Source organism: Athene cunicularia, assembly GCF_003259725.1.
Source record: "Athene cunicularia isolate RWA chromosome 2 unlocalized genomic scaffold, athCun1 chr2_part1, whole genome shotgun sequence".
In the NCBI taxonomy this organism is placed as follows: domain Eukaryota; kingdom Metazoa; phylum Chordata; class Aves; order Strigiformes; family Strigidae; genus Athene; species Athene cunicularia.
The window spans coordinates 105,582,427-105,652,557 of record NW_020799095.1 but is presented as its reverse complement, the minus strand read 5'-3'; the positions used below and the strand labels follow the sequence as shown (position 1 = coordinate 105,652,557).

The 70,131-nt window shown below is 39.6% G+C and overlaps 2 long non-coding RNA genes across 2 annotated transcripts; both read left to right on the top strand.

Moving 5' to 3' along the window:
- Window positions 1-3,060: 3,060 nt before the first annotated feature.
- On the top strand, window positions 3,061-16,251 carry LOC113476843. The gene is made up of 3 exons (XR_003397793.1): window positions 3,061-3,351; window positions 13,313-13,370; window positions 14,049-16,251. It is a non-coding gene; the product is annotated as an uncharacterized LOC113476843 (long non-coding RNA).
- Window positions 16,252-40,665: 24,414 nt separating this feature from the next.
- Window positions 40,666-57,230, top strand: LOC113476844. The gene is made up of 4 exons (XR_003397794.1): window positions 40,666-42,401; window positions 45,783-45,846; window positions 56,569-56,715; window positions 57,079-57,230. It is a non-coding gene; the product is annotated as an uncharacterized LOC113476844 (long non-coding RNA).
- The last annotated feature ends 12,901 nt before the right edge of the window (window positions 57,231-70,131 follow it).

The following is a 70,131-nucleotide window of genomic DNA, read 5'->3' as shown; positions in this document are numbered from 1 at the left end:
CAGAATGTCTGTTTGAATTATGTTTGACTTTTACATGGATGTCCCGGCAGTAACTGAAGAAACTCTCTCCTATTGCTCCCAATCATACATGTCCACGTTACACAGGGACAGTTTGGAGTCTGGTTTGCATTAAACCTGTTTTGTGAGTTTAATATCATTGCAGCCTTAAATGACAGAAAAGGTAAAAAGAAAAGAGAAGTCATTCAAGAACTAAAGGATAGAAAGCACATTAAATTTGGAAATGGGTGTCAGATCAGATGGGGGAGGAGAAAGAACAGCTCCAAGAACAGTACCTGCAGAGGGGAAGACTGGTCAAAAACCAGCAGAGAATATAAATGCTACCAGACAACACTGCTGCTAGTGCTGATGGATAAAATTAGTTTGTGCTCATTTCACATGCATCTTATGGTTAAAAATCTATTAGTCCCTCTACTCATATACCTCTTCCGGAACATGTGCTAATTTTTGCAACTGTTCTCTAATTTTTTTTTCCAAATAAATGTAAGTCTAAAATGTATCAGAATGCATGAAGTGCTATATAGACTTCAGCACATAACATGCTATCAAAACACAATTGTCTGGTTTTGACATTTTACTAGGTGGTTGGTTACCTATTCTTTTCTCAAGAAAATTTATTCCTGATTTTCAAATGGTGAACGACACTAATAATGCACTACTAAAGCAAAACAAAACAAAACAAAAACGAAAAAAAAAAAAAAAAAAAAAAAAAAAAAAAAAAAAAAAAAAAACACCTATTTTATCCAAACTCAAATGTTCCTTGTCACTTAGCTGGAAAAGAAATTGCACCACTCACGGAATCTTTTCCTTACTGGAGCAATGAAGAACCTTCTTTTCAAAGGCAGATGTCTAGGATAAGCATTCTGGTGAGCCTAGTGTAAAATGCCCTGATTCTTTACAGAGGCATTAAACCATTAAGTACACAGAGTTTCCTCTGAATTTTAAAATCAGAAAATAATTTCGGGTTTGTGGCATAGCAGCCACAAAGTAGGACTAAGTTGTGTGTAGAGGATAGAATGAAGCTGGAAACAGGAAATCTGTGTGTTTGAAGCCATGGTATTTACTAGTCACTTACACAGCATTCTGCTAGTAAACACCACATCGTTAGCACATGCCAAGTCGTGAATTTTACAACCCAGAGCTCTATCTGATTCTATAGGAAGTGCCTGGTTTTATCTTTAAATCATTCCAATTCTTTCAGCTGCTGGAGCAGTTAGATCTATTCTTTCTGCACCAGGTGATTTGTCTTCACATCTAAACTAACATCTAAAGGGAATAGGGATCAAACTGCAAAACTGAAAGCAGTACTAATCATTTATGCATACTGTTTGGAAACAATTCTCAGGTTTGAAAAGTGCCTTTCAAATAAATATAGACCAAGGAAATGTAATCATCAAAAACGACTTAGACATCACCCTCATCAAAAAGAACAAATTGTAATCACGACATATAATAGCTCTTGAGCAATGTTCACATCCCTGTCAGGGGTTTTGAAAGATTGATAAAACAGGATGTAGATATTAAATGGGTTTTTTTCTTAAAAAAAAAAAAAAAAAAAAAAATTACGCATACACGATAACAGTTTCCTGGCAAGCTGAACTTCACAGTTTTTGTCATTTTTTACAGCCTGTCTTGATTTATAGAAAGTGTTATCTCCAGCAGGCAAAGCTACAGTGCAAGGGGAACTGCCTGTCTCTGGCCATGCACAACTGACCCAATTCTTCACATGTGGAGATTAAAAGCAAAGACTCTGGAAAAGCTAATGTCCTCTATCACATCTGGGCTCTGGAAGCTCCACATCACTCCCAGGTTATGAACCTCTGAGCAAAAGCTTCTTCCTTAGGACTGTTATCTTCCCTTTGGTATCTGTTAAAACAAGAATGAGGCTGTTTCTGGAGGTGCTTTCCTTCATCCCTTGCCCTGCGACTGAAGCCCCGGGTCCACTCTTGGACTCCTCCAACAAGCAGCCTGGGGAGAGAGGGAACTGAAGGAAATCCTCTCCTCCCTCTCTGCAGACCACCTGCATAAGACTGCTCCGCTGATCAGGGGTGGAAAGGTTACAGTTCCCTCTTCTGCCATAAATCGCATAATTGTAGAATCTTAGAATAGTTTGAGTTGGAAGGGACCTTTAAAGGTCATCTAGTCCACACACACACACACACACCCCTGCAATGAGCAGGGACATCTTCAACTAGATCAGATTGATCAGAGTCTTGTGCAACCTTGAGTGTGTCCAGGGGTGCGGCATCTACCGACTCTCTGGGCAACCTGTTCCAGTATCTCACCACCCTCGTCATAAAAAATGTCTTCCTTATATCTAGTCTAATTCTACCTTCTTTTAGTTTAAAAACATTGCCCCTTGTCCTATTGCAACAGGCCCTCCTAAAAAATCTGTCCCATCTTTCTTATAAGCCTCTTTTAGGTATTGGAAGTCCACAACAAGTTCTCCCTGGAGAGTGTCCCAAAACTCGTAGGAGCGGACTCCGAATTGGCCAGTTCCCCTTCTGCATCTTCAGGCAGTGTGGGAACCAGGCCACTGATTGCCATGGCCTTCCTTCTCCCACAAGCAACTTTTTCCTCTTTTTTTTGTTGAGTTTTTCCCAGTACCAGGGACAGGCCTGAGAGGCCAGCACCTCATTGCAGGAGCTGTACTTGGGGTTCACCTCTCCCACTACCAACCCCTTTGGCTTCTGCTTTTCTGCACTGGATCCTGAAGAGAAGGGGAAGAAATGGAGAAAAATGGGAGTATCATGTATATCTTCAGTGCACTGATCTTTGCTACAAACTATCTTTTTGCTTGAATAATGTTGATAAAACATCACTGGAGTGTTTCTCTCCATTATTGTGCCCACTTCCCCAAATCCAGACATCCCCCTCCCATCTGAAACTGGGATCCACATTCACCGTACTAGAGGTCACAATAAGAATGGCTATATTTCTTAGAAGCTCTTTTCAACATACAGCGAATGAATGAAATCCCCATCTGTTACTTTTTATCCTGCTGATTTAATCCTCTGAATCACTAGCAGTGAGAAGGGAAGCACTGGACATGCAAGAGAGCTATGCCATCTTCTTCCTGCCATACTGCCACGACTGCAAGAAGGAAAGCCACTCAAGCTGAAAAAGAAGGTGGTGGTTGCGGAGAAGTGTCTGTGAGGAGCTCTCAGCTCTGGAAAGGACTCACTGGTCTGAAATAGCCCGGGACTGTTGATCTCCAGGTCATGCTACAAGAAGCATCCTTCTGCTCACACTGGTGATGACTGTGATGTCTGCAGAAAAAGAAGAATTTGTGCGAGCTCTGTAACAAGTGAGGGGAGAGTGTGGTCGCCTGCTGTAAGTGTTGACAGCAAATTACTTCTTTTTTTTTTTTTACTTTTTTAATATTTTATATTGAAGGAACACTTGTGTACATCCAACGAGATGATATATATGCACAGACGAGCGGTGATAATTGTACCTTAATTTCCCCCTGACATCCTTCTGTGATGTAAGTTACTTTTTAGTTGTTATTTGCCGGCCTTGTGCAATAGGCTCATATTTCCCTTACGCAGGTATATCTGCAGCCTAGCCAACTTCCATTGCCATAATATGTTCAGCTCAGCTTTAGCCTTTAGGCACTAGCAGCTTTTCTCTCTTTAGTAGGGCACAGGTGTCCTTTGTGTTCCCTTTGCTTTAGTGTGAAGTCTGTACTACAGGGAGGGAGATGAAGGCAGGGGATGGAAGGGTGATTTAGAAGTTAAGTTGTTAAAAGGGAGGCTAGTGTCTCCTCTTGGTCCCAGGTGGATTTCCTTTTGTTTAGTCTACCAGAAGAGCAGCATATTTCCGGCTTTACATGCACAAGCAAAAATATAAGAAAATGAAACCAAAGAAGTTGAGAGCTGTAGGTTCAGAGGAAAAAATAAAACAGGAAAAGAACAGGTCCCACCCCCCAGTTTCCTTGGATGGCACAAAGCATCATAAACAAAATTCTACAGTGAATATGTTGCTGATACACAGTGATATATAATATTGCCCATAAAATTAGTCATGTGTTATTGCACAAAGCGGTGTGTTCCATAAGAGCTGCCTATTTAGCAAGCTTGATCAAGAACATTAAATATGAAAATAAGGAAAAAACATTTAACATTGTTGAAAAGTAATTAAAAATATATTTCACCATATGTTTCTCTGCCATTACTTCATCTCAGCAAAACAAATGCCTGGAGCATTTATTATCCCCCATCATTTTTTAAAGAGGCCTAATGTTCCCACTTGGCACAGGAGACACGCAGATAAAATGAATCAGCCCTAAAATGAATTGTGTGAAATGCATTTGTCTGAATTCAAACAGCTTCCCTGTAGTCAATAAATGCACGAGTACTTCCGATCTTAGAATGCATATGTCTGAAAAACAACTATTTTTTGCTGGTTATACACTGTGTATAATCTTTGCAAAGGCTAAAATGCTGTTAGCTTTATTAGGGTTCTATGCAGTCTGTGTTATAAAGTTCGTGTTAGTAATACAGCCCCCAAACAGCATTGGTATTAAAAAAAGTAAACCGAAAGAAAAAATGATAAATAAAATAAAACACATCAAAAAGCTTTCAAAGCACAGCTAAACTCATGAGACTAAATTAATCCATTGTGCAATTATGCTTTCCTGTGCTGTGATACCAGGAATAAATTTGACCACAGGGCTTTAAAGGATGGATTATAAGCAATTTTATTTTAATTCATGGTGGACAGAAGAAGAAGGTGTCTTCTTTCATAACTGATGATCCAGAGAGTGGTAGCTTGCAGGGCTGTATTCTGAAATTTATTTTAAAAAGTGATATATCACTGGCCGGTTAATGGGGGACAATATTATTATCTGGAAGAACAATGGACTAAAAAAAGGCAACCTAACAGGAAAAAAAAAAAAAAAAAAAAAAAAAAAAAGGTGTCCGTATTTGTGTCCAGTGTTAGGAACACCCATAATTAATGAAAATAATATATAAACACAGCTGGATAAAGATATTCACGCTGTGTAGTTGATAAGGTAGTTTATGCATTACTGGCACTGAAACATATGCTGTTTCTCTTTGTCTTTACACCAACTCCTTTTGAACATGTGAAACTCGACCCACCAGCCTGTATAACAAAGCTCTGCCATGCAAGACAGCTCACTGGCACTGACCTGGCACATAGCTGTGAGACGAGTGACCTGAGACAGAGATCAAATACAGCAGATTATTCCTGGGTGAACGGAGGTGAGGAATGTGTTGGAAGTGATATGAGAAAGCCCTACGATGCCCTGAAATGGCCAGAAATAGTCCCTCCATTGCTGGGAGCAATGGGAAGAGACTGAAGAGGAAAGAGTATATTAGATTAGTCCAAAAGATCTGGCTTTTTCTGTCACTATATGGAAGGAAGTAGAGGAAAACATGGTGGGAATCAGGATGATGTGGGATTTGGGACTCTTGAGTAGACTCAGCAAGAACAAACTTTCCCACAGTACCACAAAGCCCATAGCATGCTTTTCCTAACAAATAACATGTCTTTCCTTCTCTCCTATTCTACCCCAGAATTTAATTTCAGTTCAAACACCACATTCTGTTCTCATCTGAAAAAAAAAACATTATGAAAGTGCAGCACTGGCTTCAAATGGCATCTACAAATGGAAAATTTTGATTGAAATGTTTCAGCTGTAAACCACAATGGGGCTTGGTAGCCTGGAAACCCTGGAAACTCCCAAGTGAATCATCATTCACTGCTGACCACCCTTAAAGAACATGGCTGACATTGGCAGACCAGAAAAAATGTCTAAATATTATCAGATCCATGGCAAAACCACGATAGCTAGCAGAACTGTATGATTTTCAGCAGATGCAGTTTTGTTACAGTTCCAAATGACAGAAGCTGGCTATTCAATTGAAACTCTACAGATGTGTTCTTTCAGCACCAGAAGTCCATTTCTGAGCAATGCTTTGTCAGGCAAGAGGACAACACTGATGCAGAGTAAAGGTGGTGAAGCTGGGGAATGTAACAGATTTGCATCTTTATCAGTGGGACTAAGGGCATATGCTGATCAATGAAACCCATCAATAAAGTAATGTATTTTGAGCACAGAGGTCATTTGCCCTTTGTGTAAGAAAATAATCCGAGGTTGAATGATCTTCTTTAGCACTTTCCATTCATGATTTGATTTATTATTAAAAGTTCTGCTATCATTACTTAGTTGGACAGAGGTATGAAAAGAGATCACACTTTAAACCAGAATAAGCTGACATAGTTCCTCAAGGAACAGATTTGACTCTGTACCAAATGAGGAAGTGCTTTTCTAGTGTAAGCCACATTTCCACTTCAGAAATGTGTTGGTATGAGTGGGTATAGCTATATTGGTAGACCACTGTAGTTGCAGCCCATCCCTGTAAAATAAATGTATTTAAGTACAGAGTCTAAAAAGCTTACCTAATGTTTGCAAACTGATGTGAGACCTCCAAGTGAAATATGCCCTAGAAGTGTAAACTGCTACAAGATTAATTACTGCTAAACCCAAATATTTTATTAATTCAGTCATCTGAAAAATCTGTGATTTTATTATGTCTTAAATCATCTATAAGATTCTAAAAATTCAGCATGGTAGATTTCTGGTATCCGTCTAAAAAGCAGAGGGAGGAGAAGCATCAACAACCCTTGGCACAGCCACTCCCCAGATTAGCTGTATATGCCCATCAAAGGCTTCTTGCACATGCCAGGCTGGGATATATTTTCCAGGGGCCTCTCAGCTTCCAGGCCCCTGTTATGAAGTAGTACAAATCAGCATCATAACGTTGTTATAACTATTCCACTGTTACTGTGCATATTATAGATATCAATGCAAGATGGTTTAATTACTAGTATTTTTAGCTACTCAGAGTGACTGAAGCTCACTTTTTTTCCAGCAAGGATGTATATTGTGTGAGTATAAATTAACTCTATTCTGAGCTCAGAAGCAGTGCATAAGACTGTTGCTGTTCTGATTCAAAAAAGTTAATTTCTGCCAGAAAGAGAAGGAATAAATAAGTGTCATCTCCTCATGAACATAAAAGCAGAGGAGGAAACACATATGTGATTTGGAAACAGAATTACTCATAAATTCAGAAGTAATAAATCCAATTACCTTGCTTGATTCATCAATAAATGGGAAAGTAGTATTTGTTTTATTATCAAATTAAGTTATTCTTTGGAAGTAATCCACTTAAAATAATTGTTTCCTACCATCAAGCAACAGTAATCAGTAAAGAGGAACATAAAACGTCTTTCTACTGCTTTCTGCAAAAGGCTTTTTCACATTTTTTGATCACCAGATTATTAAACAGTGGCAGAGAAATCCAAAGAATCCAGATAAGTAAATGCTGCTTTTGTAACATCTTTTACTCCAACTACCTGGCACAGTGGTTTAAAAGCAAAAGTTCTCACACCATAGATTCGGAATAAAATGGTCTTTCTGGAACTCTGCAAGTCAGCTACTGCTGAATTTTCTGTCCTCAGTGAAGCAATGTTGGTGAAACCTTTGACTGCCAGGGCTGAAGTATTCTCAAGTGCATCTTCTGCTTGCAGGACAGCACTCTCTGTGTGCAGAATACAAAAATATTGGCAACACTGGTTCACCAATATTGACACAACAAACACAGGTTCACCTATCTCAGCAGTAACAGTTTAAGTAGAGGCAGAGGGAGATGAAAAAGCCTACAGCAAGTAATCCATTGTGGCCAAAATGTCCTCCTACAATTTTATGATTTACCTGAGTGGAATTTGTGAATTTAATGTATGGAGAAAAATAGGGAGAAAAATACTTAAAATCTTAACCTTTCCTTTTCTAAATCTCCTTTCTGCAAGGCAGCCACATCCTCTACAGTCTTTGAACTCTGAAACAGTAAGGTACCTTAGAATGCTGTCTGATACTCAGAGCTTGGTATGCAAAAGAATTAAACATCCCTCTGGTTTTTGAAAAGATCATCTATCACACCAATGCAGACAAGGCTTTTATTTGCCATCAAAGACCTGATTCATCTCATGCAGGGTAAGATCCAATAGTTGGATTAGAGAGATTATCTGGCAGCAACCAGCAGTTTTTGTGTTCATTCTGTTCTAGCAAGACGGAGGTTTTCATCCATCTGCTCAGGGAGCCTCCACTGTGTTTCTTTGGGAAAAGGTGAAATGACTTCCATTGCAATGCGAGACACGCCAGTATAGAGTTTAAGACAAAGCTGTGACTCACTGATGATCGATTTAATTTTAAATGACAAGTTTTCTAACTTTGGAGGAGTCACAGTCTGGAGCAGCCTTCTGATAGTGTAAGCATCAAGAAAATGATCAATTTTATGCTGGAACTTAGACACTTTATAAAAGTATTGCATGATGTCATCATCCATGAAAAGCACCATGGTGTGAGGACCTGGTTCCATGACCCAGAGACTCCTTTTTCACCAGTATTCTATGCTCCTAAATCACTAGGAGCTGCAACGTTGTACCAGACCACAGTTCTCTAATGGAAGCAGACGTTAACCCTTTGGATATGTAGGCTGTTTAGCTTTATACTATTACGTATATGCAAGCTAGGATCTAGCTTAATAATGGACGTGCTACAGAACTCTTTGGAGTTCAATTATTTCAACATGGCAATCTATTTCTGGGTGTCACTAATACTAATGTGGAGGTTGTATGTACTTATCTAGGACCATATTTTTAGTTGGCAGAGACCCATCTGAAGGCATAGAGCCTGTCTACAGTTGGAATCAAAATGTCAAACCATACAATATCTAAAAATATGAATGTAGTTGCACGCAGAAAAGTGGAAATTTTATAAGTAAATACAAATGGATAAGTCAGCTTCAACTTGTGAAATATGCTATTCTAATTTTTCTTCCAATAGGCATTGATCATGTTAATTTTTCAATATTCAGTATTGAAATATTTTACATATTCTAGTGAAATAATGCAATTTAACTTTGACCATATTATAAAATAGTGCATTTCTAATGTTTACCAGAAAAACCCAGTTAAACACATTATTATAATTTTAGAAGATTTACATAATCTTTAAAATAATAATTACATCTGAAAATACTGAATTGAAAATTCTCAGAAAATATTCAAGTGTTAGCATGATGATTGGAATTGCCATTATAAATATTATATAAAAATTATAACTCCACATTCTGCTTCTGAGATAGTTTAATCCAGCAGTTTCATTTAATGATACTCATTCTGAAAAGAAATTGCTGTACTTGAAATTTTAGGGAACCTGAATTCAGTGGAGAACAGTTTAGATAATAATAACCGATGATGTATCAGAACAGAAATCTTAGGATAGTCAAAGGGAGAGAAAACCAACAGTGATTAAAATAAATGAACAAAGAACAAAACTCATAGATATAAATTAAATCAAATACCTTTAGGCTCCTGTGAAGTCTGAAGCATAGTGCTACAGGCTAATTTCAGGGAGAAAAATCAGAAGAGGAATTCTGCAGTGATTCTAAATAAAGTATACTGTGAGCACAAGGATTAACCGCAGTGCACTACATGAAAAATTAATCTATTTTTGTCATTTGGATTCTATGACTCCATATTTTTCAGTTCCACTAGAACAGCATTTGGGGTGGTTTTTTCTCCTCTTGACCACACTTACATATGATTTTTCACTAATAATTCATTTGAACAATAAATCAATATCACCTATAGAGTATGTACACAAGACGACTGTATGACCAGGGTAGGTATTTTCCCTTGTAAAATTCTGAATTCTAAAATCCAACATTATTTTCAGATGTAAAGTCCATGGCTCTTACTCTTAAATTATGCTGTGGACAGAATTCAATACTGAGGATATTAGCAATAAAAGACTGAAACTGGAGAGCGAGGACTGTGTCCCATAACATTTGAGGGCTCGGCTGGCTGCATCTCTGCTCAGGAAGCCAGAAGAGCTCTGTTGTTCCTAGATCTTGTTGTGTGCCTCATCTGCATGGGAACTCCAAACTGGGGAAGACCCAGAGTGCTCTGCACCTTTCCTATTCCCTGATTTTCTCAAAAAAAAAGGAAATATGCTTGTGTCTGAGGTGGAACCATTGCATGTTTCAGTTGCTGCACAGAAAGGAAAACCAAGGGACTGAAACCCAAAGACAGCGACTCTGTGACAGGGCAGACTTCGAACCAAATAATTATAAGTGCTTTGGGAAGAAAGATCTAGCCCTTTCCCACCTTATTTTTTAAAATCTAGAATCCCTTACAAAGGTTAATAGTGCCTTTATTAATGTTCCCATTATTTATCCTTCTGCTAAGTCACTCTTATTCAACATACACAGACAAATCCAAGGAGGTGTCATCTTTGGAGATACTTGGGCTTCTTCAGTTCTAGCTTGGCATTTCACAGGCCTGGGCAGAACAGAGCAGCAATTAAATAAAATATCAGATTTATGTTTAAAAAGAAAGAAACTATCAAAGCAGACTTAAAATACACAAACATTTTTTGTTAAACAGCAGCTTACAAAACCCTGGATAATAGAGAGTTTTATTCCCAAAGGTTAAGTTCTGGGTGCATTCATCAGTTCAGACTTCATTCAGTATTCCTGAAGCACTTTGTGGGACAGACAAAAAACCTGCCATCACTCTGTCTGAACATGACCCTCCACAAGGATAGAAAGAAACACTTAGAACCACAATGACTTCAGAAACCAACGTGGAAGCTGTCTTTTACACTCAGTCTTTCCTCAGAAACTCACACAGAGCAATTTTTTTTTTTTTTTCCCACCAGCATGGAGAAAGCAGATAATCACAGAGATCCCTTTCTGTCTATGACTAACAGCTGTACGTCTACAGATGTTGGGCTTCATTTGGTAGAGTGCAGACATTGTATCCTCTATGTTAAAAGGTGCTGAGCTCAGTTTTGATGTGCTGTTGTTAAATGGCATAGCTCCATTTACACTTCTTGAAGGCCTGGACCGGGGTCTCTGTCTTGGTTTGTCCAATGGCGAGATGAGCTCAGTGAACTTACATTCAGAGAGCAGACTTTGAAGTTATCAGAGGCAGGTGTCAATGTTATCATCAATAGCACTTCTGACTCATTACTTCAACTGGGATTCTAACTGCGGTTTTGCCAATATACAATCCTTTAACTTCCTCTAACTTAGCATAATTGCATTACAGGACTTTCAAAGAGTTCTTTGAACCAAGGTGCTATTAACATCCTTTCAAAGGACATTCCCACCCAGTGGTTTACTCCAGGTAAACTTCCTTTCTGAAGAGAGTCTGTTTAAATGTAAATCAGCTTCTTCACTTCTGGAAATTGTTTCCAGTCTCTTCTCAACTACACTTTCACACCAAAACCTGTCTTCGAGGCTTTGCACGTTATATGGTACATTTTCAGCTAGGAAGCAGATAAACAATGAAGTTAATTTTATAATGTAGCTGATTATCAGAAAATGAGACTCTACCTCTAGATTACTAGACCATGGATTTAAGTAAGAAAACCTACTGATAGTGGATGCCCTAAGTAAAAGATATCGGTGGTCTTCCACTTTTAATCTAATTTTTAAAGTGTCCCGAGAAATCCTTACTGCAAACTTTGTCTGATTGGAAATTGAATGGCAGCTGTAAGAGACAAATGAGGAATAGCCTGAATGAAGCAAAGACTGAACAATCCTGTCTTCTGTCCACTGCTGGGTAAAGAGGAGTCTTCAGACTCCAGAGCTGTCATTTTTGCACCTTTATATAGCACTGTAATACACATTTAGAAAAATCCAAGTGTCTTAATCTCTACACAGTGTCATTTAGGATATCATCTGACATTAGCTAATCGTGCACATCCTCTTCATTTTCCTAAGCCAGGCACTGCTGCTGAATGGGAGAAGATAAGGAGCCTGTTTTTAAAAGCTTTTAAATGACAATGTTTAATTTCATCATTATTTTTAGGAAAGTAAAGCCTTTATAAGCCTTTTAAATAACAATCCATGGCCCTGTGGTAACATCTTGGCTGGCAATTATAGGTGAATGTACTGTGCTATAAGAAGCTTCAAAATGTCATAAGAAATTCTTCCTTTTCCTTTACATCTAATCATGTTACAATTGACAGTTTATGCTGTGCTCAAGCCATGCAGTTTCCAGGGGCAGCCCACTCACGTGCTGTGAATATTTACGAGTTATACATCATACAGTATTTATTAGAATTTGGACAGAAAATTAAGACTTTTAATGGTGTTGTATCTCATTTTTCTAAACACACGCAAAAAGGCTTGAACTATTGCCTCTCTTTTTTTCTTGGATTATCAAGGATTAATTTATTGATTTCTGTGTAAAACAAAACCCTTTAAAAAAAAAAAAAAAAAAGTAAAGAGATGGAGAGGAGAGCTTTGGTCATATTTAAACAAAAGAAATCACTGCTAATAGTTAAGCAGATGCGATGAAAAGATAATTTCCGTATCTTACAGGTTCAATTCAGGTTGAGTTTGTTCTGAGCCAAATGTTCAGCCTTTAGATGTCTTTGCATTGGAGATCGTATGAGCTTCATCTCTTTTCTGAAATATCCAATGCTATCACTAAAATACAATCTCTATCACAGGACTTTGGTCACTTAACTGTCAAGCCAGAGTCACACATGTATTTCTAGGCTGCAAGGGAAGCTGGGGACCATTAGATGATCCATTTTAAAGTTCAGCACCTGGAATAAGAAATCTCAGTGAGATTTTTAGTGTTGGTTGTAGTGTTCTACTCTACATATTTTGATATTTCCTCTTCAAATCCAAAGCAGGAACAAAATGCTTACAAAGTTCATCCTACATCTGGCAAATACATGGTAGAGGAGATCTAAATCTGTGCTCCTGAACTAATTCTTTCATAATGGTGTCAAAGGAGGATTTAATCAAGTAGGGTTAGTAAATTCACCAAGCCCTTATGATCACTATGGTCATGCTTTTAGAAAAGATCACAAATCTCTAAGACAGCTGCTCTTAAAACCATAAAAATGAATAAAGCAGAACAAGCTTAAAGTCCCAGAAACTTGTTCCTTGCTGTGCTTGTCCAGATTGTGTCTGGGTTGAGGAGATAATAAGCACTGGATTCACACTGCTTCAAAATTGAAGCAGAGCAGGGGTGAATCAGACCATTAAATTTGTAATCAGATCTGTTGATTGTCCATAGTGCTTTTAGTCCTGCTCTGTTTTAAAATAACCAGGGTTTTACTTGAGAAGAGAGGATATATCACAAACAGGTTAGCAGCCCTGAAGAGCTGTTTTAAAAAGCTGCATTCTCAGATTGTCAGATTTAGTAATTCCTTACCAATTCCTATTTAAATTAGTAGATTACAAAATCCATAGGATCTGTGGAAGGGGAACAGTCCTGGGAGAAGACTTCAAGTGGTAAGCATTTCTTTTCCAGTGAGATCAAGGTGTTCCAACTTGTTGCATTAGGGTTTGTTGCTGTATTTTTAAATCTGTGCTGCCAGATCAAACCTGCTGGTGTTTCTTTCCTCCCCAGAAAAAAAAAAAAAAAGAGATAGAAAAAATACCCTAAACCTTTCTCAGAATTTATTTAGCCACTAGGTTCAAATTTTCCAATGAGAGAATGTGTTGTTCATGCAAAAAATATGTGTTCATTTACATTTTCTTATGCTAATTTCCATACTAATTTATTTGTCAGACAGATATTTAAAATATTGCTTATACATAGATCTATTTATATATGCATGCATGCATGAATTCAGATACTATGTTAAAAACTGTTTCTCTTTGCATACTTACTGTACTTTGGTGTAATTGCCCAAATAAACATCAATAACAAAGAAGTTAGCAGGTCCTTGTTGGGAATAACCTTAAAAAACTATGCTTTAATCATTTGGTGATCGACCTTCCATAGGAGATAGAGACCATTATGTATTTCCCCCACAGCTAGATAGTAATTTGTCATGTACATTATGAGTATATGGAAAGGACATTCTTTAAACAAAGGCAGCAAGAAATAAAGTAATTTTCAGTCACTGTCATGAATATCCTGTTTAATTGCTGATGCCTTTTATTTCACCGCATTGCAATGCCCAGTCTGTTGTTTTGCAGTTGGGCTTTGCAGTAGATCAAAAGCTACAGTGGGCCCTTCCACTTCTCAAGAGGGCCAGAAACAAGACCAGAACCTGCTAGTTCAGACCAATATCTGCTGCGGGGCAACGATGGTACTGCAGGAGGAAACCGCTTTCTCCTTGACAAGCAGAAGACAAAAAGCCTTCCGACTCACTCACCCTTGATTGAAATGACACATCGCTACATCTTTCTCTCCTACATGACTCTTACAATCACAGCTCATTATCCTTGACCTGTCCTTAATACTGTACAGTCTGCCTAAAATAAAGGCTGAATAGTCTTTTTGACTGTTCCTATGTCAAACTCCTGTTTGTTTTGTCAGAAGCCATATATTTTAAAATATTATCTACCTTGACAACTCTGAGACCTTGACTGTATCAGGGAAGAGTTCTGCTCTTTTAATAGAAATATCCCCTCTTGACAAGAAGTAAATATATCGTCCATAACTGTCTCTGCTCTTCTCCTCTGTTTGACATCCAAAAGAGGAGATACAAACAGAGTGTGTAGCTGGTTGGTCATGGAGAAAACAGTAATTCTGTCCTAATGAGGAAAACAGGCGATTCTGGAGGGAATCAAGTCTCCAGGGAGCAGGAACCAGAATCAAAGATCATGCTGATGTTGGTTGCCACATGCTATGGTCTTCCCAGTTTAGAAAATACCACATTCTTCTGAAGGGCCCACAGAAACATCTGTGGGTTTGTGGGTTGGGTCCTGTTAAACGTTAACTGCTTAGTGCCAGGGAGCAGGATCTCTCACCAGAGCTCATAATCTACATGAGCAAAATACTGCAAAAGAAGCAAGGTAAGATTTGAAAAGCTGCCTATCCAAAACTTAGTAAACATAAATAATGTATTTCTTCCTGGCCTCGGTCTGCTTTAACGTAGCAGCACAAAAGCAGCCTTGCTATTGCTGCTGAGTGCAGCTAATGGTCTTTTTGTCTAAATTACAGTTGGTCCCTCTAAAAGTGTGTTTCCTGCCAAGTGCGGTTTCACGAAATGCTGAGTCAGAGAAGCAGGGAGGAGGGGCCAACAGCAGCAAGGGCAGCTGGCAATGGACCCATAAAAGTAATGGCACTTTTAAAAGAAGGTTAAGAGACAAGAATGTTTTGGTGCAAAATGAGAAAAACTGGAAGGCAAATAAACTGTAAAGCAGGATAAGTTACAGCATATCATTTCCCAGAAGGGAATATCATAATATAGTAGTTTGATGACATATAGAATAATGCCTTAATATTTAGGAGTAGATCCTTTAAAATATTCATGTGCTTCCTATTGGACTAAGGGCTCAAATATAGTCAGGTCACCATACATCAGCACAGTGATCTGCCCCAGGAAATTTGAGGCAATCTGCCCTAGTTCAGCTTTCTATAAAAGAGACTTAAGTAAACCAGCTCACTTTATATCTGCCTGCGGGCACATACCTTGGCAGCTATTGTACTTCAAGTGATAAACTGTGGGTTGTTAAGTGACAGTAATTCACACTAGTATCCAACGCACATGAAGTCTGAATACTTGTGAGGGCGTTAGCCAACTTTCTGACTTCCAGCTGGGGCAAGCGTTTTGCCACATCATCTACCTGAACTTGCCCTCAGCACTACCAGACAGCCATCATCCCTGACAGATAGAAGATGACGGCCTGTTGCAGCCAGCAGTGACAAGAAGAGATGAAAGATCATTTGGTTCTTACACTTGATGCCTGGAAATGGAAACAGGAAAAAGAGTAGGAAGAATGTAATAAAAAGTGAGATGGTGTTAAAAGTAGTTTAAGCAACTCCCAACCTCTCTGACCACTTGTCCCTGCTCTCTGTCACACCACCCCACCACCACCACCCCACCCCCCGTTGTGTCTGCAAAGTGTATGTGGGAGCACAAAAGGGACTACATGAGGGATCTCATGGATTTGAAAATTAACCCCCACCAAAACTTCTTGTTTTCCACCCAGAAAAAAAGTCATTTAGCTGTATGTACAAGCTCTGGGGTCAGTGTGACAAAGAGGGCAAGAACAAGTGCCTGCAGGGCTGTTTCAGACAGCACGACAATGGAAAAAGTTCGTGTAACCCACAACCACCTTCTTAATTTTCAATGTCTTTTCCTGCTCCAAGCTCTAATTCCAGCCACTCGGGACCTAATCTTGTTTCCACTTAAATAAATTGCAACTTTGCCATTAACCTTGATAGGAGTAAGATTGATTCTTGATATGTAAGGGATGTGATTTTTTCCACATTTCTTCAAGGGTATTGTGGAGAAGTACACTGGCATCTTTGAGTCCAGTTCTCCCCACTGGCTGCTCTGTAGTAAATACTTGGTCCTCAAGGAATCAGAGACCAAACTCCACAAGTCCCCCATACCCCACAGAAGGGCTCCCAACACCCCAGCACAGGAGAGCAAGGGCTTAGCAAACTGCAGCTGATGCCACAGCATGAAACATCACTGTTCTGTGAGTACGGCCCCTTCATTAGCACAGAAGATGGGTCCCATGCACAGGGTGGGTTCCTGCAGCACCTAATGCCACACTAGGGCTGGTCTGCCAAAATGCCGCCACAAAAGAAGGGCCACAGAAGGAGGGAGGGAAGGACCATGTCAGCAGTAACTGAAGATAGACTTCAGTTACAGTGAGACTACATGTGTAGGCTACAAAGTTCAAAGCGGATAAACACAAGCCTGCTTACAGCTTTGCCACGGGTGGGAAGTCAAGGCCATGAGGACTGAAGCCTGGCTTAACCCTGCAACCTAGCACAATAACAGAGCAAGTTCCTTGCCCAGAGCAGTGAAGTCTTAAGTGCCCCAGACTGGTCCTTTTTATCTCCGTGAAGAAAGTAATCACAGCAAGGCTTTCTTTTTATCCTGGACACTGCTGCCTCCTGACCTGTTTCTCACCTTTGACAGGGTTTAGAGGTTTTAGTTATAGTCTGCTATTTCTGCTTCTTTTTCCTCTCCCTACTCATACTTTAAAAGGATTGTTGATGCAGATAAGCAACACAAAGGGGAAATGTACCTTCTTACGCTCCTTTATAACCTCGAACTTCATTTGTGGAACAGCATCAGCAACACCAACCTGGAGGAATGTTTAGAGAAGCAGCTGAATGATTGGTACAGTGAAGGTGCTCAGCTGTAATGTTGATGGGTCTCTCCTGGAGCCAGATATGCAAAGAAATAATAAATTATACCACTGCTTTCTCTATCTTACCCTTTGTTTTAGAGTTGTTAGGTTTTGGTTGGGTTTTTTTTTTTGTTTTTTGTTTTTTGTTTTTTGTTTTTTTTTTTTTTTTCCAGGAGATATATTTATTGCATTTAGCTGACTCTTGTCCTAGATTTTCACTTGTAAGGAATGTCACAGTTTAAGACCCTAAACTTATTCATGCTTGTGATTCACAGAAAAAAAAGACTCTACAACTCGAATAGTTATACAGCAGGTATGTTTACTCCGGCGCCGGGGTGCAAGGGGATGTCTTCACAAAGCTTGCACACCCACCGTACATTTTACCAAAAACTTATAGAGTGTGGATATCCATATTCATTGGATTACATAACACAAACATACATATGCATGAGTAAGGCTGGGTTAGTTCGATAGGCTGATGGCAACAGTTTATGTCATCTCTGAACCTGTGCATTGCCTCCTGGTGGTCATCTTCAGGGGTCTTTGGGAGGAAGACTCATAGTCTTTCTCACCTTGGTTTCTTTCCTGGAGCATGCGCAGATTCTCTTGGCCAGTTTCTTGAATAACAAGAGTGTTTTCAGACGGTTTACTTTCTATCTTATCTAAGAGAACCAATAGAACTTCCACCATTCGTATATGGCTATCTTTACTCATTAGCAAAATTCCAACTAGTTAGAGCCACCTGTTACTCAAGGACAAAAGTATAATATTTTGCTGAAAATTGTGATCCTTGGTAGATTTTCACAGTGAACTGCTTTGTTTTGATGAACACTGTAGTCCTTGGTAAAATTCCACAGAACAGTCTGGGCAAGCAGGATTCTTAGCAATATTTTAAAAAATACTATGACTTGCTATAAGTAAATAAGTTGCTAAGCAGTTTTCTATAAGTAAATAAGTAAATAAATCTCAAAACAAGTAATCATTTCTCTGTATCACTTGTTTTATTTTTTTTCCTCTAAGGAAACATTTTGCATATCGATCGAAAATAAGAGGAAATTTTCCTCAATCCATTTATTAGGACAACTGTTAAAGAATGCTGCTCACAGTACACTGAGGAAGCAACTGATAGAGATGTCTTTGGGCATTCAAATATCAGGCTGGACATTTGTGTGTTGCAGGAGCAACCTGTGGGCTTTCTGCTGATGGCTTAGCTTTATTTTACATGTATTTTCTCATCACTATATTCTATTGTTCATAGGTGCTCACTTATGCATTCCCTTTCATTCCTTAACATTTTTCCAGCTTAAAATCTGCCCAAAGCATTTAACATAGTGATGGAAATTTTCTTCTTTCTTTTGATTTAGGTTTTTATTTCACTTTTCCTAAGAAAATTAGACAAAGCAGATAAAATGGGGTGTGTAAGGACAACAGAGACACAAACCTCTAGAGAGAGAAAAGGGACTATGGCTCAAGAAGCCAATGCAAGTTGTGCAAACACCAAGCAAAGCTTCCTGGAGTGGCCAGAGAGTCCCTCCAACAAGTAACCACTTAGTAAGCTACTTTCTCTGCTGCTAGCTTGTTTACTTCTCTTGCCCGTGTTTTTTTTAAATATTCTTCCAAATATCTTCCTCATTTTCCTCATGGCCTGTCACCACAGAAAGGAGCAGTGTCTCCAAAGGGGGAACAGGCAGATTTGTGCTGTTTCACAGTTGCTAACCATCGTGTTTTCCTTTTCTGCTTGACTCCAATTTTTAGCCTGTAGCTGTTGAAACAGTCCATAGGAGCTGACAATTGTACACTGCTCTGTTAACAGGGGGCAAGTGGTAAGAGGAAAACATCCACTTTTGTACTTCCAAGACTGAAAGGCACATTGATAAAGCCGCAGGACACTACTACTCACAGAACCCAGTTACAAATGAACTTTAAATCTCTTTGCTGTCTTACTTTTTCTAGAAGTGTTAAGGAGGTAGCACTGTGAGGGCTGGTCTATGCAGAGACACTTGGAAAAGTTATGGCCTGCTAATAGCCCATTTAACAGGTTAAATGAACATAAGTAAATGTAGGATTGTGTGTTTCACAAGATTTAATTTTATGCTAGTTTCTGTACTCATCGATTTTCCCCTTTTCTTTCCTTGAACAGCACCCTTAAAGGGAAACTATAGGCTCACCTTCTCCGCACCCTCTTAATGAATGCATACGGACTATTAACTGCTGTAGGCCCCTACATTATTAGCTTTAAGGGAAAGCAGGACATGCAGAAGTACAATGAATGAAGAGCAGAAGAACTAGAATACCAGTTTAAACGGGCATTATTTAAAGCAGCTGCCTCCAGGCATAGCATCTCTCCCTCTCTGCAGCGGGGTCCCTTGTTAGCTGCCGCAGGAAGGGGAGAGGTTGGGAGGAGCCAGGCTGACACACAGTGCAGATGTCTCCCTTGGGAGATGTCTCTACTGATGGGTGCGGATGTCTCCCATGGGCTCTTTGGAAGGCAGGTGAGGGCTGCTGCTGCCTCTGATGTGCTTGGACAGAGTTTTGCCTCATCCCTTCTGCGGACTGTTTGTCATTTCTGGTATTTTCAGTAAGCAAGAGCAGATAAGGGGGAAGGAACACAAAATAAATATTTTGAAAAGTAAATGTGAAGTCATAAGGGAGGATTTGAGTAATCACATATTTGTATGGTTTTGAAATGGCTGGGCCTGGTGCAGGGTCCTATGGTATCCCATGACTGCCCAATACTGGCAAAAGTGGTTTTGTTTTGGTTGGGTGTTTTTTTAAGTAACTCCAGATTTGTCCTGAGGTGCAAAATGTATGAGTTTCGCTTGTATCTCAGTAATGCAGATTAATGATTAGTGGTACCACCTGACTTCAGTTTACCCTAAGTCTAATATATTTGAAATCTGATTTTTTTTTTTTTTTTTGAAGTAGGATAGGTTCTTAAATCCCATGGTGCCTTCTTAATATTAGAGCATATATTGCCTCTGCTGAAATCATATAATTGTGTATTCATGGCCAACTCCTAGAGTTCCCTAATCTGGTTTGGATAGTGCACCGCATTTGTTAATAGCAAACAGCATTTTTTATAGCTGTCCCTGCCCTGGATCATTCAAAAGACTGTTATTTATGAGTAGAGGAGAATTTGATGGTGTTCCAGCAACAATCAGGACACCTCCAGACATAAACCTATTTCACAGATCGAGCCACCTGCATGTTATGTTTTTGTGTTAACTTTGAAACAAGTAGGCAATATATTTTAGGTAATGTGTTGTTAAATCGAGTAGCTTTTTGGATTAATAGCATTCTTTGTTCCTCATTTTTATGTTAGGGTTGCCCCATTGATCTTAAGTATGAAGTTGAAAATACACCAGGTTGACTCTTGACATTGCAAGATACTTTAAAAAGCCTTGTAACAGCAGCTGAGGATCTCCATGCAAGTTCTTCCATGCACTGCTCTTGTATAATAAAGGTGCAGCCAATATAGCAGCTAACTTCAGTGATTCATAGGTCTGGTAACTGCTCCCAGGGGACTACTGGAAGTTGGCAGAGCAGAGCACACTTGTTCCTCCACCATTGCCCACAGGGTCTGATTTTCCCTGTGTCTCCAGTGAAACAAACTGGCCATAAAACGCAGCAAAGAAATAGAAGAGTCATAGGATGTATTTTTTGCTTGTTGGGTAGCTGCATCCATTGCAGTGTTTTAGTGTGGTTATGAAAAGTGTTAGTCACAAGACTGACACTCTAGACGCGGCGCTGCCAACTGCATTAATCATGCCTCTGAAGAGGCAGACAAAGCTGTAGTCCAGAGGTATTAAACAACCTTCAGGCCCAGTGTCTAGTTAAAATTAATGATCCAAAGTCACCAGCATGTTCTAGCTGTTCTGCACTGCCCTAGCTATAGAAAAGAGATGTAAAACTACTCTGATGGGTCAGATAAACACTATTTGAGATTGCTTTATATTTCTAAGGAAGCACAAGAGAAGGTAGGACACCTGACCCAGGCTGTTCTCATTTCCTTAAGTCATGATGGTATTTAATTGCTCATGTTTCCAAACATATTGAAAAATGTATTAATATGAAAAGCAGGCAAATTAAGAGATCTAGCCTGTTCTCTACCTTAGTGTGCTAATATTGATTATACTTTATAAAACATGTAATTATGTTTCTGAGCACAGCAGTAAAATACACTGACAAGTTTTCAAGTACTGATCAAAAAGCATACATTAGAGTGACAACACTATTCTTGGATTTTGAAATAATTTAGCCATATAATTGACTTAATAAAGGAAAGAAAATATCATAGAATCATTGAATGGTTTAGGTTGGAAGGGACCTTAAAGATCATCTAGTTCCAACCCCCTGCCATGGGCAGGGACACCTTCCACTAGAACAGGTTGCTCAAAGCCCCGTCCAACCTGGCCTTGAACACTGCCAGGAGGAGACATTCCGGACAACCTGTTCCAGTGTCTCACCACCCTCACAGCAAAGAACTTCTTCTTATATCTAATCTAAATCTACCATCTTTCAGTTTAAAACTGTTACCCCTTGTCATATCACTACAGGCCCTTGTAAAAAGTCCCTCTCCAGTTTTTTGTAGGACCCCTTTAGGTACTGCAATGCTGCTAGGTCTCCCCAGAGCCTTCTCTCTTCCAGGCTCAACAACCCCAACTCTCTCAACCTGTCTTCATAAATTGATGCTCCAGCCTTCTGATCATCTTCATGTCTTTCCTCTGGACTCCCTCCAACAGGTCCATGTCCTTCTTATGTTGGGGGCCCCAGAGCTGAACACAGTACTCCAGGTGTGGTCTCACGAAAGCTGAGGGGGAGAATCACCTCCCTCAACCTCCTGGCCATGCTTCTTTTGATGCAGCCCAGGATATGGTTGGCTTTCTGGGCTGCAAGCATACATTGCCGGGTCATGTTGAGCTTGTCAACTAACGTTTCCAAGTCCTTCTCCTCAGGCCTGTTCTCAATCCATTCTCTGCCAAGGATGTATTTGTGCTTGGGATTGCCCTGACCCATGTGCAGGACCCTGAACTTGGCCTAGTTGAATTTCATGAGGTTTGCACGGGGCCACCTCTCAAGACTGTCCAGGTCCCTCTGGATGCCATCCCTTCCCTCCAGACTGTCGATAGCACCACACAGCTTGGTGTCATCCGCAAACTTGCTGGGGGTGCACTCAGTCCCACTGTCCATGTTACCAACAAAGATATTAAAACAGTGCTGACCCCTGAGGAATGTGTCTTGTCACTGCTTGAACACTGAGCCATTGACTGCAACCCTTTTGTTGTGACTGTCCAGCTAATTCCTTACCCACCAAGTGGTCCATCAGTCAGACCCATGTCTCTCCAATTTAGAGACAAGGATGTTGTGCAGGACAGTGTCAAATGCTTTTCACAAGTCCAGGTAAATAACATAATTTGCTCTTCCCTTATCCACCAATGCTAGAACCCTGTTGTAGAAGGCCACCAAGTTCATCAGTCATGATTTGCCCTTAATGAAGCTATGCTGGCTGTCACCAGTCACCTCCTTATTTTCCATCTGCCCTGGCATAGTTTCCAGGAGGATACGCTCCATGATCTTGCTGGGTACAGAGGTGCAACCAACTGGCTTGTAGTTTCCCAGGTCTTCCTTTTTTACCCTTTATAAAAATTGGGGTTATGTTTCCCCTTTTCCAGTCAGTGGGAATTTCACCGGACTGACACAACTTTTCAAATATGATGGATAGTGATTTTCCCACTTCATCCACCAGTTCTCTCAGGACCCGTGGACTTAACTCACCAGGTCCAATGGATTTGTGCACCTCCAGGTTCTTTAGATCATCTCAAACCTGATCTTCTCCTGCAGGGGGTGGTTCTTCATTCTCCCAATCCCTGCCTTTGCCTTCTGTGAATTGGGCAGTGTGGTTAGAGCCCTTGCCAGTGAAGACTGAGGCAAAAAATTTTTTTAGTACCTCAGTCTTCTCCATATCCTGGGCAGCCATGTCTCCCATTTCCTTATGGAGAAAGCCCACATTTTTCCTAGTCTTCTTTTTATCACCGAAGTACCTATAGAAGCTTTTCTTGTTGCCCTTGACATTCCTGGCTGGATTTAATCCTATCAGGGCTTTAGCTTTCCTAACCTGATCCCTGGCTGCTCAAACAATTTCTCTGTATTCCTCCCAGGCTCTCTGTCCTTGCTTCCATCCTCTGTAGGCTTTCTTTTTGTGTTTGAGCTTGTCCAGGATCTCCTTGTTCATCCATGCAGGACTCATGGCATTCTTACTTGACTTCCTCTTTGTTGGGATACATCACTCCTGAGCTTGGAGGAGGTGATGTTTGAATATTAACCAGCTTTCTTGGGCCCCTCTTCCCTCCATGGCTTTATCACATGCTACTCTACCAGGCAGATCCCTGAACAGGCCAAAGTCTGCTCTCCTAAAGTCCAGGGTAGTGAGCTTGCTGTGCACCCTCCTCATTGCCCTAAGGATCTTGAGCTCCACCATTTCATGGTCACTGCAGCCAAGGCTGCCTTTGAGCTTCACACTCCCCACCAGTCCCTCCTTGTTGGTGAGAACAAGGTCCAGCATAGAACCTCTCCTTGTTGGCTCCTCTATCACTTGGAGAAGGAAGTCATCATCAACACAGTCCAGGAAACTCCTGGATTGCTTATGCCCTGCTGTGTTGTCCCTTCAACAGATATCAGGGTGGTTGAAGTCCCCTACGAGGACCAGGGCTCATGAACATGAGGCTGCTCCTATCTGTCTATAGAGGGCCTCATCCACTCAGTCTTCCTGGTCCTCTGGTCTGTAGCAGACACACACACACACACACACACACACACACACGTAACATGTCCTGTGCCTGTCCTCCCTTTAATTTTGACCCACAAGATCTTGGTCAGCTCTTCATCCATCACCACGCAGAGCTCCATGCACTCCAGCTGGTCACTGACATAGAGGGCGACACCCCCTCCTTGTCTTCCCTGATTGTCCTTCCTAAAGAGGCTGTATCCTTCCATTCCAACACTCCGGTCATAGGAGCCATCCCACCACATATCCATGATGCCAATAAGATCGTAGCCCTGCAGGCATATGCACATCTCTAATTCCTCTTGATTATTCCCCATGCTACATGCATTTGCATAGGGGCATTTAAGTTGGGCCCTCGATGAAGATGACCTACTGGCTGGAGTGTCTGGAATTCCTTTGTGCTGCTCCTCAGGTGCTCTCCTGCTGACCTGTGACCCATGTCCAGGCTCTGGGCATCTATTGCTGGCATTTGCATCAAGCTGGTAGGAGTGGGATGGATTGAAGTTCTCCTCCCCTGGCAACCTTAGTTTAAAGCCCTCTTCACCAGTTTGGCAAGCCTATGGCCAAAGATGCTCTTCCCCTTCTCTGACAGATGGACCCCATCAGCCTCCAGTAGGCCAGGTTTCTCAAAGCACGTCCCATGGTCTAAGTAGTCAAGACCCTTGGCTGTGCCACCAGTCCTGTAACCAATTGTTGATTCACTAGATTTGACCGGTCCTTTAAAACCCCTTTGCTTTGACCAGGAGGAATGATGAAAAAACTACCTGCACTCCAGAGTCCCTCACCACCACTCTGAGGACTCTGAAATCCTTGCTTATCCTCCTCAAACGGCTCCTGGCCCACGTGAAACAACAGCATTGGATAATAGTCGAATATGACTTGCAAGATCCACAAAAGCATTTAGGAGCCAGTGCTCCATAAAAATCAATGAGAGATTAGTGTTTTTAGGCTTTGTGGATTCAGCTGGTATGTAAATAACAGAAGTCCCTGCCTCTCTGGACTCCTTATTTACAAGTGAAGGACAACATCGACTGCATCATCTGTAAAATATCAAGGGGGCAAGAGAAAAACATTCCCACACAGAGATTTATGGTATCCACAGCAGTAGGGATATAATATCTCCTAAGTAATGTAGAGATTTTTTTGAAACAGTTTATCATGATATTCAAAAAGGAGTGTGTGTTTTCTGTGGCAAAGTCTGCATCATCTGATTCCTCAGTCCATTTAAAGGAGCGTATAGAAAATACACACATCAATATGTCAAGCAATGGTTTGAGGCAAAAGTAGATGTTCTGGACAACTGAAATTTTTCTGAGGTTTTCATACTTAAGAAAGGATTGATCTTCTGTCCCTGAAGTACCTCCAGCTCCCATGGATTTCAGAATGGCTTTTAGATATATGACTATAAAGGGGATGACTCAGTTGCCTTTATCCTCTACAGATTTATAAAACTTTTCAACAATTTTATTAAAACATTATTCACATGAAAAGGAAGGAGAAAAAAATCTCTTACTTTCTGTATTTATCTTTTATTTCATACATAGGAATCAGAAAACTGTGCTTACTAGGTTAGGAAAGACCTCATTAAGTCAAGCCACTGAAATATCTACAGTTTAACCTGTTATGGAAAAGGAGGACAAAATGCATTCACAAATAATATAATCATTGCATCCAAAAAGAGTTGTCAGATAAACTGTCACAAATAGCAGATAGTGAGCTTTAAGTTTAAGGAAAACTCCTGAGTTAAGAACCTGTTTATTCCCTCCTTAGCAATACTGAGAATAAAAGTAATGGGATTGCACCAACCTAGATGAATTAGGAATAAAAGCAGTTTTGAGCAGACCTCACCCAGATTGCAGGCACGTTCTTGCCACTGTATCCGTAACATGCCCTGATCTCTTCAGAAGCCCTTGCAGCACACTGCTACTGTTCCCAGATATGAGAGCAGCATCCAGCATTTGGCTAGACCATCAGAGCTGGAGCCAGAACAGCTTCCTGCTGAGCAGGCCTGAATAAAATTATCCAGAGGGCTTTGGTAAAAATTAGTGGGCTTCAGTAAAATTACTCAACAGACCTTAGTAAAAATTAATTGCATAGCCTAGCCTAAAGCACAAAGGAAAGCAGTACCAAATGAACAGCAGCTGAATTTGGCTCACATTGGAAAGAGCTAATTTGATGCTGGTGAGAAAAAAAAGAAAAAAAAAAAAATTATTTTGTTACTGATTCCAACAGGAAATGAAAGTAGATCTTTTTTTTAAGGCTGTTTGTTGAGTCATACCCCTCTGAAATTTTCTTCTTTGTCCTTCTGGGAATTATATTCAGTGCCAAAGTACCTTCTTGTTTAAACAATGTTTTGGATTGACAGAGCGGGGAGAAATGTATGCCATGTCACATGGTTTCTGTAATTCAGCATAAAGAAGCAGATGAGGTTGGTTTGATCCCTGTGGAAACCTCAGTTATATTGAAGGTTCCTTGTGTTTGGTAGCACTTTAATCAAAAGGTTCTCTATAATTCAACATCACTAGGATAATGGTTAATTTGAGAAAGTACAGGGATACAAATAGGAAACTGAAGAAGTTAAATTCAGCAAGGCTGCGTAAGACTTTAGTGGGATTATGGAAAACACAAAACTATTCAGGCAGCAGACTGGGTTGCCTAGAAATGGGGTAATTGTTTAATGTGATTTAAAAAAAAAAAAATCATTTATGCTCCCGGGGTCTTTATTGTTAACAGCTTGGTTATCTGTTTATTTTCTACCTTTTTCAAAGTGTAGGGGAGCTCTACATAGTATAACCAACTCACATCACTCTGAAAAATAGTATTGTTTTGGGCAGTAGATACCTACTTTTCCATGTAAAGGGATTCATTTTTCAGAGTATTATAGCCTTTGGAGAGAGAAAAGACCTATTAGGTCATAAAATCTGTTCCTCTGCCAGTACAGGATTTGTTACATCTATGTATATTCATTAGTGTTTTGTTCGAGCTGTTTTTCAATAGAAGCAAGGGGACTTCCAGTGCAGAGCTAGGGAAACAGAAGTACAGCTGAGTAGATCTCACCAGCATTTTGCCCCTTAAACCCTGTCTACTTTTACAAGTGCTATATTAAATACACATTTCTCAATTTCAGAAATGCCTCTATACTAGCCAGATGTTTATTACAGTTGCATCTTAATTTAAAATTATTTTTTCTTCTCTTTCAGACAGCTTTTATGTCTCATATTTAGGCAGAATTGAGGTTATTGAAATTTAGGAAATGAAAATTATTCTGCCCTGAACTTTCCCATGTCTCTGAATATGGTAACCAGAACATAGGGGTTGACAGGTAACAATTCTGAAGAAAAAGCCATGTACTATATATGAACATGATATAACATTTCACCTGTCTGTGTCTTATCTGAATTTCAGACAAATCTACATTATGGAAATTTATCTCCACTTTTGGAGGCTTCAACCTATGCTCTAAATAAAATGAGAACTTGCATATAATTAAAGTCAAACCCAAATAAGGGCTCGATGTCAAGCACGTATTAAACTGTTTGTAAATGTCTTTAATGAGCTTGCTAGTTCAAGAGAAATAGCAAGATAAGCACAGTTTCTTGTTCTCGTTCATAAATGCTTTTCAGTATAGACACCTGTTAATTTTACCTAAAGACAAATTTCTTGCGTGAAATTCAGCTCAGCTGTGCAAATATAGAAGGACTTATTAGCAAGCATATGATCATAAACCTTATCACATCAAATTTCACATAGACACAAGTCTTACTTTCTGGAAGCTGAATTCAACATTATTTTTACCTTTTCATTATTTTAAATAAGGCTTTGTATAAATTTCCAAAGGTGCTTCAGGGATTATTATATTATTGTTCCTATGCTTTTTGTGGATGAGAACATGAATATGGTCTGACTGATCTAGTGATAACCAAAATCCCCATGTCCACACTGACCACTCAAATAATCTTAGCACTTTTATGGGGGAATAAAAGAGATGATAGAAAAGTGCTAAAATAATTTCCTTGGCTCCTTGTTCACAGGACTAATTGCTTAGTTTTGTAAGCCAGTTTGTCATGTGGTTTGGCCACTTTTGTGTTGACCAGTCCTGGTATTTTAGCACCTTTCTAAAAAAAGCATGCTTAAGGACAATCCTTTAGCAGGGTGTTAAGATTTTTATTTTTTTTTTTCTGGTGAAGGAAGACCAGAACTTACTGCCATCATTTGCCACTTGACTTCTTTGTTAGTTGGCTTTACAACAAAAGACATTAGCAATATCAGCCTGACTTCACTGAGTATAATATGAACATATTCAGCTATTGAAGAATCCTTTCAGTGATGCTTGTCTGTAGCCATCTAGAATGGCAAGCAGGAAAGAGAGACCTCCTGCGTGTGTGCCCATGTGTAGGAGCACACTGTACCTCAGGAGTCTGCACAGACTTTCAGGAAGCTATTAGAAAAGTTTCAAGGTTTATAAAGCAGCAATGCTTCTACATGGTATCATACTGGTCAGTCTTGCTGGTGCTGTCATCAGCAAAATTGCTCAGCCTGGAGCTCCTTCAGTATAATAGGAAGGTGGGACTGACAAGGTATTTTCAAAGACCTCTGATATGAAACACATATTCCTGGTTATTGAAAAATCAGATCTGTCAAACTTTTGGCTTCCTGCATGTCTGTATTCCCTCTGGCTTCCAGGGGCGGGTTTCCAGCCAAGGTGATGAAGATTGAACGTGGTTGATTGTCTTCACAATAGCTGGTGGATAGACACTCTGCTAAGGTCTGCCTGTCACTTTATTTTTATAGGTTCTGACAACAGCATAGTCAAGTTTATGAAACAGATGATTCATACTATGTATAGATTTTTATGCATCTGAAATGTATATACATATGTATTAAAAACATGGTGGGAATTGTTGTCGCAGAATATGCCTGCATAGGGAGAGACAGTAATTCTTCTTGAAGGGGAGGACCCACAAAACCGAAGTGACACTCAGGCACACAGCAATGCTGAAATGCTGTTCTAATGAGATAAGCAGCCATTTAAAATTTGTGCTCCACTGTATTTTCAACCACATTATTTCCTATGCATCTAAAAATTTATTAGCAGTATAAGGGTTTGTCTGGAAGTAATGTGCATTTATTTGTACATATTTTACAGTAAGAAACATGTTAAAAAGCCCCGATAGTCTGTTCTTTGGTTGAATGATGATCATGCGGGATTTACAATTGAATTGTAAGGACAGGAGGACAGGCAGAAGACAAGTGACAAAGACAAGACTCTCTCTGCCAGCAGGGAAGAAGAGCTGTAATGAGCAAAACTCCCAACTTGATCTAATTTAGAGCCAAGCAGAGCTTCAGGAATGTGTGGGAATTAATCTTTTTATTTATCCAGAATGAAGGAAGAGAATTAAGGGCAAGCAGAATAGCACTGAAATGGACAGATTTGTATTCCCTCCTGAAAAACATTGCATCTAAGTGCCTGACAGCTAAAGTTCATAAGTGCAACCGCAGATTTTTAAGAAACTGTACAGCCTTTCTGTCTGTTCTTTTTTTGACGGGGGATGGGAAAGAGAGTCTGGGTTTGACCAATAATGTGTTCATTGTTGAAAATCTACAGCAGTACAAGAAATGAATGGGGAATATAATCATAAAGAATAGGAAAATAAGAAAAAAGAGGAAAAGAGTAATGAATTTTCCTGACTTAGGCCCCAGCTAAGCAAAAGTGTCTAATCAGAGAGCCAAGGATTTGCAGTGTTAGGCCTTTCACCTTGAAGAGATGTGATCAGCATGCCAGCATGGATGTGGTTTCTGCTCATCTGGGTTCCTACAGTTTCCAAACAACCATATCAAATCTCCACCTGTATGCTCAAGCAATTCAGTTTAAGCCTGAATAAAGTTAAATATATGAATAACCCTTAGAAATCATTCTGTGTTGGGAATCTCATAATATCACTACTGTTCTTTGATATAAGCCAACTCACATAGTTGGACTTAGCTTCCACATATTTGCTGGCTTTTTGCACTCACATGTATTTTTATGTCCCCTTCTCCACAAGTTTCTTCTTTCTTTCATTCTGGCAGGTTGCCACTGTAGTAGCCAGATCCTCTATTACATGCCAATTAATCTCTTCTTGATGAATTTGAATCATTTGTATTTTATTGTACACAGTACGGAAATGTATCGGCAAAATGTAGTATAAATAGGCATGGGTTAGTCAAGTATAAAGCCCTTATTGTCCTCCACTAGATGCGTATTTATCATTTCAAAATAAAATAATCAATGTCCTGCTAGAGTAACCTTTTCCATTGTATTTGAGAAGCCTTTCAAATAATTTTTCCAACATAATGCTAATGAAGTAACATGCCACATTTTGTTTTAGAAACACAGATGAAAAATAGAAATGAGACGCACAGTTACAGTACTGTGCAGTTCTAACAAACAGAAATAATTGTGTAGTAAATAATAGAATAGGCAGCAATCAATTTAAAAAGGCAGTTGTATCTAAGGAGGATTCTGCATACCTGTGGCCTCTGCCCAGAGAAGAGCTTGTTTGCTCTTATTAGCCAAAACCCAGGACATGTGCATGCTCCTACCAAAGCAGGGACATGTGTGTGGAAAGGCAATGATGGGGCAGAGTCAAAAGACATTATAATCAGATGCCCATAGTGGATTGTCAAATCTACCTCGGCTTAAAGCACATGCTTCAATACTTCATACTTCAGTGAGGCTGCTCCTGTGAGCTAGACAGAGTGCTCAAGCCAATCACTGAGCTGCAGACTTGACTTTGGCCTCCTTATGACTGAGCTGACAAATGGTCCACAGCATCTGGAAGATGGAGATTTTGCTCCCTCTTTCCTTTTCTTCCTTCCAGTCCCCTTCGTGGCCCCTTGCTGCCCATTTACCCTCTCCCCTCCATCCCATCAACTTCAATGCTTGACTGACCCTAGGTAAACTCATTCAGTTTACTCAACTAACAAAAATAAGTCCATATTCACTTTTTTGCCAGGTTATTTTCTGCCATTTTAGTTATCTGAGGTGCCGTGTTGTGCTCCAACAAGCACCAAAGCCCATACAAAATAAACAGGCATTGAGGAGCAAGAAGGGAGAAGAGCTTGGAGGAAAGGGGAGCCCTTCAGTCTCATTGCAGCTGCTCTTAATTCATAACAGGTTGCATTGGCCACTGTTTTAAAGCAAAGTAACTTCTGAAATTGCAACTTAGCACCACCTCTTTAAACACACTTGTGTTCATAAAGGCATTGGCTGCACTGATCTTGTTAAGTCAAGTTTCAATTATAAAATCCTACAAAGGCATTTTATTGCATAGTATTATTATGATGTCTAGATGCTTCTCTCAAAAGTCAAAAGGAATTAAAGCTCTGTAACACAGCAAAACTATGTGGCCGATTAGAAGACATAAACTGTTCAGACAGAAATGTCTGTATGTTTAAGAAGAAGAAGAATTTCACTTTTAACCAACCTTATAACACATCCTTGTATATATCCTTTACTTGTTAATCTGATTTTATTTAGTTCTAAAAAGGGGCTTTGCATACTAATTCAGATTAATCAGGTCTGACTGCATGTAATTAAAAATTAGTAAGACAAAGGCAGACCCTAAATCAATTCTTAAAGAACATCTTCCTTCAACTACAAAAGATTAGACTTTATGCATCAGTTGCTCTGAAAGGAAAAACAGTTATTATTGAAGAGCATGCTAACATTTTATGATTAAAAAATGAAGCACGTTTGCCTAACAAAATTAAATGATCCAGACAGTAAAGCACATCTGCAGAGATCAAGAATGATAAAACCAGCAGTAGAGTAAAATCCAATGCAAAAAATATTAAAGCCCATTTCTGCAGTGAGCTTCTGGCAAAGGACCTCTGTGCAACAGAGGTCATATTTCAGTGTTTGCACTGGATATAACCCAGAGAACTAAGTCCATGCCTACAGTGGAAAAAAATATTAGTATTTTTTATGAAATTCATAAACAATGCAACCTGCACCTTAAGTTGGGTGAAAATTAGGTAAACTACCTTATTTACCTCACTTTTTTATTAAATCCATTTTTAATTTCTTTGAGAAGCCTTATTCACCCAGTTTACTGCAGTTGGATGCTGCTTATCACAACAAAGCACCAGAATTTCCAAAGCTTCTTTGTAATTTTTTAAAAATTTATTTTTATGAAAGAGAACATTTGGAATTCTTCCCACACCCCCACCCCCCAAAAAAAAACAAAACAAAAAAATAATCTCTGTAAAACAAAGAGCTTTGTCACAGGTACAATAAAATGACCCAGAGCAGACACACAACTGTTCTCTTCACAACTAAGGTCACGTCCTCAGTTATTTTATGTGAAAGGAGCAAAGAAAGGCTAAAATTCAATGCTGCACCCAGCAAATGGGCCACATTCTGCCCCTTGCAAGTCCCATTTGTGTTATTTAATGTTTTGCAAAGGAGCCTTCAGCCTGCCCTAACACGCAAATAAGCATTCCCCTGCTCCCACGATCTCCATCACATGTATCAGGGCAGGAAACATGGCAGCCCTGACAGCAGCTGTTAAAGCTGCAGTGAGGTTATGATCAAGGTGGCAGGGGAAGTCCTCCTTTGGGGCCCAAATATAAACCTCTGTGGCCATTATTGCCCACACAGGAGAACCTCAAGGAGTGATGAGCCTCTATGTGTTCGCTAGCAGCAGCACATCCTCAGCAAATGAAGGACCTCACTTGTGAAGGGTAGGGAGCATGACACTCGCCTCCAGCAGCTAGCAGTGACTTTCCACACCTGGAACAGATGTTGCACTTGAACTCAGGGTGTCAATAGCCCCAGAAATATAAGTAGGGAAGGTTGGCATTTACTCAATCATCCTTCAAGATGAACCACAGAGTGTAGGCTTTTTCCCATAATAGGTATTTATTAAGACTAAAACTCAAAAGTCATCACTAAAATTAGAATTCAATGTATTTAATTCTGTTCTTCAAAGGGCATCCAGTCCCCAAAATTCTTATTTACTTCTTTGGGATGAGCATTTTATGATGAACACCGTCCTGTCCATGTCACTGCTTACGAACAGCCTCTGCAAGCATTCAAATAACAAGGGATTTCAGAATACGACACAGTTACAGTTGCAAATATATTAAATATAGAGCTTAAATTTATCTCAGGATATGTAAGATGTCCTCTGGGAAAGCTGCGCAATGCAAGCGTGCTTTCTATTTTTGGCAATAATTAAACTATACTGTGAAGATTTATTAGAATAAATGACACTGTGAACCCCGAAAGCTAAATAGCTAACATCCCAGTATGATGTTCTTAGACCTATCTCATACCTCATTCTCTTCAGCTCTACTGCAAATGAAAATTAGAGTCAATGGAAACTAAAAGGTTATGCTTTTTTTATGCATGGGCTAACATATTTAGCTACGTGAGAACAGAAATACTGTTTACCTTTTTTGGTTTAAAAGGGTAAATCCTTCCTGCTGCACAAATCTGTAAAGTAAAATTGTTCAGTACTTTTACATCTCTCATGCTTATCTTCTAAATCAACAGCGATAAAAACAGAATTTTGAAAGTAATAGAGTATAAAATAGGAAATTCCCTTTGTCACTTGCATTAACACAGTGCAATGAAGTACAAAATATATATAAAAAAAAAAAACCTATGATTCTGACAATAGCCACTTGGAAGATAAATTTATCATGGATTATATATCTTCTTTTAAATAATGCATCACACGCTTTTCTGAACCACTGCAGTTCCTTCTCAAGGTGTTGTAAAAACTGAGCAACCTGAAGCATATTTATACAGATTAAGTGGTTTCTAATACTCCAAAGAGCACTTAATCTGCATGAATGTGCTTCATGTTGCTGTGTGCCTCTAAAGCCTGAACAAGGAGCCTAAGTGATTCTGAAAGTCTGCAGCACATTTGTATTTTGATAAGTCAAACAAAGGCGAAAATGGAAGAAATATGTTAATTGGCCCTGGCAAGCAAGACAAGCAACTGGCAATCAGATGCTTTCCAGACTGAGCTTCTTATTCTCCAGCCATGTCCTTAAAACATCTCAAATTATACTAATAATGCAAGTTATTATGCTAATATGGACTCAAAAATGGAATAATGCTGGAAATGATGTATCCTTGATAAAATGTTCCATAATCACCATGAGTAATGTTTATTAAAATGCTGCCCTAGAAACTGAAGCAAAGGCCAGCTGTTTTACCTTAAGGGTTCTGCTACGGCATCTTTCAAATATTCTTTATCTATTGCTTTTTCTACACTGATCATCTAAATGAGAGAACAGTGGTAAAACACTCAGCAAAAGAGCCTTCAGATTCTGCCACCTTCCTCTGGCAGAGCCACAAGTTGATTATTCAGTAGGTAGCAAATATATCTATATTTGCTATATAGGTATAGGTAGCAAATCTATCTATCTATATATATTTCAGGTATGATGAAAGCAAAATACACACATAGGAAAAGAGAGAATTTCAAAATAAAAATAACTGATCTTTATACCAGTTCCACACTTCATCCTATATCAATTAAAATAAGAGGAAGAAATTACGCTAGCAGAATTAGCACAACTGCTCTTACTGACTGCTGCAGGGGAACAGACTCAGCAGTGTGTTTTGTTGCAGATGTCCTTCCCCTTCCAGCGTCTGAGATGAGGACACAGAGATGTCTTGTGATGTGCAGGAGGAAGACATTCTCCCACTCTCTATGCTTCTAGGAAATAAAGAAACTTGGTGGTAGATAGGTTTTGAAGGCACTGTGGCACATATGAAAATTGCTTCTCATATAATTCATACTGTTACAGAGAAAACCTTTGAAAGACTGTCAGAATATAGCAAGGTGTACTGTTAAGTTTCATACAAAATACATACAAAACATCAGCACCCTTTTTTTTTTTTTTTCCCTCTATGCAAAGTAAGAGTGTGTGGGATCTTGTAGAACGTGTAACAAATATTCAGTACAAACGACTTTTCCAGCGACTGGGTCCCAGAGCTGTATAAATATCTCCAGAAAGCAGTGCCCAAGGCTTTAAGAGTATGTGAAATGAAAAGGATACATCTGTCAGCTGGTATGTAGCATAGGAGGCAAACTGCTGAGTGAATTGGCAAGGGAGAACAGAAGATGATAATGAAGACAACACTAAAGTCACTAGAAGAGATGGAAGGTAACATTTGCTGGTCTTCAGTTCAGCATGGTTCATAGCACTGGATCATTTGGAATAGTTCATCGGTTCCTAAGGCATAAAGGTACTTTTCTTCACAGACTACTCATCCCAGATATCTTATACTGATGCCTGTCCTAAGAGACAGAAACAGTTTTCCAAGCTAATAAACAATTCCAAAGTGCTTGCCACAGAAGAGCAAGGAACATTTGGGGTTCATAAAGGGCTACTGCAATAGCTGTAGGGAGAAAAAAAACAATGAAGGAAAAATGATGAATGGTTCAGAGTTGCCATTTGTTTTTCTTGTTTGGGTTTTTTGTTTGGGTTTTTTTTGGGGTTTTTTTTTGGTTGGCGGGGGTTTTTTTGTAAATTTATTTATTGTAATCCTAAAGTAACATTTTAAGCTGGCCCCAACCTTGGGGGGAAAAAGAGGTCTGCCATAATATCTTTGAAAGGGAAAGCTACAAGTCGAGAAAAATACAGGCATATAAATAGATGGTTCAACCCAAACACTTGGGCTACAATACTAAATTATTGCCACTAATACATTTGGGATGTACACTAGTTTCGACAGTTCAGACACCCCCATGTTGAACTGGTCCTTTGTATGCATAGGGACAGGATGTTTTCTACCTTGTCAGATTAAAATGTTGGAGGTAATAAAAACAGTGCAATGTGCGAAGCATAGCACATACCAAACTGTTCCTTACTCACATTTGTCACTTTACTGAAGCCCTAGAACTTGGGCATGCAGCGTGGAGAATCAGTGGTGTTTGGTTTTTTTAAATACCTCAGTGGAATTGTGGTTATTTTGGTGATGAAGCTGGGTAGGTTTATAGGTGGAGGAGAACAGACAGGTCCTCTTACCGTTTTTGGGGTGCTCAGGAGTTGAATTCTAGCATCCATTTCAGAGGTGCAAAAGAGTTTTCCCTGCCATCATTAATACTCTCTTACTCTTGTTGCTTGGAAGTTATAATATACCTCTGAGGTGTCCCAGAAATAGAAGTCTGCAGGACAGCCAATCCCCAGTAAAACCTTTGGCTTTTGAAAAAGCAAGTCTAACAGGTCCAGTGCCATAACACTGCATTTGATTTGCATGCTGTAGGATGGTTTCTTCTGCATTTTGCCACACACTGTTTCCAAAGGAAATTAGACCATATGGTGAGCAATTTGCCGCTGTGTGCAATTTGCCATCTTTGCCTCTAACAAGTGTGGGTATCCCAGCAAGAATGGACTAACAGGATTTTTGTCACTCAGTTGTTTACCAGCTGTGAAAGGGTACCCTCCCTCACCACCAGCCTCCATCTCTCCATCCTCCAACCACCTGAAATCCTAAGTGCATCATGTTGCCTGATGCCTGTCCATCTCTGTTATGCCACTGCTAAATTACTGTTTACAGGCAGCTGTTTTCAGTTTCCCCTTTATCACTGTTATTTCTGTGTTTAAAATGTACCACACTACTGCAACAAAGCTCCTGAAGGACCATCGCTTCAGCTTCTCTAACACCTCCCACCTCTGCAAGCTCTGGGCCTGCCACCTTGCCCTTCAGGGGTGCAAACATTGTGATTCTTCTTCCAGCTGGCTGTCAGGGCCAAGGGGTCCTGCTAGGTCCCAGAACACTTTGGGCCTTTCTTTTTAGGAGCTTGAGATCAGCAGTGGATACAGGGACCAGAAGATCCTTTTACAGCAACAAGGGATTTCATTGTCACTGGTCTTTGTGTGTGTCTCTCTCTATTACCACTGGGAAGAAATCACAGCACAAAACAATGAGTGATAACCTTTTTCAAGTTCACCAGTATTTTTCTATCACTCTTCTGTAGACTCAGATTTCCCCAAATTCCCCCTTTCTTATCCCTCTACCTTGTCTTTCTGGCTGAAGCTCTTGCCAAGCTAATGAATCCAGCATAAGCAGGCAAAACAACACAATAATCCAACCAAGACAAAGTAGTCATAAATTATTACAGGCAGCTCCAAATCCAATCTGCCGTTGTCTTGGTGACTGACTGGAAAGTACCAATAATTTTTTTTTTCTTCTCAGGCTGCAAGATGTCATCCACATTTCTCTTTCTTCCCTCTCCCCGCTTCCCCACCCTTCCTTTTCCAGCCCTTGATGTTACCCCATCTTTCATCTTGTTTTCTGATGAGATAGCTTTGGAGTTAAGCAGTCCTTGAACTTTCAGTACTATCTGTTACTATATTTTTTTTTTTCTTCATAATTTTATTATTTTTTAACAAAAGCTCAGAGGCACTAGACCCTTAGTCCTGTGAAGAGTCCCCTTCTCCCTGTAGTTCTTGCATTTTCTTTTTATACACTGTCACACAGCTCTGTGACATGTTAACTCAGTCCAGGAGCTAGTATGCCATTTTGTCACCCTGCTGCTTTGTGTTCCTTTGACTCCTTTCTGTCAAGCGCACCAATATTTCTACACCCAACCTCTGACTTGGAGAAAGCAAATAATGGAGCTGACCTCATCCCAGAAAATAAAGTGGTCTTTTACCTAGACACATGGTAGCGAAGGGGGTCAGGACACCATTTCCCCTTGGCACTGCTTCTTTGCTCTCCTTTTTTATTGCCATGCATGCTCTACATAGAATAAAATGTCTAATAATTTTTTTTTTAATCAAAATTTTATATTTATGTGGTTTTCATTCTCTGTTCTCTTAAGTATTTTTTTCTGTTTTCAGGGGGCCTGGAGAACTCACAGGGGTGAGGCGGTTTATACCTTCTTTAGTTATACAAGAAATGATGGACCTTATATATCATCTGTTTATTTAAACTAAGTAAATATTCTGTCTTTCATCAAGAGGAAGTATAGAAATTTGCCTAGACAAAGCATATATCAGATATTGAAAACTGCAAATACAGAATGTGTGTATATTTGATGCCACAATGTGTTGAAGTATGGAGTTTACAAAGCAAAAAGAGACATGTAATTCCTATCAGCCTACCTAGCTGCCTTTGTTTCCTTTGAAAATTTCCCTTTAAAAACTGAAACCACTGTACAGGAGTATAAACACACACTACATTCAGGAATTAGCTGGAGTTGTGGTGTTATATGCCTGTAAGGCAATGTTTTGAAAATGTGACACTAAGAAGGCACGATGTAGAGATGTTCTTTATAAAAGCAGGTAGGGGGGAGATATTTTGTTCAAAATGGGTCATTGCAATAGGATCTCAGTACCGTGTGTTAGAACTAAAAAATTTTAGAAATACTCTACTGTTCCTATTGCTCACTACAGATTATAACACAAGTGGATTACTTTCACTCACAATTATATAGGTGACCCTTATCAGGTTTCTCTTTCATTTCCCACACAGGAATGTGGGAATAAATTTCTTGAATGTTCACAGTTGGGATTTTTAATTTCCAGTTCCCATAAATAGTTGCACTAATAAAGATGACACCATGATTACTCACCTTAAACATGGAGAAATTGTGAAGATGGCTGGAGTTCAATTCAGCAGAGTAAATACTTGTAATACAGCTAAATGTGGAATAAATTCTTCTTTAAAATTCTTCTGAAATATGTGCTTGCCTGAACACATATCAAATTTACATCTGAGATCAGAGAAAGACCCAAGAAAATGATGCCAGTCATATTCTTGGCAGCCATCAACAGGGTAATGCTGTCAAATATGGTATAAATTTCCTCTTAACACATTGTAAGTTCTGCTTATCTTGTCTCACCCACAGCCACGCAAACAGGAGGAGGTGGAGGCTGGTGACAGCTTGGTGACCAGACAGGATTAACAGGTGGCCCTTAAATACCCAGCAGCACTGAGTGTGTCGGAGGCCACATCCAAACAGCCCAAAACAAAGGAATAATCTCCACCAGGAAGAAACAAATGCAGGAGAGGACTCCTTCAGCTGATATAATAAACCAAAGAGTCACAAAATGGCAGGTATAATCCCATGTCCTTGGTGACTGTAGCATAAAGCACATCTGTGAGCAGGGGATCCAAAAAGGCATTGGCAAAACAACAGAGAAGGGAAGAAAAGCCAAGGAGTAGCATTCAAAAAAATGAAAGTTTGAAAGAGCTAGGTGGAGAATCAAGAAGACATTTGCTGTCATGATGGACACAGTTGGTGGCACCCTCTGGTAATAGCTCTTCATTCAGCAACAGTGTGGTTTAAGACCGTTTTGGGAGTCTCCACCTACCTTCTTCTCCTATTGCAATTTTTTCCCCACCACACCCTCACTTCTCCTGGCACTGTCACTTCTTGCAACCCAGATAGAGGAACTGCACCCACTTGAAAAATAAACAAGCATAAATAAAAGTGAAAAGAATGGCTGCTGTGGAAGAAAATAGGTGAAGGACTGAAGATTGCTCAAGATGGCACCATTGTTAGAAAGTGAACTTTGCCATTCTGTCCTGTGGACCTTCACAGTAACACCCCCTTCCAATACAGCTGCGCTCTGCTCTAATCTGAATAGGTGGAAGCAATCAAATAACTCACCCCTCCTACCTGCCCAGGGTCCCCTTCTCCCTCAGATGAGGGCAGGCTGGGCTCCTCAGGGAGCCTGGGGAGAGGGGCACCCACTACTCAGGCACCTGAGAGCGGCTCTGCTGGTTTCTTCCCCTCAGCCAGAAATCTGACTCAAAAAGCTAGAAAGGTTGATGCAGTAATCTGAGATTCCCCTCTGCACAGTGGCACTGCTTCACATGGGGAGATGAAAAGCAGCCACACCTTCCCACCCCCCCTTCCCAAGGCCACCTAACCAAGGATTGTTGTTAATATACTCTCTGGGGAAGTGGGATGCTTAAAAACACGTTTTGACGCCGAAATTACCTCAGTCACATTTTGGGAAGTGCCCTGTATGGCTGTTAAGGATTTGTGTGCAGCAAGAGCACCTCCACATGCAGTAACTCTTCCTGGTTTGGGGATTGTGCGTTGGCCAGATGCCATAACTGGTCGATGTTGTGAAAGGCCACAGAAGCCACAAAGCCCACCACTACCATTCATCCCACATCACAGCTAGAGGTGGGCTGTGTTACCCACTAGCAGGTCAGCATTACATGAAGTTCACCAAAGTCCTATTTTAAGCATCTTCACTCATATTTGGCCTCCAGTTCTTCAGAATATCTATATATGGCTTTAAGTTTCTTAGAAAATCCAAGCTTAATGCAGTCCTTCTGAGACGTACTCAGACAAACTCTGTGGATGTCCACTCTGTACCATGAGAGCTGCCCTGGGTCCCGACCTGGGCTATGTCTAGGTAGTATGGGACAGGCTGTCTGTAGACTGCGCTTCCAGATGGCCCTTCAGGGCAGGTGCAGGTGGTAAACATAGAAGGGCAATGCTGTTGAACACATGAATTTAACAGTGAAAGATTTTCTCCGTGTATTAAGTACTCTTGCTATGAACTGATTAGTTCAGACGTGCACACATACATATTTATGTGCACATGTGTATGCAAATATATATATATTTATACATATTTCATATTATATTAATTTCTTATGTACAATCTCTTTTCTAAACAGATAGTTGCACAGAAAAATACAGCAAAATTTGCTGGGTAAGTACTAGACCTGTCAGTGGACACAAACCAATATTTTTTATTACACAGAGGATTCATCTCATGTTACCATAGGTTCGAATCACACTTGAGAGCTCACATCTACCTGTTTGAACACATCCTAACTGGAAATGATTTACTACTAAAGAAAAGGATCACTCATTTTTTGTTGTGCCCCCACCTTGTTTGCAAGTTAATGCACAAGGCAGACCTTAGGCAGCCTTAATTTAGTTTGCTGTCTTAGCTCTTGAATCCCTCATCTGTACACTGCCATTCAGCACAGCAGGGGTGTCAGGTTTCCAGACCAGAACAACTCCAGTCCTTCTAATTATTGAATGAACTTTGTCTATTGCTTTCACTGTGGTAATGGAGCCCACAGGGAGCAATGATCAGGTCTGAGGTATAATGAAGGTCACTCTCATCAAGATACTTATTTCTTTAGATTAATAAGAAGGCAGAAAAACACCTATTCTGAGCTGTAAAAACACTTTGTTGTTGTATAAGTTACAACCAGCAGATTAAACTGTATCACATGAAGAAACAGTAAGAACTTCTCAAATGGAAAATGAAGAAAAATGCATCTTCTGCACTGCACGTTACTCATTAGACTCCCCAAAGTCTCATTTTACCACTAGTATATCCCTGCTGAGATGATTGGCATGCAACTAGTGGCGTGGGATAGCTGCTTAGAGTTTCCTAGGTTTCCCAGGTACAAGCATAGATAAGCAGCCACACAAGTTAGAAAGACAAACACAGGATAAAGAGAAAATCTTTGGGAATCACATTTGCTCTAGCTTAGTCAGGCGGGGTAGCTAAATCACCTACATAAAACATGGCTGCATTTGCTGTCTAGACAAAGTTAAGATAGCTGAAAAGGTAGTTTCTTTCTTAAGGAAGAGATGTGTTTGTGGAAGATACTGTTGAGATAACCCTGGTGGATGAAGTCTCCCCTTTACCCACAGAGTGGAGAGCACACATGGAGCAAGGGGCAATCCAGAGACTCCTGTGCTACGGGGGACCTCTACAGTCATAAACTCCAAGCTATGGGCTGTTAATCACAAAACCTAACAGGAATATTGGGGTAGGGAAAGAGATTGGGTTTTAAATACGGGGGGAAAATTCACAGAGAATGTTACATTTCGAATAGCTAAGACTAAGAAGCAGCTTCGTGTTAAGGATACATTCAACTTTAACCTTCAAATGCCTTCAAAAAACAGCAGGTCACACTGCCAGTTAGTGCTGCAAATCTAAGCACCATTTGTGGGACTATTGCAGCTGATACCAAGGTGACTTTTGTTTTAAGTCAATATGCTTTAACAAACTCCTCTAATGCAAACAAACAAACAAGAAAGCCAACCAACCACTAATAATCTCTGCAAGTAAAATGTCATTCCAAGAAAGTCAAAATGGTCTTTGTGAATGAAGTTTTCTTTAATAATATTAAAGACATAACATGCCTCTAAGGTTGGATATGAATGTGGCACATGGCCATAAAATTGATTCTGTTTTCTTTTGTTTTGGTTCTTCGGGGCTCTATATAATTATTCTTTCCTCTTACCCAGAATGAACGAGGACAAGGAAGTCCTTTGTACTTTCTAATTAATTGTAAAATACACAAGTAAAACCTGGCACAACCTTTCAATTCTTGGAGGCTCATAAATAAACTACAACTTCCCCACTGAAGGATTCACAGTAGCACTGAAGAATCTTTGAAGGACCAGGCTTTCTTCCAGAGAGGGTATCTCATGGTATATTTCCATCCCTGCATCTTTTTTTTTAAACAGTATTTGAACATGCTGAACTTTTTCTCTAGTATTCTAATATCAAGATACCAAACCTTACAGTGGCTTTTAAATTCCTTTTTTTTTTTTTTTTTTTCCTGTTACAAGGGGGTTTGAAGCTGGGTTTTTTGGTAGGTTTTTGTTTGTTTGGTTGGTTTTTTTTTAAACTGCTTGCCTCCTTGATTCCTAACCACAATCCTGTTGACACAACTTTTGGACAAGCATGTCTGAATGATTTCATAACTGTGACCAATTCTGATCTTCTGGACAACCTATTCTGGCTGTGCCATGCAAGCTGGGAATGTTTTCCTTGAATGTGTCTCCTAACACAAGCGTATCTGAGATTTTCTTTACAAAAAGCACACTTTCAAATTAACTTTTCTGCCTGGGATTTTGAGATAATTCTTGTCCTTTATTACTCACAAAGTTCTGAAGATTTGTTGTTTTACAGCTATAAATATAGGTGGCTTTTTTGCTTTTTTTTTAATGAAGCTCAGCTATTTTGTTTCCTTCTGGTGTCTCCCTTAACTATTTAAGATTTTCCTTTGAAGCCTTTTTTAAATGTGACAAGCATTGTTCTATCTTAGCAGTTCAGATCTTAAAGTAACATTTCAGTACTTTATCTTGCCACATATCTGTCATTCTTAATATGTAATGTATCCAAAATGAAAATAAATGCAACTCTCTTGAAAAACTCTGAACACCCTCCAGTCCTACTAATTTCAAGGGAACTCTAGCCTATTAACAGCTCTGAAGGCTGACTTCCCCATATTGACTAGTCTTGTTCATGTAGTCTTTTGCTCCTTTGAAAAGCACATAGCAAATGCCACCACTTGTGCCCAGCAAAATTTTTCCACAGTATTCTGTCTGACATCTGCTTCTGTTAAATAGGTTTAAAACTTTGCATTTATCTAGCAAAGTCCTGTTTATATCCTTTTTGTTTAAACTTCAGTTACTACTTCATGAAGTGCCTCCTATATGTAAAGGAGGGAATATTGTGCTCAGATTTGTGAAATGGACAACTGAATTATTATTTCTGCATATCCAAAATATTGTTCAGTAACTATATCAAAGTAGTGAAACAACATCTTTAAATTAATTTAAAAACCAATCTATTCTATTGATTGAAACACTGATATTTTTATCTATATAATTTTATGTTGCTATTGTTTCTACTGCATTTTGAGGTGCATAACTAACTCTTCAGTTTAAATGCACATTTCTGTTAGTATTAAAGAGACTTTGCCACATTGTAGTAACTGAAGTTCTGGTAATTTAAATATATAGCATTAAAAAAGGAAATACATGTCTTTCATGTTCTCCCTTTCTGTGCTACTGATATTAAATAGCCTCATAGTCTTCTTCCTACTACAAAAGACACATCAAAAACAACCAACTCAGTGAAGAGTTTTATTGGCCACAGTATCTTTACAGATTTGGACAAAAAAGAACTTGATATGATATGATTCTACACCGGAAAAATTCAGACTTGCAGCTATCTAGTGTTTCAGGACCGATGATGGGAGCTTTAGGGTCAAGATAACATAAGCAACTGTTGTCCTTTGACCAAGCTTTCAACTTATGCCTGCTCTATGTTCTTCCACCTTGACTACTACCAATGGAACAAGATAAAAGAACATCTTTTCAAATAAAAATGAATGTTTGTAAAGTGTATCGCTGGAGTTGAATACTTAGTAAAACTTCTGACCTTCAGTCCAGCTGAATTCAAAACACAAAGGCAGCTTTGAAATGCTGCAAATTGGGCCCAGCTGACATTTAAACATCAATAAACGTGTCCACACCCAAATATCGATGCATCAGAAGTGGGACTATTGATTTTTTCCAACAACATGTTTCAGCCATCTGCTTTCCTTTGCCTAGTTTTACTTCTGTCAGTTCTTACGAGGAATAGACTTTAGTTGGGGGTTCATGTACAATGAAACCTCTCATTTGAAATAAAAATGTACAAAATAACAGTGTTTGCCTGAAACCAGTGCCCAGGCCTTGTACCAGTGTACTGTTAGCTCTGCTCACCCAGCCCCTGCTAACAGCGGTGTTCTATTAAAGAGATGTTGCCTGTAAAACCACTGCATGGAGGACCCTTGCCCTGAGGGACAGCTAGGGTTCAACCGATAAACTGCTGAGATCCTGGAATTCCTGTTTTCATGCTTTCGGGATCCTTGGAGTAATACCAACACATGGCTTAGCCTGGGCTTTTGTCCACAGAACTCCCCAAGACGTCATTTTGGAGAGACCGCTCTTCCTCACCCCTCCGCCAAGAACAAGCAGGATACCTTAAAGCAACTTGGCTCACACTCACTCATTGTCATATTAGAAAGGAAAACTCTCCTGGACAGATACAACTATGAGTTTCATCAAAATGTCCTTCTTGCCCTCACTCAGGTATTCAATCCCTCTCCTCTCTCTTCAGGTCTGGTCACTCTGCTCCCCATGGCAGAGGGTTTCAAAGCTGAGGACAGAGGCTGCCAAAAAAAACATGAGGATTCCACTTGAATGATCTCTGAATTAGGCAAAAGCTCAGGCCCAAGTCAAATACAAACTCACAGACATAGCTATATTTTTCTCTTGTTCCCTCCAAGTATGTAATTCTTTCTACAATTTTTAAACTTTCTAGGTGTATCTATGGAAAGGAAAACTGAAAAGCAGGAGGGCAATAAGACAAGGACCTTGTGTTGTAGGTCTGAAGAAAAAAGCCAGGATGTATGGGAGGGGGAGCATACTGCAGGTACTAATATTATTCTGCCAGTACAAGCAGGTGGGGAGCTGTGAGGGAACATTTATTTGGCCGAGATTTCTAAAATGTGTTTTGTTTATTAACACTAAATTAACTCTTTATTTGTTATTTGGGCTTGGGTTTTGGTTTTGGGTTTGTTGGGGGATTTTTTTTTGATAGTGGAGTTATAACTTACTCTGGCTTCTTTAGCTCTGAACGCTGGCAACCTGGCTGGCCATATGGCACTTGAGAACACTTCTGCTTAGCTCCCCTTGTGTCCTTCCACTTTGCATTCAGCTATATCCAGGTGTTCTGCAAAGACAGAGGCAGATCATTGTCCCCATTTTATGAATGAGGAACCTGAGACAGAGATCGCAGGGTTTGTTTGGTCTTTCTTGGGACACAGATCCAAGAATAGAGCAGCCGACCCCTTGGCACACTCCTGGCTGGAAGAGCACATTGCCTGGGATGGCATGGTGAATAGCACAGGTGTGGGGGACCCGAAGGTAGGCACAAGCTGTTCCGTTTAGATGATTATCAGGTTTTAAGTGCATCCTCCACTTTGCATTTGAAAAACTAACTGATTGTGCTATTATGTTTCTCCTCACTTCCAGATGCAACTAGATGGAGTCTGCTCACACCAGAGACCAAGGGGCACAGTCTTCCCAAATCCTTAATGTAGGTACTTTTCATGTAAAGGAAAAAAAAAAAAACCTGACTGATTTTTTAAAAAAGAACAAAGATGTCCTCTAATTAAAACAGGTATCAAAAAATGGACAGAAACTTTCAGTGGATGAAATCAGGTAGAAAAACAACAGAAAGAAAAAATGAAGCCTACTTTTAAATCTTTGAGACCTGTGATGTAAAGAGCCATTTGAAGTTAATGGTGACCCTGGTGAGAAGGCTTCACTCCCTGATCTCCAGCTCCATTTGTAATGTATTGTCCTAAGCCATTTCATCTGAAGAATGATTTAAAGAATAAACACATCCATAGCTTTTGCTGTTATGGCCCAGTATATTTAGTCAAAGAAATTGGGTCAGTGTACTTTTTATTTTCTTTCCATTCTACTAACCCAACAGGATACTGGCCAAATTCCAAGCATGCTGTGTCCCATTCCTGATTTCATAGACACTGAAAAAAATAACAGCAATGAAAAAATGGACTGTGGATGGCTCAGCTGACACAGCCATGGGCAGGAAATGGTTGTTGCAGCATATTATCCACAAAGCTAGCCAGACTGTAGGTTTTGTTATTTTACATTTCACCCTGCCAACCATGTCTATTGGTTGTTGCAATCAGAGCTGCTGCTACTGCTGCAGGGTAGAAAGCAAAAAATAAAATAACAAAGATGGAACAGCAGAAGCAATGGTTTGTGCTGTGAATATACACAGTGAAGCACTGTAGACATAACCTGTTACTAGCTTGATTAATTAATTGGTCTGATACTTACTTCATTGTACCTTGTGAATGGACTAGGTTATGTTCATTAAATTTGGTCGTTTGGAGATATGAATGCTTTGTGAAATAAAATAGCTTGTGAAAGGGACACTCTAAGGTGTCTTTTTGGTGTATGGAGGGAGGGGAGAAGGGACTATGGTTATATGCATGTGTACAGATATATATATGTATGCATCCATATTATGCATGTATATTCATATATATAGGATTAACAGCTCCTGAAATCTAAAAGCATTTTCCAAACACTTGAGAGCTGTCTTCTTTCCTTAGTCATCTTAATATGATTATATACCTAAGCACTCTCACTATAGAGGAGGAAGATTTGTACACCTACTCTTGGCATAATGATAATATGCATAGAGGGTGTTGAATAAAAAAAATTAAGAACTAGTTAGCTTCACCATATGATTCCTGAATGAAACCAAATGTGCCTTGTAATGTCTAATCCCTTAGAACAATTTATCTACAAAGGGAATATCTTTTAAAAAACCTTCCTTGTTCCTCAGTTGTTGGGTTTTTCTTGGTTTTGGGTTTTGTTGCTGGGGTTTTTTTTGCCAGTCTGGACAAAGAGGACAGAGAAGTTAACAGTGTATTGTGTTGAGTGTCTGTGTGTGTATGTTTGTATACTTATGCATGTAAGGAGAGAAAGGGATAAAAACAATGAGAAGATTTCAAACGGCTTGGAAATTTGAGAAAGATTCAAAGAACATCAGATGCTGCATACGGCCCCATAGCCTCAGGTGTTCAGATTGCCACAGCAGCCTCCAATACACCCATTTAACCCAGGAAGGCAGCACCCAGTAGGACTGGGACGATAGCAATACTCAGTTTATGCACAATGCTAAACATCAAGACTCAAGTTTAACTTTCTGTAGGAGCATGATGTCTCCAGCTATTGCTTGCTGTATTAGTTAAATGATAATCTGCCCTCATTAAGTGTGGAGCAACCTCATCTTTCACTGAAGCAGCAAACAATCCAGGGATTTTCTTAGCACTCCTATCAAAAGGTAAGTAACATCATTACTTTAGTAAAACTGAGGTGCTGAGAAATCCCTAAGTAAATCACTGACACAGCTGGGAATAAAAGCTGGACTCCCTAATTCCCAGGCTTGTACATTAACCAGTAGAAAAATCATCCTCTTTTAGCCCGTAGGGAAAGACAGCTGAATTCCCATGGTGAGGCAGGGAATGCCACAATTATTCCATATAATCCTACAACTATAAACCACTGGTTTTAGTAAGGGTATACAATAAATCCTATTGTAATACACACAATATGTGAAAACCAAGCCATGATTAAATAAGGAAATCAAAACAACATGGTCCATTGTTAATGGACTAAAACTGTTAATAGTCTATTCGCACTTATCAGAAGAGTGTCAGAGAGCAATCACATTCTAGAAAAGCTTGCTATGGACCATTGCACAATCATTAACAGAGATATACCTTCAGTCCCCCACAAGAGAAGCACTATCTTATCAGAGGTAAACTCAAATAAAAAATGTTTGTGGACTGTAACCGTTGAAATCTGCCAGGTAATACAGAAAATAATTTTGGGATTAATTTTCTTGATTCCTGCTTACTCTTTCCTCCTGGAATAGATGAATATTCTGCATGACTAAAAGTATCAGGATGTGTCTTCAGAATGCACTGTCTGAGGTCAGGATGGTTTTGGCAGAATTTGGAATACAACCCTAATCCCTCAAATCCCGGAACTCTCTCATCAAGTGAAGAATTGCAATCGGGGCCTTGCAGCAGTAATCAAACAGAAGTGATTGTCATGAGGACAGGGCACATGGAAAAGTAAGAGAAAATTAGATAGGACTTAGGACAAGTAAGAGATAAAGAGGTGTTGTTGAATAAAACCGGTAGCAAGAATTCCTGACCTATTTATGACAATTTGATTAAGAAGGTGAGAAGTAACTACCAAAGTAGGGAGATGATAGCTAACAACTGATTATGGGAGGGTAAGCGTTGACACCGCATGACTCTGCAGTGGAGTACACTCGGTGGAACTTTGCTCTATTTTAAAAAGCAGCAGTTTTTTCCTAGGTTGTTTGGGGTTGTTTTACTCTTTTTCCCGTTGGACATGTCAAAAGAGTGATTCTACTACCCACCTTTATAAAAGTACTGACATTTGGAAGCATACCCAGGCACTGAAAGAGGCAGGCTTGGTGCTTTTAGCTCAGCACCCTCAGCATAAAGGTCACAGCCCGCAGCATCACCCAAGTAGAGAAGGTGATACGCAAGGTCAGGGCAACTCAGTCACCTAGCTCAGAGCTTGCGTGCAGCTGAACTGTCATTCACCCCTTATCAGTGTCTGCTCCAGAAGTCCAATGTTGAGGTCAATTAAAGGGCAGCATGGGAAGTTAACACTCACCAAATCAAGGGCTACACAATGGCTAAGTTTGGAATTAATGGAGGTCTGAGGTTTTTCTGAGTTACCAGTCATTTTAGCCTGATGCAGACAGTAACTCATAGGAAAGAAAAGAGGTAGCTGGTAAGCCTGCCTACACTAGATGGTTTACAAGGAATTTCACTTGGGTTTTACATCAGCATCATAACAGAGCTTTCCCCACTCACTTGTAAAGAAACCAAGCGTTGTGCGACTGTATCCAGGAAAAACAAAGCTGCTTGAGTCAAGAAGCCACGAGTAAAAATTCAAGTTGCAAATTAACTGAGTGTCTGATATTACATGCTGAAATCAGTTATCTGTAAAGAAATCCGGACAGTCCTTCAAAAGTGTGACCTGAATTTTATTTCTTACCTTCAATATGCTATAAACCACTTCCTTCCAAACGGAGTACATACTTAAATAATCACACTTAATTTTGTATTTTCACAAAATCAAAAAAAGGAATTACTAAGGTTCAACATGTTCAAAAGAAGTGACTCTTCACAGTCTGTCAATTACAGCTATAACAAGGAACTTCCAAAAATAGTTATTCAGAGGTGAATGGAGGATGTATTTCTGTGGTGAGCAAAGTGATTTTCATTACAGCTCTTGCCTTTTTCAGAAGAGTAAAATATTCACTGAAAACACAGATTTCCCCTCCTTTTGGGGTTTTGTGGGTTTTTGTACAAACACATTTCTTGGAAAATGTTCCTGGGTCACAAAAATTTCAGCAACACAGTCACGATTTATTTTCAATTGTCAGTAGATAAGTAGAAACTACAGGACAGCTTTTTGGTGCGTTTTTGAGTTACAGAATAGGTTGCAGGGAATCAGACACATGATTTAACATATGTTAGATCCTGCAGACAGATTTGAGTTTAGCAGTAAGCATGTGGCTAGTCTAATTTAGAGCAATTATAAAATTAGGCAAGACTATTTGCAGGATTGGGTAAGAGATTCATTTTTAGACTCACAGCATTTGAAGAATCTGATCGGTTCTTTGTTTTTGAAGGATAATTCCCTTCTTTTTGTGGCTCTAACAAGCTTACACCAACCAGTTCCTCAGTGTCAAAGATAAGTGTCCATTCAGAACAACAGCTTGGGCTCCTTCACTCCTCTGAGTAGTGTCATAGCAGTAGATACATTGCCAGTAGTGAGCCATGGACATCCGTTTTCAACCAGATCCGTGTTTTATACTCTGTGTCCTCTGATACACCTGACCAGACACCTCACCTTGGTAGCACTGCCTCTGATGGAAAAAAACCTCTCTTTATGCTTCTGCATTAAGACATTGACCCTTAATAGATATCTGAACAATTAAGTGGTTTTTGTTTATCCCTTGTAATATCTTAACTGCCTTGGTACTTTGTCTGAGAAACCTTCCACTGATTTCAAAGGGATTGGTATTCTATTCTACATATTTGAAATTGTTTATTGAGTACTCACTGGGTTTATCTAAAAAGCACAGGAAAGGGTGACACAGCATAAACTGCCAATACTACACAGATAACCTTAGCTTGACCTTGGATAGTAGTCTATCTCAGAGAATTTTACAGGCTGAGATTGCCAAATAAAGATATGCTTTTAATAAAAAAAAAATATTAATATAAGTTTTTTTCTCCTTTCTGTCCACAGAATATACATTGAAACTAGACTCGGAATACTTTATCTTGACCTTTTACAAATCTACACCACAACAGCATATAAAGGCTTCATCTCATGTGGAACTGGGACTTAATATTTAGCAAGCCTTTCATATATAAGATAGAATTTAACCATGAAAAAACACATATAATGTAGCATTTTTGCCAGCAAGATATTTTATCACCTTCTCTTGAAGCTCAGAATATAGAAGTGACAAGGTGAAAGGGCAACCGATAGCCATCTTTACCGCAGAATTCTTCAATGCAATGATGCTTTATCTTAGATGGTTTATTCTAAAAGAGAAGTCCAGAAAAATACTATGCAGACTTTGCATGAAAAGTCTGTGCCTTTCTGATTTTTTTTCCAGTTTAAGATTCTTCTTCCTTAGAGGCATCAGGAATGAGTTGTTGCTGGTGTACAGGAAGAAAAGATTTTGTTGCTGAGCTCAAGTTCCATTTCACACTGCTACAAGCATTGCCCACTCTTTCTGAATCATAAAGCACGACAACCCCAATTAGCTAGCATGAAGTTTCTTTATGAATAGGGTTTAATCCCCAGTGAAATGTCCATAACTTCTTTGACTCATCAAACCCTTTTTTATCAATTATCACTTCATGGAACAAACATTTTCTGGGCTTTTACACTTACTTACATTTCAAAATTGCCTCAGGAAAGTTAAAAATGTCATGAGTTAATCTATAATAAACCCACAGCTTTGTATCTGACAAGGCATGATAACTCGTTGCTGTAAATGAAACTCCAACTAGCATGCTCAAAAAAACATGCCTGCTAAAAGAACATTAAATTTTCACCACATGCTTATACTGGTTCCATACCATTGCATAATTTTTCTTCTGCTTCCAAATGTTTACATTCTCTAAACTTCCCTCATCTTTTTCTGCATGGTATTTTTCCCCAGATCAGTTTCTTGAACAAGTTCTCCCTCACCATAGCACTTACACTAGCATGAAGAAAGAAGCAGCACAGGCAAGGGAAAAAATGGGCAAGAGCATTCCCTTAACAGAAATACATGTCTAACACAGATTGAGTGATTACCTGATTAAGAAAATACTTGTAAAACATCAAAATACAACGTTCTCAGGTCAGAAGTAAACACTGGATCTTCAGAATTAGGCAAACGTGCATTAAAATACAGTTACTCCATTTAATACAAGTAGTGCTAATATGTTTCTAGTTGGTAATGTATTTTTCCTGGTAAAGTCTAATAATTTTGGCATTAAGAGATGGACCTAAATATAGCTTCTGCAATTCAATAATGTTCGTGTTTAGAAATTGTTTCCCATTGAATTTGAATTTGCCAGACTGCTGAAAGACAAGCTGAAAGTAAATGTAGCCTGTGTGCTGGTTTTAGCTTGGTTTTCTCCCCGGACTCACACTGGCAAACCCTACAGCAAAGCCAGTTTGTTGGGTTTTCCCCCTGGGCAATCAGGACAAGGACTGGCAAGGCAAAAGGGTGTATAGCAAAATACCATGGAGAGGGCTGAGGATAATGAAACCCAAATGTCCTAAAAGTACCAGGGTTTTTTAGTATCCATGTGGAGAAGTTTGCAGTTTTTAGTGTTCAGCAAGCAGATGAATCACCTAAGAATACACAACGATGGGTTTATCAGCTGAGCTAAAAAGCTGAATATCCAGGGATAGACATTGTAACAATCCCTGACATACCTGGTTAGATGACTCTGCTACTGCCTGAATGTAGAGCCCTGCTATGTCCCATGATCTGGGCTGATATAAATACAGACATGCTCAAGCATTTGATAGGGCTCTTTTTCATTTTTTATAGCATTACTGGAACCTTCCCGAGAGTCCGGAAACAGCATTTGTTGGAGAACAAGGCTCATTAAAATAAATGACATTGTTGCTGCTTCCTCAGATAACTTTGCTCCTGTCTCAGCAGAGGTAGACTGGTTCTATTACTGGGAAACAGTCTCTGTTGCCAGTTCTGTGGTAGAGGAATGGCATTCTAAATTTAAAAATCCTTTTCTATTGATCCATGTTTATCACATAATACTACGCTGGCTTGCATTAAACAGCAGAGATACATTTTCATCCCTATGAAGGGAATTAAATGCCCAATTCTTATTATTGTTAATAGTTGTGTGCCTAATGCCCAGCGTGCCTGCCTGCAAACATACCCCCTTAATTGCCTAATGTGCAGTCTTGAGAGAAGCAGATTATTCAGCTTTATGTTTCTGCATTTGCAAATATACCAAGGAACTGGTAGCTGTGGCACAAAGAACGGATTTGTCAATTTGTTTATTTTCAAAACAGGACAGCACAGGGACTTTGTTCTAGCAACTCTTGGCTATAACGCTGTGAAATTCTAAAAAAAAATGAAGTATTTTAACATATGGATTTCTACAGTGTGGGAAGGTTTTGCTTTGCATTCAGGACTCTTTCCAATTAAACTGAACCTTAGCTCAGCCCATTTAAAATGCATATAAACTGTACTTATGGGTTTCCAGTTATGTTTACCCTCCTTCTGAAAGATACCACAAAGGGCATGACCAGAAATGCAGAAATGTTTTAACCCTGAAGTTTACAGCTGGGTTTCCATTGTTTTATTTGTTTGGATATAAAAATGTAGATCCCTAAAGACAGTATTTACCACTGTTTTTCAAAACAGTTGAGAGAGTTGTACATGAAAAGGGTACACTGAAAAGCATACATTCCAAACAATGATTTCTATTCAGCATTAAATTAAGTTGAAAACAGTTTTGACCATGTTGAGTAGTCCATAGAAAGCTTCATTACCTTCAACAGGACTAAACATGGTGTCACATTACTTCCCACAATGACAATGTGAGTTGCATTAAGTGAAACATGCTATTTAGATTTGTATACATGCAAACACACTCCAAGTTGGAAATAAATCTGAAAATTTAATGCATGTGATTTCATAGTGACCATATCTATTTTGGAATCCAAAGTTTATTGGATCCACTGTATTCTCAGTAAAATCCTGTGGCTGAAGTTCTGTTGTAAAATAATAAAGACATTTCAAATAGGTTTCTCACAGAAGCTGTCACAAGATTCATTTAGTGCAGATCAATCTGTCCACATTATCTGTGTTCACACATTCCAGCCACCTCCATTGTCAGAGGGAAAAAAACACAGCCCAGAAAAACATCTAAACAAATAAATAAATCCCTTTTCCTGTGCTTTGACAAAAGCAGAACTATTTCCTCCCAGAGAAGCCACAGAAAAGTAGGTGGCTAATGGAAGAAGGGTATGTCAGCCAGAAGTCTCAAGGGTGACAAGGGTGACAAGTCACTTCCTCAGAGGTAGGCAGAGCTATATCCTGAAACTTTTGGTGTCTCTAAAACAGTTCTTCTATGCTTTCATCTGGGGGGGAGTGTTTTACACAAGGAGTCCCCCTGGATGTCTCAAGTCATCTCTCATTGAATTCTGCCTAGGAAAGTGGCCCTTGGCTGTGTTCTCTCCTGTTGCTTCTGTCTGTTCACCTCCATGCAAAAACATACACCCCACAGCTCACAGCATCACCACTGTTAGGTGGAAAGGAGACCATTGTTAGCTGCCTCATGTCATCAGGGCTGAGGCAGACCAGAGATTCACAACCCCTCACGTCTCCCATTTGCTTGAATATTTCTCTCATCTCTCAGGCAGGGTGATAGCATACTGAGAAATAAACCTCTTTACTCTGCCATATCCCTGTAAGTGAGATATCCTCATTAGCAACTGCATGAAGCAGTCAGTCAAAGTTTTCCCAAATGCTTCTTAGCATCAGCTAAGTCACATAATATTAATACCACCAATGTCTGCTACACCTCTATGGGATTTTAGTAAGGAGCGAATGTTATTAGAGGAGATAGTGTGGCTTTCCCTTCATTTCTTCTTACACTATATTTGTTAAACAAGAAGCAGTTCTTCAAGTCATGCCAATCAAGTATGGCTATCTAGGACCTAATGTTCACCATGAGATGCAGAAATCCAGTCCCTAAAAAGCCAGCTGGGTGCCTGTGGGTGGTGTAATGGTACCAGGAACCTTTCCAGGTCTTTAGTTACAAACCAGCCCTGGCTGGCACTGGCAAAAAAATGGTACCATTACCTCTATTAAGTGAGTTGGCACTTTCTCTCCACTGTCCACAACAGAAAAATCATTATCCCTGCTGGCATTCATTAGAGCCATTATTGCCTTCCACATTGTGAAGTCCCAGGTTTTCGAGGTCCCATAAGACCCATGCATTTCTCAGGAATGCCCTAGCTTCATTGGTACATCTGGAAGAGTGGAAAGGGGGAAGCACAAGATAAGGCAACGCATCTCCGTGTGAAAACAAATTTATTCCGTGGCATAGGCAGGAGCGAGCCGACTCAAAGCTGCACGAGCAAAAGCTGAAGACCCCTCTAAGCTCCCCGTACTACTCTACCTCCAGCAGGATACAAAGTGATAATTTATCCAAACATTGAGACAGAGTTCCTCAGCTAGCATAAACAGGAGTTTACCCATTGGCTCTGGCCCTCCTGAGAACAAACTCCCATTGACTGATAAGTGATCCCGAGGATAAGGCACTATTGTTGGGTTGTTTCTAAGAGCTTGGCCTTCATAAACTAATCCTTTCATGGGTGCCATAGGCACCACATTCTAAAGCACTAAATTCACTTGAGAAATCCCACAATTAGGAAGGCAAATTGACTCACCAATTTTGTCTGTAAAGGTTTTATTTTATCAACCTATATTTAAGAGGGTGTAAATCTAGGCACGATATGATTAGCAGTACACAGATAGGTGAAGTGGAGGCGGGGCTACCCCAATGTATTTTCAGATCAAATCTTCAAAGAAATTCCACGTGCTCAAGGGCAATTATAGTCATGCAACTGTAGGTGACTGAAACCCATGACTAATAAAAATTAAACTGGCCCAAAATTAATCATATGCAGCAGGAACAATTTGATTCAGCCAGATTAGCTACTAAAATGCCTCTAGAGGATTGGATTAGCAGAAGATATACCCTTCTATCTCAAGGCTCAGGGAACAATATCTTACAAAGGCAAATTAACAATAGAATACATTAGCTAGTCCTCTCTTGATCTCCACAATGAAGAAAGCAGGGGAAAATATGACTGTCAGGCAGTTCCTGCATTTTTGGTTCCTCCAATGTTACTGCAACAGATCCAGCAGTGCATGGTTGATGGCAGACTGGGCAGTAAGCAAGAAATCGTCCAGCAGTAAGTACAGCACCCCAATTTTGCATCATTTCACAGTAAAAAATTGGATAGTCAGGGCAGACTTCTAGTATTCAGTATAAGGATGGTTAGATCAAGGAGATGGGCCAGAACTAAATGATCTTCTCAGATTCCCTCCAACCTTCTCTTCCATCGCCTGAGCAAGCAGTGGCCTAACAGACCAGCTGGCTAGGCATACGTGGTGGTATGAGTGCTAAACCACTGGGTGGCTTACTGAACCAAATGGCATGTTCAGGCTGACTGAGTTTGATGAAGAAAACTTTCTCTTGTACGTAAGACCTCACTTGCAGACTTGCTGTTCATACAGACAGCCTGTTCTTAAGGGTGGCTGCACAGCATCCCTCAAAACACACCAGGAAGATGTGACCAGCACTGTCATGGTTTCCACTGCCAGCACCAGAGCTACACATAGAGCAATGATCTATCTTTCCTCAGTCTCTTATGTGCCCTTACTGTTTCCAATACAAGCAGCAAAGGAACAAGGGAATAAGCAAGGAAGTGATGTGCAAAGATAAAATGCTGTAAATATAGTTCCTTTTCTGACTTTCTTTTTACATAATGTTGTTCAGTCTGTATGGAACTCAAGCATACCATCCATAGCATCTCATACTTATTTACAAGGTTAACGCAACTTGAGTAGACCAACTTCACATTGTTCAATGTCCTTATTTCACAGATACAGAGACGTGCTCAACTGGCTGCTGGAAACCTGCTCTAATGGCAGGACCCCAATATCTGGGAACTTCTGTGTTCTTCCAAAGTGGTATGAAGAAGGTGTAACAGACACCACGATACTCTTCCAGTGTGTTCAGGCATATTGCAGGTGGGCTGACGGTTGCATTTTGTGAACTACTGCCCAATGAAATAGTCCATTCTAGTTTAATTTACAGAAGACCAAGAGACACAATGGAAAAGAAAAACAGCTTAGATGTCTTTACTACCCATTTCCCATCCCTGAACCTAGGATTAGACATTCACAAGTTCTTGTTTTGGTTTTCCTTTCCATAAAGTTTTGTTGGTTCAATAAGTAGAATAAGTATAATCAAATCATAAAATTAAAAAAAATTAAGAAGGCTTGTTGGTAACTTCAGAAGTAGATAGGGCTAACCCTTGCATATCTAGACCTAAGGATTAGCCTACACATCTCCAAAAGTACCTTAAAAGACTTCCTTCTCTATTCTCCCAGGCAAAGGTACACAGCTGAATTTCCATCAGAGTGAATGGCACTGTCCTCCTGGCTAACTTCTAAATACGGAAGAAGCATAATCTTGATCTCCCATGGTTTGTTCTGGATTTGCATTTATATGTAGGGACCACCACTGCCATGCTGTATCTTGTAAATAAATACTTGCACAGAATAATTCCCTCCACTAGTAAACGGTGTGGTTCTGATAATTTTTTGAATGGTCTGTAACCATCAGTCATTCAACTGTCCATGGAGCTAATCAGCCAAAAAGAAAAAAAAAAAAAAAAGAAAAAAAAAAAAAAAGAGAGAGAGAAAAAAAGACACATTTTCTTTAAGGCTGCACTGCCAAGATGAAAATTTTGCTTTAAATAGGCAAAATATGTATTCAGTTTTCTCAACAGCTGGATCTAGCACTGCATAGGAATTTCCCCAGCATCTGATATAGACTAGAAATATAACACCATCCCAACTTTCCAGCTCACTCAAGTTTTTTAGTCCATTCACCCATACAGGAATGACATCAGTCTCACTATCCCCACAGTTCTCAAATGCTAGTTAGGAACTGTAACTCTAACAAAACTGTTTTGTAATGTAGCTGGCTATGTTACACAGTGGCTGGTCACTGTGCTGGAAGCTGTTTTTAAATTTGATCCTAACATGGATTGACTGAATTTACCTAGAATATGGACAGGACCTCATTTATCTGAACTCTGATTTATAGTAAATAGAAAGAATTCAGATTTAATTTATATAACTCCCTGAAGATGCATAGAATGAATAAATGCACTCACCTGTTCCTATTCCCTTTTATAAACGTAAGCAAAGATGATCTCTCCAAGAATATTTATTGGAAAGCCTGGGGAAGAAAATAGAAGAACTGATATGTGTGGATGATTTTTTAATGTTGGGGAGGCATTTAGCTCGAGCAGTAAACACTTTTATTTTTATGAATAGTATTATTAAAGATATTTCATGACATTAAGAAAGCTTCATTATTATAGTTTTCCTTGAAGTCACTATTGAGTCAAATATAGCTGCAAAACCTTCAGTGTGTTTGGTACTTATGTTTGAATCATCTTTTAAATTTTTCATAAATCACAATCCAAAGAGAGTAAAAAAGATGAAGTCCCTATAAAAATCATGTCAATTAAAATAATCTTTTTTTTTAATCATCTTTCTATGCAAATCAAAATATGTTCAGTGGGACATGAGCTCTGTCTTGTCCCATTACAGGAATTTTTAGACAAGATTCTAAGCCTTCAGTCACCACATTTGAAATACATTTAGAATGTTGATGGTATGCAGCACTATTTACAGATAATCATAGGGAAATTTAAGTTGGAAATGATTCTGGGCATGACCTAGTCCCAGCCTGCACTCAGAGCAAGGCTACTTTCAAGTGCTGGTCAGGTTGCTCAGGACCTTGTCCAGTTAAGCTCTGGGTGTCTCCAAAGGAGATTTCACAGCATCTCTGGGCTCCTGTTCCAATGCCAAACCACTCTCTTGGTGAAGGATTCTTCCCCTAAGCCTCACTGCATGGTGCCTTAGATGCCATAGACTGTTGACTTGTAAAGGGTCATCTGCCTGCAGCGCTGTAGACTGGCTTGTAGACTGGCTTTTCATGCCCAGCTTTGCACAAAAGCTCACCCAAGCTGCCAGAACAGTGTTTTCGAGATCCTCTGCCATGGTATCATTCCTTCATTGCTCTCATGCTGTTTCTTCATGCTGTTTCTCTTGCCCCTGCAAACACCAATAGTGTTGTTGTGGGGGGTTCTCACAGGAAGTGACTTCTGTTAGTGTGACAATCACTCTTTCTTTCTCCCCTTCTCCCCCTTTTCTTTCAGCTGTAGTGTTTAGATTACATTAGGGGACCAACAATGTGCATGCACAAAGCTCAGCTACCGAACAGTGCACAGCACCTGCCGCTCATCAAAGTGTGCTCCAGCCAGCACTAATGTTCCTCAGTGGGAACAACCAGTGAGGAGTTTGAGCAAGGTCTCTTGGAAACTATAGGGTTACTGTGGGAAAGTTACTGTGAGGGAATCCTGTGGGAAAGTTACTACGAGACAATATGCAGGGAGGATGCTCCTCTGGGGACCCTCATCACTTCCCTTCCCAGCTAGCCCATAAGCAGTTTCCCCTCTACCATGTTTCTGTGTGTTTCTCCTCCTTATAGTTTTCCCAAAAAAGTAGCTTTCATAATCAGAATTGGTGTACACCATCAGCTGTGGATGGACCTTTCTAATATACCTTTATGCATGTGAACCTGTCTCAACACCCTTTGTGTTGAGAATTTTTTAGTAAGGATTTTTCTTTCTGCAACTTGTAACTGCTGTTCCTCATCCTCTTTTTGTGCACATCAGAGAAGAGTCTGTCTCTGAGCTTCCCTATAACCTTTCCTCAGGTAATGGAAGACAGCAACTAGACACACACAGAGAAAAACTTAGACTTTCCTTGTACATCACATCCTCCAATCTCCTCAGTGTCTTGGCAGCCTTCCTCTGGACTCTTTCCAGTTTGTCAACAACTCCTTTTAGGTGCCCCTAAACCAGACACAGTAAACCAAGTGTGGCTTGTGAATACTGAGCAGAAGGGAAAATCACTTTGTTTAACCTGCTGGATATATTCTTGCTAACGCAGCCCAGGATGTGGTTAGCTTTCTTCCCCATAAGGACATGCTGGCATGTTTAACTGACTACCAGGACTGCAAGGTCCCGTTCCAGAAAACTGCTGCTTCCCCAGTCAACCCCAGATGATGTCCATGCATGGGGTTATTCCATCCCAGGTACAGGAATTTACCTTTGCTTTTGATGAACTTCACGAGACTCCTCTCTGTCCTTTCATCCACCCTGCTGAGGTCCCTCCCCAGCATCCCTCCCATCCAGCATGACAGCTGCATCCTCCAGACTGGTGCCATCCACAGCCTTGCAGAGGAGTCATTCATGCTAGCCCATCACCCAGGCTGTTGATGAAGATGATGAACAGGATCAGCCACAGTGTCAGCCTCCCAGGAACATCAGACTGCTGCCAGTTGGACTTCCAGTCATTAACCACTACTACACATCCAGTCCTTATCTCCTCAATGAAGCTATGTGAGTACTCTGCAAGAGCTTTTGTACTTTAGCAAAAGCTTTGTTAAATTTGAGGCAAACAACCATTGCTCTCTGCTTAGCCACAGAGCCCATGTCCTGGTTTGATTGGGCATTCAGTCTAGTCAAGCACAATTTGCCTTTCGTAAATAAATCCCTTCTGGCTGTTCCCAACCTTCAGAGCTCTCTCCGGGTTTCCCTGTTGCTTCAGCATGGTGTCTTTAACTCAATCACACTTTGATAAAGAAAGCTGAGATTCCTCATTTTCTATAGTTAATATTCTAGCTTGAGAAAGCTTAACAATACTGTGAAAGAATATAAAGATCTTAAAAAATAATGACTTAAGGTTTCTTAAATTTTCTACCAAGAATTTTTCAGAAGATGTACAGCACAGCACTTCCAAAGGGGACACCCTTTTTTCCATCTTTTAAAACAATGGGCCTGTGTTCTGCAAAGCAGAGATGTTCTTCCGTTAGTGGCTAAGACAATGAAATAAGCAAAATTTTAAGGGCCATATCCTCACTTGTTTACATCAACCCATGCCCTTTAGCTTCAGTGTAACTGTACTAGTTTATACCAAAGGAGGATCTGGGCTCCAGTTTCTATTTCCAGCTCCATTTTGCTCATATGAATGCAGCAGTTAATTTGGAACATATGGAAGTGGTGGGGGAGGGAGTTCCTGCTCAAACAGATCATGCAGCTAGATTGATTTTTGCTAAAACTTTAAAAAAACTACAGCACATACCATGTGTGACAGTCACTGTCCTGCATTTCTGATATGAATTATATTGCATAAGAAAATCTGAGTGTTAAAATTTAGTAGCACGGCAGTTACGCTATGCAACACTTCACCTGCCTAGGAATACAGTTATTTCCATTTTCATATTAATGGGATATTGTATCCCAAGATATGCTGAGAGAAAATACACTAAGGGGATTTTATGTGAACACCTGGAGGACCAGTTTATACAATGGAAATGGACTGGAATTAAACTGTGATTAAACACAAATTATTAATGTTGTAAACAATACAAATAGAGAGTAAACCAAAACTGAATGTGAAATAATGAGACAAAAATGTGCTTTACAGTGTTCAAAAAACATGGGTCAGATCACGCAGCTTCCATGGTATCTGCTAAGATAATTTTACAGTAGAAAAGGGTTTTTTTTTTTTGTTATAGCAAAACCAACTTCTATCTGATTGACTGGGAGAGATGTATTGCATTACTGAGCACCATCTCTAGGTCCATGAAAATATTCCTAACTCTTCTTCACCTCCCTAATTTCCCACTGAAATCAAATGGAAGTATAAATACTGTACAACTTTTTGGTTCTGAACTATGGCAGTTGAATCTCTTCCACAAGAGGAATTGAAGTCTGGAATTGAAAGCTTTTTCTCCAGAAACTTAAAGAAAGAGTATATCGTAAGTGAAAAGGAGAGGACCGCTTATATTTCACAATCCTTGCTTGGACACGGCCCACTTCCACACTCCCACAGAGAAGCTAGGAAGTTTAGAAAAGTAAGATGGCAGGAGCTAGAAGAGACGGGAGAGTTTACTACATAAAGGCGAAAATATTGCAAATTAGGAATAAACACAGCTACAAAGCTGGTTGCTTGTGTCTTTTACTGAATTTTTATTGCATCTCCAGGGGTAGGAAGGCAGGGAAGCGAGGTCCCAAAGTGACACTATGCCCCGAAGTTTCACTACATCTCTGAGCTGGATTGTCTCAAGTGGAGCTCTTGAATTGTAAAGGTGCAAAACACAGTTCCCCTCAGGTACTGCTCATATTTATAAGAACTGCAGAAATGTGACCACCTTAGGAAAGATTCATTTTTTGTTTTTTTTTTTTTCTTTTTTAAAGCACTCACAATCTAGATTTAGGTGCCTAACTTTAGACACTAAACGAGTTTTAAGATGTCAGCTTTCATGACCAGCCTGACTGCTTTTTTTGCGATAATATATTTAGCTGGGTCAAATGTATCCCTGAAGTAATCTGGTCTATTGTGCTTACAGTCTGCTTAACTTTTATTTTCTGATTATTTCTTCTTTGGTTTACCTTTGTTTTTCTACCCTGTGGCAAATAAACAATCCTTTTATTGAAGACAGTTGGAATTGAATGTGAAGACTCGTATGTATTACTCGCTGAGGGTGCCTTAGAGCAAAGGGAACTACCTTACTTTTTCTCTTCTCTCACCAACCACTCTTGTAATAGTGCAGAGTATTGTTATTATCATGGCATGACTCAGAGAAACAGCCAAAGAGACATTTTAGCAGACAGGATAAACAACTTCTGAGTAACTTGGGCCCTATTTCTGTCTTTTATGCATCCTTTTCAACCCCTTGCTGGGCTTTCACCAGATGCTCTTTTCAAATCTCATGAGTTATGGGGCTTCCCTACATAAGAGGCAGCTCAAAATTCACTGCTATCTTCTTTCTCCAGGGAACCCTGGAACAAATAATATTCAAAGACAACATTCAGCCAGACACAAATTAGTTTGGGGTTGGTTTGAGATTTGGCTGGAGGGCTGAACCAATTCTTCCTGCATTCCCTGCTAAGCCAGGTTGTTCATCTCTCATTTTAAACTCTAGGTACTTTGCAGTAGTGTGGTATGCACTGCTTCCTGTCAAGCTGATATGAAAAGACTTTCATATCTGAAAAATATTCAGATATAAAATCACCAGGAAATTTTGAAGACGCAAAAATTCCAGCTTTACAAATATTCTCCCAGAAGGATCTGCTGCTAAATTGAGATCTATTTGTTTATCACTTTTTTAACTCTCTATGGGAAACACAGCACAGGGACAATGCACCATACAGATAATGAGCTGGGAAGAAGAAATGCTGTAAGAAATATCCCCAGCTTCAGGGGATGTAATCTCTCACCATATTTTTCTTTTTAAACACATTTGTCATACCAAAGGCTGTAACTTAAAGAGCACTGGATTTCCAGCCCTTAGGAGACCACATTTAACAACAACAACAACAACAACAACAACAACAACAACAATAATAATAATTTCATGAGGAAGAGAACTCATGAAGCCAGATTTCCTAAGTGTCTCTGTTCTTTTACCCTCATGTCCATCTCATTATAGGTGCCCTTGGGCAGTCTCTGTCTTTTATGATACCTCTAACTTGCAAAAGATGATACATGCTACAGTCACTTTGGAACAAAGTTCAGTCAAATAAGTTTTCCACATTCCTAAACAGATAAATACACAAACATACATAAAATGTATAAAAAAGCTCCAAAGGAAAGAAAAGCCCCGACCTATCACACCAGCAGAAAGAACCTGCATAGAAAAAAAAATTAGTAATAAAGGTGGGTTTAAAAGTCTAGATTTGCCTTGATAAATACAAGGCACTTTAAATACAAGTGCCTTGTATTTAAAACATTGTCAGCTGCTAAGACCTACACTGCAGCTCCATTGCCAGTGAACCTAAAGGAATGCTGGAGCAATGTCAGTATTTTGCAGGAAAAATGCTGATTTAAGGGGGACAAGACTATGTGGAATAAAGCAGCTTCACTAGCAAAGGGAAAAATCTCCATTCTTGTCAGATTCAGAGCATAGCCTCAGTCTCATCAGGACCAACTCTGTTAATGCCTTTAATTTAGTAGGAACTATCAGTGTTTAGCTAGGCCAACAAAAAAAAAAACCTTATAAATTGATCAAATTTCCAACTTCCTAGATTTTACAGCCCTAGCATTAAACCCCACTGTGGATATGCAGTATTTTTTATGAATCAGAATTTTGCCATGATTTAATGGTGGGAGACAGGGTCCACCTCTGTTTAAAAGTCGCTGTGGACAGTTAATAGTGTCCTACTTGAGTGTCTATTTCAAAACTTAGACATGGAGCTCTCCGTCCTCCTCAAAATCACACATCAAACAGATTTCATAAACTTTTGATAGGGCTGGGAAAATCCCTATTCCCTACTCAAATTCCTCTTGGAAGTACTTTAATTTCTGTTTAGCTTCTAGTATCAGAATCTTGTGAAAACACCCTGTAATATGCATATCTGTAATTCTCTTTTGACGTTAATATTTGTATTAAAACCCTCAAGTTCTTTCCAAATTCAACACTAGTAATCCTAAAATACCTCTGAAATTACAGAGGACAGCAGCTAGCTCAAAGCTCAGAAATATAGGGATATTTTAAGTGGCATTATCATTCCCTGGGGGAATGAAAACCTCCCTCTTCTCAGAATCAGAGGTTTCTTATCTAACAGACTCCAATGGGTAGTGTGTGATCATCCTCTGGCATCCTTTCAATGCTTACTATTACATGGAGAAGAGTATTTGAATGATCACTCAAGTCACTTTCACAAATATTGATTTTCATGCTTCTCCTCCATGTGACAGGATGCATAACACTGAAACAGAGAACTTCAGGAATCAGGACCTATGAGAAGAAAACAAGATATTACTGAACTTTTTTTTTTTCTCATGAGAAATTACTTCAGTGTCCAGTTGTGAAAGACTTTTCCCAGACCTTTCTAGATCTGTTGCTTAGGCTGCAGCTTTTTTGCTCTGTGATAAGAGAAAACACTTTCCCAGTATGTCTAAGTAAGAAACTCTTTTCTCTTCATGTCATTATGAAAAAAAAAAAAAAATGCAGCAAAGCCCATTGATGTTAAACTTGGAAAGGGTTAGCAGAAAAGCAGCACTGCTAGTGTATTTTTTTTTATTTTTTCCCTTTTGTCAGATGATAAACCAGAAATATCCAAAATGGCAGAGAGTCCAAGATCAGATTGCTGATTGTGGCAGTTTCCTCTCAAGAGTCTAATACAATAATAATGTCTCTTCTTCATGAACCTACTGTCCCATAATTATGTCACTCCCTGCAATTGGGAACATCTCTGTGTTCAGGCAACATGCCAGCTGAAGTTGGCTAAGGAAAGTGCAACTGTTCCTAAGTAACCATTAACACACTCCAGAGTGTGCATTTGTCAGCCAACATAGACATATAACATGTAGCTGAAGAGCTTTCAGGCTAGGAACACTTTTGAGTGCTTATGAACAAAACTACACTGCTGTACTTGCCAGTGTAAATCCAGATGTGGGTCAGCTGCACTGTGTACAGCGGGGCTCAAGCAAGCATCACCTTTGTGACGTAATACAGATGAAAGGAGCCCCCCTGAAATCTCTGCTTTGTATGAAATTATCAGATGCACGAGTCCATACAACGATGCTGATACAGTTAGATCCCATCAGCAGTTTTGAATCACATACACACTGATTTTGACTTTTCATATGACTTTGGAGGACACTGCTTTCTCTGGGATATGTAGATATTTGGTCCTTTAGACATTATGTGAATCCTAATAATATTAGTATCTCATCCTTGGCTCTTTTCCCAATTTACTATTTCCATATCCAACTAAAAACTGATAACTTTGCGATAACTAAGTGCCTACACAATGGAGTGCCATTGGCAGCAGCAGCAGCAGCATCACTGGCGACTGGCTCTTATCAGAGGAGGGCAGACTTCTTACTTCATGCACAGCAGTTCTGTCTGTCTTAAGGCTCCCACTTCTGCTACTACCAAGAAAAGCTGAGGATTGAAATTGAGGGTAATGACTGACAGAAGATGCCAAGTTAATAACAATAACTTCGCAAGCAGGATGTAAGCAGGCTGACAGGCTCTAACATAAAAGGTATGTAGCTCCTGCTACAAATGGTAATACTCTCTCCTACACAAGGGAGCTGTGGCCATCATTCTTATACTACATTTTTCTTGGTTTCTAACTGTACTAGCACTATATGATATTATTCCTTGGCCCAAGAAACAGTACGTCAGATCCCCTGAAGATCCAGAAGGAATCAGTCAAGAGGTGAATACTCAGGTATTCTCTTTCACTGCTTCCATGACTTGACAAGAGATGCCATAACAAAGCCATATACAAGCCATGTTCCAGTCCCAGTTGCCTTCATCTTTCCATCACATCTCCTTTTTCTCTGCTGTTTTAGCAACACTAAAAAGTCTTTGGTGGCAGAACATCTCTTCCTATGTGCTTGGGCAATAAAGCGAAATGGGCTTCTATCCCAGCTGAAATCTCTGGATGCTGTTTTAGACCTTGAAATGCTTTTGGATCTTGGCCCGAAACAGATAGCAGCGTACGCAAGGCTGTAATAACCTAGCTTTGCCTTGTTCTTTTTCACACATAGCAGTTTCCTTGACGCTAGATATGATAATTATTGAATGAATGGCCTCTTCCACTCTCAGCCCCCAGCAACCATTATCTTAATAACAGTTAAACTGGAATCAGTCACAAAAAATCAACAACATCAAGATATATCTTCAGCACACAGAGCTGCAACCACATAAGATGAGCCTGAAGTGGTATGTAAATCACTTTAGCAAATTTCACCTGTGCTTCAGGTAAAGTCCACTCAACTTTTATAAAAGCATGAAATATATAAAACATTCAGTTGAATGAGGTTATAGGCGTGGTGAAATTGTAATCTGTTTGTGAGAAGTGGATTTTAAAACGTGGCCCGGTAGAGTCTTTTCTTTTACCAGTCAGTGAATAGCTTAGAGCCCATTAACTTCTGGTGACTTGTATCTAACAGGAAAGTACACATGAGAATGAAGAGTAATGTCATCTGGCAGATCTGGATTCACAGGGATATTTTAATTTTCCAGCAAGCATAAGAAACTGGTTAGCAGGTTGCATATTTATGCTTCCATATTCCATATTTTCAGGAGCAGTACAGACCCAGATACAGCACTATTACATGGTTTATTCTGACAATACAATATGTAATGAATGAAAGAACTTGTTACCAAGGAGATAATTGGACTTGAACAGTGAGAATATCTCAATGTGCCAATTTTCAGCATCGGTTTTCTTTTGCTGTGGCTTGTGAATTGTAGCTGGCCACATTTTTGAAATAGCAAACTAAGGTCTTTATCCTAGTTTTGTGTGGCAGATTTCATAGTCTAATATATTACTCTAACAGGGATTTTATGCAATGTTAGACCTGCTATATATTAATGATTTTTTTTAATAAATAAAACATAATTAAAAATAGAGTATAATTAAGGAAGGACAGTATACAGACACATCAAAAAAGTTTAAGGATAAACTAATATTATCCACATATCCTCACAAGAAAAACGTAGTGTGTATAGAATATCTTTTCCAGGAGGCAGGAATGATACATATGCCATGTAGTGAAAGGACTCCTGCTCACCTGTCTGGCCAAACTTCATTATGTTGTTAACCTCCAGTCTTATTACTGTAAACTCTACTACCCTTTACTTAATAATATGTTTTTCTAGGCCTCTCTGATAACCACTTTTAGCATATTATCTCTAGATGAAATCTCTTTGTCTTTTTTTTCCTTCTCTTTTTTTCAAAACCAGCTTCAAAACAACAAACTTCTGAGACATTCATATCACATAGAGTATAACAAATTGATTAAATTGCCTTCTTCTTAGTCTATATCAAAGCACAAAGACTAAGTATATATGACAATTACTTTTAATCTTTAGTTGATGTTTGATATTTGTCTGTTCACCACGTGGAGGGATGTCCCCATTTGGCTTATTGTTCCCTGTCCTACTTGTTGAAGGCGAAGCAATAAAATCCACCATTTTTTTCATTACCAGCTGCATCCTGTAGCCTACACTTCAGTGCCACTAAATTGTGCCCCTATCAGTGAATTCACACACACATGCAAAGGTTGGGAATAACTGAAGAGAACAGCCTAAAGGTTTGTCTTTAGTTACTGCCTTAAAATTTTCTTGCACCTTGTGAAAGTAAGTTTCTAGCAGTGTATTTTTAAACAGTGGTTGCAATTAAGGCTATGTATTATCATCTGCCAGTACTAGGAGTTCCAGCTGAAAACATTTCCTTCCTCAAGGTCTCACACTGTTCGCTTGAAGACTGACAGTCCCTCAGATCCAGTGGATAAAATGCTCATGCGAGTCCTCCTTCATCAGTTGGAGTCTGAATATACCATGCTGGTAAATGCTGGTAAGATGAGCAAGATAGCCCAGCTCTTTCTAGCTGCAGAGGGTAAGCAGTGCTTCCAAGAGCAGCTTGCCGGTGGGCCTGGGAGAAGGAACCCCTAGAGAATGAAGGAGCAGGGGCTGGGAGGCTCAGCCAGTGCATCTCTGTCCACAGCCTGCTCTGTGCTGCTTCTCCCCATGCTGGGGTCGTCATTCAGATTTCTTTCCAGCCTCTATGAGATTATTCTAAGTTTCAGAAGTCAATGATTTTTCTTCTCGTTTTCTGAAGATTCACTGGCGGTCATCCAGATAGAAGACTGAAGGAGAACGTCTCTTTTGTTCAGAGAAGAAACATCAGTATTTTCTGCAAAGCCTTCCTTAGCACGGCCATGCTAGGAAAAAACATGTAATGCCCACTTTCCCTGAATACTTGTTTCTCATCTGGTTTCTTTCTCATCACATAGTTTCATCCAGTTTCTCTCCCCTCCCATAGGTTCCTCCAATAAACTGGTAACATTACAGAATCATTTTCTAATTGTAGGTAAATGGTTTATTATGGAAGAAAATTAGATTTGTTTTGCAAGACAGGAAAGCAGTAAAGAGCTGTGGAGCCCTGCACAAGGATTTGTCTGTCCTCTCCCTAAAGGAGGTATCAATAATAAGTGGGGAGCATCATTTATTTCACTCACCACAAAACCTGTATCCTCATGCACTGACAGAAGAGCAGAATGTAGGGAGGGCAAGTTTTACCCTACAAAGAGATGTGATCACATATATGCTTTCTAGAGGCTTACTGGAGGCAGAACACTTCTTGGTGCTCTCTGTCTTATGTTTGAAGGTATGTCCTGCGTGACAAACCATGAGTATAAAGCGACTTAACCATTTGCTATAGTTTGGCTTGAAGTTCTATGCTGTGTCCATTAGTGGTGAGACAAGTTTGGTGTGGTCTGAATGCAACAGAGGAAAAAGAGCTAAGCAGAGACCACCAAGTTTTTCCTGAGCGTCCTCAGCTCTGTGCAACTGCACTATTAACACTCAGAGGTGATGTCCACACCTCCCGATATGTTTATTTTACTTTCAAGCTAGTGAAGGAAGATGGGAATAACTTCCTTGCCAAGATAAAAACTGTTAACTGGGGTCATTCTATCACTGCTTTATTGTCTTGAGTACCCACTAATCTTCAGGAAGCTTCACAAATGTGTTGCTCTATAGCTATTGAAACTTAACTGGTCAGTGAGTCTTCAAGTGATAAAAATGGGACAGACAAAAAAAGATTAGATTACTTTTTTTATTCCCTCTCCAGATTCATAACAGTGAAACCGATAGGAGAATTTAAGTCAGTAGATTTGCTTTCTTTTTAGGTCGTTCTAATGCAGGAATTTTCTTCCTCTCCATCGGTTAAATGGCCAAGAAAAATAGGTTGTTGATGTACTTACGGGAGCGCTACACATAAAGTATATTATGATATCATCTTTCAGTTTCACCAAAGAACATTTGTCATCACTTCTGATTAAATGGAATTAAATTGTGGTCTGCGTCTAAGACATCAGTTAAGAAATAAAAATGTGGAAATTAATGCAGAAAATACTAGTATCAACATTAGCATGCTGAAGAATGCAATGATGCAGAGACTTTGTACAGACAGAAATATGATATAGTCTCTGCAGAAACCTCTTATTGCCCCCATGCAAATTAAAGGGAGATTGGAGGTTTGTGCGGTATGGAAGTAACAGTAAAATAAGGGTAGTGTAATAATTCTAATTCTAAAACTAAATTTGGGAAAACTTGGTTTCTACTAAATTTAAATGTTCTATTTGATGGAATTAAATCATTCTGATTTTAGTTATTTTTAGGGGGTTTTATCAGTAGGGAAAAAACCGAATCTCAAATGAAAACGTGTTCAGTTCCTCTCTGATTTCCAGTTCTTGGTCAAACTGCACTATTAAAATTTTGCCCAATCAACAATCTCTTCTTCCCTCCATTTCTGGCCTCTTCCCCCCCCC